Here is a 72,089-nt window from a genome sequence, read left to right as displayed (position 1 = left end):
TCTCTGAAATTTGTGCACTAACACTGACTGTCAGGAGTCCCCATCATTCTCCTGGTGCTGCAGGAATCAGGGTGACTCCGCAGCAGAAAGGAAGATGCGCCGTCTCCACCCAGCGGGGCTGTGCTGGCACAAATCAACCTGTCCATGTAGATTTTTGTGCATATGCACATATTGCCTTCGTGAGAAAAATGTCCTGAGCTGTTTCATGAGTTATGACATTAGAGCGGTATGTGTTTCCCTTAGATATTAAAATATGGCCACATTCTCTTGACAAACAACTTGAGCAGTTAAACGCTAAGGATGCACTGAGATCGGATAAATCAAAACTCAGGCAGGAGAATGTCAAATCACATAGATTGGGAAGATGAGACTCTTGTGTTTGCCAATCTCCATTTTAATCTGAGCCATGTCTCAAGAGTTGTCTATTAAAACAAACCTTCAAAGACAAGCTAAAACTAAAACGCCACATATCAAGGCTTCTAGACTTCCTCTCTACAGTGGGCTTGTATGATAGCGTCTCCGGCTTCATGTCCTGTGTTGTTATGTCATGTCCGGCATGTTAAAAGGCAGCAGACAGCATGGTTGGGCTTCAAAGCCTGATCAAAATGTCATACTCAGCTGACCTTTCTTTTTTTCTTTCTCTCTTTTTTTGGGGGGGAGGGGGGAAGCAGGGTCTCTCTGTGTAACAGTCCTGGCTGTCCTGGAACTCACTCTGTAGACCAGGCTGGCCTTGAACTCACAGAGATCTGCCTGCTTCTGCCTCCCGAATGCTGGGATTAAAGGTGTGCTCCATCACGCCCGGACCTTTCTAATAGTGCTCTCCCCCCACCCCCACATATTTCTATCCTTGCAAAGTTCCCATTTTTAATTTAAAAAGCATACTGCCAATATGGAAGTTGAAGCAGTATGGCACAAAAGGGATGCCTTCTCGAGGGTGTTTGCTGAAGTAAGGCTTTGCCTGGAATGAGGATCAAGCCAATCACTTAACCTCTCTGAGTTTTGTCTTTGTGAAATGTGACTGATGCAAACGCCTGTCTGTGGTGTTCTAGAATTTTCTGGAGAATCCTCAGATGAAAACCATCATCGCAATTTAAATGAGCCCCTCCTGATGAAAACTGAGTATTATAAAAGCCAAGACATTGCATAGTGCTCGGACAAGAAGAAATTATGGTAAAGGACCTCGCCATACAGGAAGGGCAGATGTGGAAACAGTTGACAGCGCACAAAAGTCTCAGGGAGAGGTCACGAAACAGATGTGCCCAATGTTTTACAATTACAAGAGGATTTTCTTGATGCAAATGGTTCTTTCAGCGTCAAGTTGCTGCGCTAGGGTCCTGCCTTGGGATGCCTCCCTGAGGGCCCGCAGCAGGGAAATCAGCATTTGTGAGGGTGGAGGTGTATCACCACATGGTGAATAATCTGGGAGCTAGGTCTGCAGCCAGCGGCCGCCTCCTTCAAAAATAAGCCACAAGAAGCACTTTATAGGCAACTTGTGGGAAATCACTTGCTTTGTAAAATGAACAGCTTTCGCACCAGCGTGGCCTTGGAGCATGCCTGTTTTGGTTTGTCTAAGTGGAGGTCATTCATTACAGACTATGAAATCCCAGTGCAGAGGCGCTAAGCGAGGTCAACAGAAAGATGCCAGGGTGAGCACATTGGAATAGAAACCGAGAACAGCAGAAAGGAAAATCCATTTAAGCCCCTGTTTCTGAACTATTTCCAAAGTCCTGCCTGTCCCAGGGTGGAAAAGGATGGTGTAGAAGATGCTCCTGTTGACATTAGGCCCCTGTCTGGTGTGGGCTAAACGCTTTGGACCAGCTACTGTGTGCTGAAACCATATAGCTATTGGACTGGCTACAAAGGGTTAAGAATTACGGGGACGAGGAGCAGTCTGTTAGGCAGTCATTTCCCTCTGATCTCCGAAGTGTCCCTGTGAAGTCCTAATGAAAAACACAGCAGGCACCAACCGCTGGCCCATCTCTGGCCATCAGCACATGCACATAGGTCCTGACCCAGTTTCACTTTCTGCAGGTTCTGTTACCCAGGGTCAAGTATGGTTCGAAAGTCTTAGATGGAAAACTCCCAAAAGAAATAGTACTGTTAAAATTTGTTGGCAGTGTTGAGTATCACGACACCATCTTGTATCATCTTCTTATATTTTCCCTTCGACATGAATCATCTCTTTGTCCAGTGTATCCATGTCACTTAGTGACCTTCTCAGTTACTAGACTGAATCATGACAGCATATGATTATGTTCTGGTGACCCTTATTGTGCTTAGTAGGTGGTCCCAAAAGATGTAGAGATACTGGGAATTTGGATGTGGTGAAGAGAATCTATAAAATGATTTTTTTTAATTGAAAAGATAGAATACAATAAGACTTTTTTGAAAACGGTGTCGCTATCAACTAATTTTTGTTACAGTACATTGTTACAATGGTTCCATTGTATTAGTTTTATATTAGTAGAGTTTAAAATTGGCCTGTTATGAATTTATAGGCCAAACATACCTCTGAGTGTACAGAAGAAACTAGCACACACAGGGTTCAGCATCCTCCAGGTGTCTTGGACCACATGCCCTGTGAATGACAGGGAGGGAGATACTAGATGGTGTTTTCTGTCTCCAAATCATAGCTGAGGTCCTTAGAACTTTGCTGTATTGTTTTAGTAAGTTGCCCATTCTGTCTTCCAACCTGGTTCAGATCCAGCCTTCTCCGTCTCTACGGAGTGCCTCAACTCCTTTGTGGAGAGTAAAATATAAGCTTTGAAGCTGTGCCCGGCTCCCCGTGCTTTCTTTAATGTCTAATTCATCATTAGATGTACATTTTTAAACATCAATGTTTCCCTTCCCAGGCAAACCGCACTCATTTATTTTATTTTATTTTATTTTGTTTTTCAAGTCAGGGTTTCTCTGTGTAGCTTTGCGCCTTTCCTGGAACTCACTCTGTAGCCCAGGTTGGCCTCGAACTCACAGAGATCCGCCTGCCTCTGCCTCCCGAGTGCTGGGATTAAAGGTGTGCGCCACCACCACCCGGCACAAACCGCACTCATTTAGAACCTCATACCTTCTCTTCATAACTACTGGTTTAACCCTTTCCAGCCTCTACAATCCACTCCTGCACAGTTCCGACACAGTTGACCGCATAGCTTCCCGGTTTACAGTCCTTTCAAGTATCCCATGACCTTTGAGCATGATCAGGACAGACTCCTTAACACAGCACATGAGGACATCTCAAATCATGCTTCAATCCCCATTTCCTATGTTATACTCTAGCCTCATTGCGTAGACTCCTATGTAATTCAAGCCAGTTGAATATATGCGGTTTTTCATGCCTAACTTTAGGCCTGCTTGAAAAGTCCTTTCTCCTCTTTCCTGCGAGTGTGTACTTATTCTTTAAGACCCAGTACTGTTACCTCCCTAATAAAGACTCTGTTGCCTCATCCAATCCCAGCTCCCCGAGAGGTGATTTCCGTCTTTCCTGCATTTCCATAGGACTTCAAAGCAGCACCCACCATATGGTTGTTATCTGGCTATTTGCCGGCCTGTCCCATCGATTGCTTGCGGGTCTTATTTGACCATTGTGTCCCTAGTCCCTGAAACTGCGTGTGAAAGATAGAAGGTTATCAATGAACATTTAAAAATTTAAAATGAGTGGATGAGAGCATCAGGCTGTAAGCCCCACATTTACCCTGCCAACCCCCACAAGCTGGCCAGGTATCCTCCATCCACAATTACTTCCCAGATCTGTAAGAGAAGTTCACCTGGTTCTACTGCCTCCCTGTTCTTCTACACGGAGTGCTAATGAAGCCCAGGTTGGCTCCAGTCTAGGAAGAGAAATCAGCCTCATCTCAGACTCAACACAGCCAGTTAATCTATATGGGAAGGTTTGAGGCCCCTATTCCTTGGATCAAGCAGGAAGAACCTGGCGGAGAGTTTCAGCTTGAGTCTCTACCTGCCTCAGCCTGGCCTCTGAAACCTAAGGACTTTCCTCCCCCAGTCATGAAGACTGTCTGCCAAAAGACAGCATGTTTCTCTCTAAAGCCCCTTGTTCCCACTCTGATTTTCTTAATCAAAAACAGTGATCAACTCTTAACCTTAGAATTGAAGAAATAAACGGAACTATGCCAATTTCTTTCTGGTTAGGGCTTTGGTTTTATTTGATCATTTTCATTACAAGCCTTGGGCTCCTGGGAAAACATCCCAGGGTACCAGGGCCCCAGTCCCCAATCTGCAGTGGTGAAGGGGTGCAATTCTCAGCGTGACCTGAGAGGTTCAGTTCCCCAACCCTAGAACAAGCATCGGCGATCAGAAGCTTACAAGTAACATGTCTGACCTGTGGTCAGTAGAGACTTTTCTATCTGCAGGCTCTACCTGCAGAGATGTTGGATGCTTCAGAGAAACAATGGTGTAGGACATGGCGGGTGGGATTCTATCAGCTTAGACCTCTTTGAGTGGATGCCAGCTATCTTTATACATAAGAAGCCACATAGTGTTTTCCTCTTTGATTTCACCGTAGAAGCACCCAGAATATGTCCATTCAGTTACAGTCAAGACAAAGAATGTTCCAGAAACAAGAAAAAAAAAAACCCAAAGAAAGAAAACAATAAGAATAAGAGGCACTCGAGTATGTCAGAACTAGGAGGCATCTAGTTCATCGTATACATTATATAAATGAGGAGGGTGGGTTATGGGGACAGCTTGACCCCTAAAAGGAGGTGGGAACTGTTCTGTGTCATTCTGCCCTTACTGGGTGGGGAAGGTATGAAGCAGCAGGCAGAGTGAGAACTGGGCACAGTCCTTGGCACAGGGTAAATAATGCAAGCTCCAAGAAAAAAAATGCTCCAGATGGTTCTCAGTGGGATAAAACAGCCAGTGCTGCCCTCTAGCAATTCCCCACGAGGAAAGTCTGACCTTTTAAATGTTCTATTTTGAAATACTTTCATATTCATAGGAGACATGGGAATAGTACACAGAATCACCTGTTTTGTGGATTTGAATGTTCTTTTCCTTTGGTTGTTTTTATTTATTTTTGGTTGTTTGGACTTTTTTTGGGGGGGCGGCAGTGCTGGTGATGGTACCCTTGCACTTGACCAGCAAAACACTCCATCACTGAGTTATGCCCCAGCCGCTAGATCAATCTGCGTTTGAATATTTACCATACTTATGATCTCTCTCTATCTGCATGGATACACACATGTACCATGACTTTTTAGCCTCAGGTGAATAGATTTCTTTGAATCTGTTTCGGCTCACTTCTGCAAGGTGTTAAATACAGAGCGCTCTCATTTCAAATCCAGGGAAGTTACCATTTTTGCAGACTTCTTTCTAATCCACAGCTCATGTTTAGCTTTCAGCCATTGTCTGACAATGTCCTCTGTTTCCCACTCAAGACCCAGTGCAGGTGGACATCTTCCTCTCGGTGAGTGCATCTCAACAGCCTGCTGTAATCCGTACAGCTCCTCCGTCCTTCATGGAGCTGGCCCCGTTGAAGAACACAAGCCAGCTCTTTTACAAAATGACACCCCTCTGCGGCACTCCACAGAGTAATGTGGCACACACCTGTCATCTCAGGACACAGCAGGTGAAGGCAGGAGGGTCAGGAGTTCAAGGCCGTTATGATGGTTACACGTCAGCTTGACAGAATCTAGTCATTGTTAGACGACAGGAGATCCTACCTCAGAAAACAGGATAAACTCAAATGGCCCTCCTATTTTATTGGCCTGGTGTTTCCAGATAGTTAGATGGATGCTGTGCCCCCTTGGCTGAATCACTGTCTGAGAGATTTTGTGTTCTTTTCAGGGTACCACTGGGATGCAGGAAGTCTGCTTGCCCTAAGTGATGGCGGCAATACTGACTTTTCTCTGCCTTATTATCGCTGCCTTTCCTTTTGTAATTAGGGAGCAATTTACAAGGAGCATAGTGAGACCAAGCGGATAGCCGTTCTCCACAAACTCCCTCTTAACAGATTTAGCAACCAGGAGATTTCCCTTTTGTCCACTGTGTTAGTGTGTGTTAGTGTGTGTGTGTGTGTGTGTGTGTGTGTGTGTGTGTGTGCGGGGGGGGGGGGGCGCGTGCACGTGCCCATGGAGGTCAGAAGTCAACATCGGACTATTTCATTTTTTTGGAGAGAGTCTCTCACTGGACCTGGAGCTCACCAATTTAGCTGGGTGGTCTTGCCAGGGAGATCTGGGGTCCCCCTGTCTCTGCATTCCCTTTACTGAGGTTGTAGGACTGTAGGCTTGCCCCACAGTGCTCTGCTCTTTATGAGATACTGGGTGTTGGACTCAGCTAGCCTTGTTTGGTGTTCAAGTTGCCTCAGAGTTGACTGGAAGCATGCCCTCAAATTGACCAGTGTTTCTCCAGTGACCCTGTGTGTGTGTGTGTGCGTGTGGGTGTGCGTGTGTGTTTTTGTTTACATGAGGATCTTTCCCAAGAAACCAAAGTCTTGGTGTCTTCTGTTGTTATGAAGGCTCGGAGTTAAAGGACTTGGGGCAGACAGACTTGCTCAACACGGTATTATTGCAATAGTCTGCTTCTATTGATTATGCACCTTTAGTCCAAGTCCTCAATGATGTTTCTGGCTTTTTCTTCCTTAATATATGTATCTTTCTACTTTCAGAGTAAGAATCCTAGCTCACAAAACAATCAAACGATGTACTCGTTTTCTTGATCCAAAAACTCACAAAAAGGAAATTTAAAAGTGGTTACATTAATATTATTATAAAAAGTAAAAAGTTATGTTTCTTTTCTTTTTTAGAAGGTACATACTGTTGCAGGGCTTTGTTGCAAAGTTATTTAGCGACATTAATTCTTCCCTTTGGTGTGGGCATAAAACTTTACTGAAACAAAATAGTGTGTCCTTCTGTTTCCAGAGAGTGTTGGCCCTTCCATTCATCTTCCTTAGCTTTTCATTTTTAAAACTTCAGAAAAAATGTGACTCACCAGGCATGGTGGAACACATCTGTAATCCCAATATTCAGAAGGCTGATTTGGGAGGATCATGGGTTTAAGGCCGACATATTACAGGTCAGTCTGCCCAACACAGCAAGAGTCTTCCTCTAACCCAAAGTAAACACCCTACAATATTATCCCCCAAATCAAAATTACATGGGAAGGTATACTCAAAAAGCGTCATCCTGGTGCTGATTTCATTTTTACTTTTTAACAATAGTTTCTGGTATTCTAACATTCTGAATATCATTTTTCCAAATAAATAGGCAAAGTATAAATTATTTCAAGATAAAAATTAAAAGCAGATCGTATTACTATTCTTTCTCCCTATACAAAAGTAGCATATAATTTCCACATTTTTTTGTATTTTCCGTTAACAAGGTATCCTAGAATTGGTCTCATCTCAGGTTATGAAAAGCTTCCTAATTCTTTTCTATCTCAGGTTCTTCATCCTCTAATGTGTGGATATGGGATTTTATTCAACCAGCTTCCCACACGTGAGCATTTATGGAATTCCCAGGTTTTTTGCATCCATCTACCATTTCTCAGGTACCATTATATTCCTTCTCAGGTCTTTGATGGGATTGAGGACTAGCAGTTATAGTTACAACTTAGTATATATACATAATATCTTAGATAGAACATATTAAGTATTAGATTCAGGTTCTTTAGGATAGGACACCTTTTGGAATGATCTTTGTAACATACCATTTACCTATGCTCTAGACTTCTCTGGATTTTAGTATGTGTTTCTTGCTTGATATTGTTCGCATTGGTTGTAGTTCCATCTTATCTAGGTCATTATCCCTCATTACTCCTGGACAATATTTGATAACCATTCCTTTGTATATAGTCTTGTATTAAGTTAGAACCTTCTTATTTAGACAAAAAGGGGGAGATATAGTGGGTAGCCATTCCAGCTTTGGTTTGGAAGTTCCAACCCCCATTGAGGCTTCAGTAACTATCACGCCTACAAGGCGGGGCTAAGGGAGGGCCCTGAAGACCCAAGATGAGAATGTGCTGTGCTCTTTTCCTGCTTGGACCCTGGACGCTAGAGGTAGACTGAGGAGAGTTTTCCAGAGACCACCGGACTGTGCTGCGTCTTTCCCAGAACCTGCCACCTACCTATCCCTTCATTTGTAAGTTACGCCATTAAATAAATCTCCCTTTTAACTATGTGAAGTGGTCTTAATAATTTCACCAATAGAGCAGAGCTTCTGCACCTAACCTGTGAGGTGCTCTTCTGCTGGAGGAACATTGTGGGGAATGCTGTTCCTCAGGGGACCCCACAGATGCTGGAGTGAGGCTATCAGACAGGGGTGAGATTGGTGATGTTGGCACCTCCATCAACAGTTGGCACTCCTGCTTCCCTTGCAGCTTTGCTGACACAGTCCGTACGCTTTTTGAGAGTGAAGTTGGACAACTCTCCATGTGCTTGTGTATGTGTATCCACACGTGTGTCATCTTTTTGCACCTTGCCCTTTTATCTATAGGATGATGGCCACATTCTCCTCAATTTTAAGTGTTCTTGCATGTTTATATTCATTTTTTGTAGTATATATTCCAGATATTTTTCTGCCAGCTTGTATTTTTTTGTTGTTGTTGTTTTACTTTGCTCATGATGTGTTTTGTTTGTTTTGTGTTTTTTTTCCTGCATTTTGTTTGCATGTTTTTGGTTTTGATATTTTGAGACAGGATCTCACTGTGTAGTTCAGGTTGGTTCAGAGATGCCCAACTATACAACCATATAATAATAAATCAAAGAGATGTGGTCTTGTCCTTACAGAGTTTATTACAGACAACCAGAGGAGTAAACAATAGGCAAACAGACAGTCTCAGCATATTACAGATGGCGCTTGAAAGACAAGAAGAAAGAATACTGTGAAAAAAAAGTAAAGATGTGCTCAGTGCATCTTCCCTGACATACATAGAAGACACTAGTTCACAGTAGATGTCCTGACCCCCAGCTGTTACAGTATTTACTTCCTTCCTTTAGCAATAGTTCCTGAGCCTTAGGTGTAGAGGTTGCACTGTAGATTTATTAGTTCGGGTTGAGCAACCCATGGTCAGTTATTCTCTGTCTTTTGACCAGTTGTGGATTCCTATTATGGTTACTGTCTGCTGTAAAAAGATGATTCTTTGATGGTGTGTGTGTGTGTACCATATATACATAAATATAAAGTATTTACCTAAGGCTTTTAAAACTATCTCCAGTGTTATTTACCTTCCTTCCCTCCCTCTCCTTCTGTATTACCCTCCTTCCCTTTCCACCTAACCCCCTAAATTTTCCATGTCTTCCCTCTTAGCACCCATGTCCTAATATTCCTCTCCACAGAGCTCCTCGCTTGTCTCCAATGATACATTTTTACTTTGCTGGTTTCTGTGGTTGCTCCAGGTTATGTGCTTACATCTAAAGATTCTGAGCTGGCATCCACAAATAATAGAAGACATGGGGCATTTATCTTTCTGGGTCTGGGTTACCTCATTCAGTGTCATATTTTCTAGTTCCATCAATTTATCTTCAAATTCTATGATTTCATTTATCTTTACAGATAAATAGTATTTAATTGTGAGTGTGTACCAAATCTTCATTATCCACTCATCAGTGGAAGGACATTTAGGTTGTTTCCATTTTCTATATACTGTGAATGGAGAAGCAATGATCATGTCTGAGCAAGTATCTCAGTGCAGTGGGATGTTGAGTCCTTTGGGCGTATGCCGAGGAGTGGTATCACTGGGTCATATGGTAGGTCTATTTTTAGCTTTTTGAGAATCCTCCTCACTGATTTTCAGAGTGGCTGCTCTAGTTTACCATCCCACAGACAATGAATAAGGGCTCGCCTTCCCCCACATCTTCTCCAGCATTTGTTATCAGTTATTTTGTTGATGTTAGTCATTCCGACTGGATTAAGATTGAAATCTCAAAGTAGTTTTAATTCACATTTCTCTAATTGCTAAGGATATTGAACATTCTTTGTAACATTTCTTACACATCATTTTTCTTTGAGAGCTCCATATTCAGATCTATATCCTCCCCCCTTTTTTGAGACAGGGTCTCACTATGTAGTCCTGGCACTATGTAGGCCTCAAACACACAGACACCTGCTTGAATCTGCCTCCCAAGTGCTAGGATTAAAGGTGTGCACCATTATCACTGGGATGTACCCCATTTTTAAAATTTGATGTTGCTTTTCTTGGTTATGGATGTCTAAACAAGGTATGCAAAATGACAACACTAGTTGTCACGCCAAGATGGATGGGGGAAATTTCACAAGATCCCATCCCAGATGTGAACACACACACACACACACACACACACACACACACACACACACACACGAGAGAGAGAGAGAGAGAGAGAGAGAGAGAGAGAGAGAGAGAGAGAGAGAGAACAATAATCAATGAAGAGACAGACCGTGATCCTGAGGGTGAGTTGGGGGAACATGGGAGGAGTTGGGAGGGATGGAAATACACACGTATAGTACTCATGTATGAAATTTTCAAAAACATTTGAGTAAAAACTGGTGAGGGGACATCCTTTGAAAGTATGATGAAAGAAGCTTTCGCTGAGAGGGTGTTTGCTTGTACCAAGACCAGAAGATGCAGTGGCTCTTGGGCAAGAGTAAGCTCCGCCTACATGCACACCATTGCCCTCTTTCTTTAAGGAACTTATCCACTATTTTCATATGTGCAAGCCTCTGTGCCAGGCGCTAAGGATATACCAGGTTGAAATAAAATGCCATTGTCCTCAATAAGACTTGTAGACTCTTGGAGGAGATGCATACCAGGAGAGACGCAGAAGCACAGCAGAGAGCCTTCCTGAGGCTGGGGATGATCAGTCTCAAGGTTCTGGATTAGGAGGAGACAAATTCAAAAGTCAGCTCCAATGGTGTCGTTGGCAGATAAGCAAACAAACAGATCAATGGAACACTACCACAACACCCATTAAGCTCCAGGAACATCAAATGGTCCAATCAGAAATGTCATCGCAACAGCTTCACTGACAACTGAGCACCCAATGTTGTTCCTTAGTTCACCTCACTGAAGTGAGATGCAGGCCATTCAGCCCAACAGCAAAGAAAGTGAGAGGAACAGAGGTAAGATAAAGCACTGGTGTCTGGTCCAAACCTATCTCACATATAGGAATGGACAAAATCTAGCCTGCATTTGTCTGTAATCTTTTTTTTTTTTCCTATTCCATCTTGGGGTCCAAAAGGTATCTGAGAAATGTTATGCTGTCCACTGAGAAAAACAACTTTAATTTGCCTGAAAACAGTAAGAACAGGTGCTGGTCCCTTGTGCATCTCTTCCTGTGCTTCAGCAATAACCAACAGACACAGAAACTTGGGCTCATCACGGTATGGGATGATTCCTGGCATCTCCTCACTCCGCCATGAGCACTCCTGATCTGCTCGTGGCTCACAGGCACTGAGAACCCATTGCTCTATGGATTTTGAGGCCACAAGGCTAGGAAGGGCTGAGATGGACTTGCCAACATTCCCAAACCAGCTACTCTAACATCAACCAGAGTCTCTTGGGCTTTTGAGTGGCCAGACCCTCTGCCCAGGATGGTGGTAAAACTGAGGAGGTATAGACTAAAAGGAAGCTTTTCTCTTCCCAGGCTCCATGCCTCTGTTCATCTCATGCTTTACATCTTATCAGGAAGGCAAGGTAGATAAGGAAAAATGGGAGCAAAGTGAATAATTTTGGAGAGATGGTGCTTAAAAAGTGTTGTGTTTGACTTTACATGTTTATAAGTCCATGTGATTTGTATAGCAAACATCTTATTTCCATTTCATAGGTTCAAAAAAATGATGTTGCAGGGGTTCATTTGCAAGCCCAGTCTGTAGTGGGTAGTTGTTCCAGCTTTGACCTGGAAGTACTTACTGCCCCTAGTGAGGCTTCCAGTAACTGCCATACCTACCTATGACCTGCCCCTGGGGCGGGGTCAAGATGGGAGCTCTTAAGACCTGAGATCTGAATATGCCAGGTCTCTTGGTTGTTGGTGATCCTGGATGCTGGATGATAGACTGAGCCGAGTTCTCCAGAGACTACCAGTGGCCTGCACTCCACCTCTCCCAGATCCTATAACCAACCCCTTTACTAGCTGTAAGTTACCCCCAAATAAACCTCCTTTTTAACTACATGGAGTTGCCTTAATAAATCCCCATCATACCAGTCAGATAGTATGTGCTTTTCCAGTGGGACTAGGCTCTCTGCATCCACATCTGGAGACTCACAACTACCTATAACTAGCTCTAGGTCCAAGAGACCCTTCACCCTCTTCTAGCTTCTGTGGGCTCCTGCACTCATGTGTACATGCCCCCACCCCATACACTTAATTTAAAAGCAACAATAAAATAAATCTTAAGGAAATGAATACATACTGTAAATGGTGTTAGCTTTCTGTTACTATGACAAAATACCTGAGGTGGTCAATTATGAGGAGCAAAAGGTTAGTTCGCATCACAATTTCAGTCCACAGTCAGTTGGCTTGGAATGAGGCTGCACATCACGGCAGCCAGTGTGTGGCAGAACAGGAGTGCTCACTTAAGGTAACTGAGAAGTAGGAAGAGCTGTGGAGACACTAGACCTCCAATGTCCCCTTAAGGGCATATGCTCAACGATCTCCCTTCCCCTCCTCCACCTTACCTCATAAAGGTTCCGCAACATCCCAATAGCACCACAGGCTGGCGACCAAACCTTTAACTCATCGATATTCAGGGACCATTTGAGAATAATCTTGTTACGTGGTTCATAGGGTTCATTGAAATCCTGTTACTGTGCCTAGATGCCACTCAGGCTGAGATTCCTAGAAGCCCCAACTTAGAGGTCAGGGCTTCTTCAGTGCCCAAAGATGTATCTGAGAATGACGAAGACATTAGCTTTAGCTCAGCCCAGCCCAAGCTCCTGGCCACTGGGTCCTTGTGTGAATCTGAGCACCCACCCAGCTTTACCGTATAACTAATGTGAGCTGAGATAGCTTCACTACTGTGAAGAGCGACCCCATTCCCAGCTAGCATGCAAATCAGAAATGCCAGAGAATTCCTCCACAGTCTTCCATAACGTTCGTTATAAAGGCATCCCAAATGGCAGGTGGCTATTAGCTCATCGTGACCTATATAAATGTCAGATGCAAAACTACTGCCCTAGCAAACATCTTAGAATAAATAACAACAGGAGGGATGAGAGACTGTTGTCATCAATATTTACAGTTTATGCGTTCTCAAGCTGGCAAAGAAGTGCATTCATTCCCACTGGGGAATTCAATTAGCAAGTACAGCACAGGAAGTGGACTCTTAGGAGAACATTACACACAGATGAGGAATGTCTGCCTTTATAAGGCAAGCCTGGGATGGGGAAGAATGGGGTGGCCTTGGGGCATTGCTTAGCCCATATTTGGAGGCTTTGTCTCCAGATTTGTGTTCTCCTGGCTAGGCTTACTAAAGCGAAAGGGAGGCTAGCTCCTCTGTCATCACTCCTGGAGCATCCTAAACGGGGGTATGCTTTGTCATCAAAGGGACGTTCATGGATCGCTATGAATATATGTACATACATTCATACATATGGATATATGGCATGTTAAGTTTGTTTGGAGCTCAGAGAATCAACTTCTTTCTTATTTGAAATGCACAGAAGCTTTGCCTGCCAACTTCCAGCATTATAAAACACTGCTTTTCACTATGATCTGTTTGTGTGGGTGTGCGCACATGTGCATGCACACACACACTTGTGTGGTGTATACACACAACTTATATATACACACATTTATATATATCAGTGTGTCTAGCACAACACAATTTAAATCTGCTTCTCCAGAGGAACAACTGGAAAAAGGTTCAGCCAGTCTGTTCGCTGAACTCAAGTCAACTTATATTGCCTTGCTGAGTCGATGGTGTGAGGACTCTGTTTGGATTTCTCTTTTGTGTTTCTGAAGACCACGGTGGCTCCAGAAGGTAAGATGTTAAGCTGAGTGACAGAGAAGGAAGACAGCTGGATGACAGTGTCTCACACGAGGAACTCCCCAACGTGATAAGGCGATCCAGGTTTTACTTTGTAGCTTACAGTTCTTGAGATATTTTGCGTACATAAAAGAGTTATACTTTTCTCCAATTTAATTTGCTCTATGTTATTATACTTTCAGTCAATTTTTTCAGCTAATAAAGGATGCAAAAATTGGAGAAGAGGAAAAAATGAAGTTGGAAAATAATTGCTCCTAGAGCAATGGTTCTCAACCCATGGGTCACGACTCTTTCTTTCCCAGGGCTCACCTAAGACCATCATAAAACATAGATATTTACATTAGAATTCATGACAGTAGCAAAATTATAGTTATGAAGTAACAACAAAAATAATTTTATGCTTGCGGGGGGGTCACCACAACATGAGGAACTGTATTAAAAGGCCACAGCATCAGGAAGACTGAGAACCACCATCCTAGAGTTTGGGAGCAGGCTTCACCAGGAAGTTCTGAACAGGGTGTTCTAAGAGTTCAGAGACGGGCTTACATAATTTATCTTCCAGACTGGGGAATTCTGAAAGCAAAGTCAGTTAAGATGTCTTATGGATTTAGAGTCATCATGGAAACCAAACTCTGGACATGTCTGTGAGCGGGTTTCTAGTCTGGGCTAATTGAGGTGGAAAGACCCACCCTAAAGGTAGGTGGCACCCTATCGGGCGCGGGGTGGGGTTTAGACTGACTGACAAAAGACGTGTGCCAGATGCTATCATTCATCTCTTTACACTTCCTGATTCTTCAAGCCATGTGACCGGCTACCTCGTGTTCTTACTGCCATGCCTACCCCGTCGTGGGGCTACACTCCTGAACTGCAAGCCAAAATAAATTCCTCCTTTAAGTTGATTTTTCTCAGAGCCATGTGCAAAATAACTATGATAGCCCTGCTCTGAGCACTTCCACCAAGACGATGGAAACTACCCAGGAGTGTCTGGGTCACACCAAGTGCTAAGGTCATCTTATTCAAAGGAGACTTATAGACATCACAGAGAGCTTATTTAAACATTACATGCATTTATGTAATAACACTGTCCGTTGTAAGAAGGTAACGGAGAAGGAAGGCATTGGCGTGTAGAAGAAATAACTTTATAATCTGACAGCACTTTGTTTTAAAACTGGCTCTTTTCTAGCTTGCTATGTGACTCTAAGCCTCTAATTTCTCATTTGCAAAGAAAGAATAAAATATCTTGGAAAGCTGTTGTCAGAATTAGACAAGATAAAAAAAATATGAACTGTCTAACATATTGCTTGGGTAGAACAGGCACATAATTTTTATTTCTCTTTCTCAGGAATGTGCAAGCCTTACTTAAACCTGTTCCATTCTCTCAGTTCTTGGTTTTAAATCCAAACTACTAAAATATCTTCAGAAATTAATTTCCCACAAAGCTGTTGTTTAGAAACGACAGCTGACCAAGTGTAACATGGATCTCCATGGGTTTTCTTTTTTAGTGAGTCCTACTGTGAAATGAAGTTTTGGATCCAAGTGTTATTTTTGTTTTCACATTTGAAAAATACTTGTGATTGTACAAACAGAACCTAAGCAGTGTTGAGCCAAGGTTTTCACTGGAAGCACAGGTGTTCATTTCTAATGAAGGCCCCGAGTTCAGGCAAAGTGTGTAGTATGCAAACCACAAGTCCTGGTTCTTGTTATGCATCTGCTGAGGTGAGATGGTTGCTGGTGTGGAGGCCCTGGGTGGCATCCCACATGCACCTTCCATATATTGCAGATAGAAATGTCTTATACTAAAAAGCCAACATACACTATTTCATTTCATTCCAAAAATGGTCCTCAAGTGGCCCAGAGTCTCATGTGGCAGTTGCCCCATCTTCATGTGGTTCCTTGGTGCCTGTTCCCAAGTTCAACTTACTGGCCGTTAGATTCTATACTCAAAGAAGGGGAGCAGAGAACATAGACTCAGGCCAAGCTTTCGACAAGGGCTGAGGCTATTGCTCAATTCAGCACGTGCCTAGGATGTGCAAGGTCCTGGATTTCATTATCAATACTACAGAGAGGGGAGAGAGGAAAGAGGAGAGAGATGAGGAGGAGGAAGGAGAGGAGGAAGGGAAGAAGGGAGGAGGAAGGAGGGGAATCCTTTAGCTTTGATGAGAAGTGTCAAGCAAGCTAGAGAGGGAAGGCTCTGAGAACGCCTCCCTTCTAAGAAGTCCTCCAAGTTCATGGCTTGAGGGTTATCTGCAATGTGAAGCCAGAAAAGACCGGGATGGAAAGCCTCAGTTGAATATGATGCTTTATCACTGAAGAGAGACCTAGAAACCACCCAGGTTCGGGAGGTAGATGAATGCAAGACCTGGGATGAAACTATTCAAGGAATGTGCTCAGAGTGTAGGAGACTGAAGGATACCTACCCCATGGCTGGGCTTCAGCAGTGTGTGACTGAATCCAGCCGACTTCCATATCTGAAGTGGCCCATGCAGTTTGGTGGCTGTGTTGCTTTATCCCATTCAGTGAATGAATTCAAGCATTAGCTTTCTCACCTGCCACTTAGAGTTAATGGTAATACCCCACAGAGAAGCCACAAAATTTAAAGGGAAGGCAACGTCCAGACCTTAGGATGGAGGAAACACCGGGCAAACACTAACAAGATTGTTATTTGTTCTACCCTGTTGGATGGAATGAAGCCAGAGCTGATACGTCTTCAGAAGGGCAGAGTCACCAGCCTTGGAAGACAGACGGCTGAGGAAAGGGGTGGGAGGTCAATGGCATGCAACCCCACAGACAGACCAAGCAAATTTCAAAGACACTTTTGGTGACTCCACCAGCATCAGGCTGCTGAAGAGGTGAGCGAGCAGGCAGCTTGAGGGAGATGATGAGAAGGGAACTGTCTTAGGGTTTCCATTGCTGTGAAGAGACACCATGACCACGGTAACACTTATTAGCAAAACATTTAATTGAGGGAGCTCACTTACAGTTCCAAGGGTTTAGTCCATTATCATCATGGTGGGGAACATGACAGCAGGCAGGCAAACATGTTGCTGGAGGAGGAGCTGAGAGTCCAACATCTTACAGGCAACAGGAAATCGACTGAGACACTGGGTGATATCCTGAGCATAGGAAACCTCAAAGCCCACCCCCACAGTGACACACTTCCTCCAACAAGGCCATACCCACTCCAACAAAGCCACTCCCTATGAGATTACAGTGTGTGGGGGCAATCCCATTCAAACTATCACAGGGACCACAGGCTGTCACTCAGGCCCAAGGTCTCTTCTTCTGTTTTCTGTGTGATCTTGGGGAGATGCTCACCTTCACTGTCCTCCTCTGTAAAGTGGGAATACTCCCGAGCTCAGATGGTATCTGGCCAATGACAGATGACAAAGTTTAACATTAATCACCATTGCCTCTTCTTCTCTCTGATGGTGGAAATGCAGGGGGGACACAGCTGTTGTATGATGGATGATGTGTCCACACTCTTACATGCTGATGGAGTAAGAAACAGATGAACGGGAAGAAACCGCACAAACCCACAATTTAATTTGCATATGCCGTTCAAGGGAGTGTGAAAATAACAACTCACGGTATCCTGTTGCTATTTCCGTTTTCGCTTCCCTTGGACTGGGTTTCCTCAGAGCATTTCATGCTCCCTGTCTTTCCAGTAACTGAATCCATCCCTAAACAGATTTTCTTTACATTGGTCACTAGCAAAACTGAACAGCATGTTCATAGCCTGTACTCAAACCTGTGTCCTGTTGAGTGGAAGGGAGCAGTTTTGAGTTGGTCCACAAATAACCATTTTAAAGGAAGGATTAGTTTCTGGACCCTGGTGTATTTCTTGCCTAGCTACATTAGGATCTTAGAGCCAGAAAGGGATCCAAAGCCTCCATTCCCTCTTAGTATCCCGGGAGCTCCCAGATGCACACGGACGAGCTGTTTCCTTCCCCAAGAGCAGAATCTCATGCTTTCTCTTCCTGCTCAACTTCTACCTGGAGACATGGAGAGCAGAGTTCACATGACCCAGAAGAAACTCAATAAAGGCTTCCTTCTCTTGCTGTTACTACACGCCTGCTCTTCCCTTCCACGTCTATTTGCACAATCATAAACTGTGAGCTCAGGAGGATAATCCCAGCCAAAGTCTACATGTGCCGGATACCATAATGTAAGCTACATATGCTGAGAGGAGCTTTTAAATGGGGCCAGTGAAGAAAAACACAGGCTGGCTCCACACTGGAGTCTGGATTCCTTCTCCCCTGCAAATCAGGGCCTCGTCCTTCCAGCCTGGCTTTCTCACGTGTCCATAAATAAAAGCTGTTTTGGCTACGGGGTCCTTTTGAATTATTCAGGACCAGGCTCTATGCCAGAGCCAAAGGCCAGGCTGTGCTGCTTGAGAGCCAACAGCAATGCCCATGACTCTTCTTCCTCCTCAGGGTGAACAGACGGCAGCGAGAACCAGATAGTGCTCAGAAAGACTACATTGCTGTCCCTCTCAGGACCATCCCACGGCCTTCCCCCGCTGATGGCCAGCAGATGGACACCCGTTTAGCACTGCTTTATCAAGGACAACTCCAGCCCATACGTTTAATTGGAGAGCAATCACGTTTCCTTTCCACTGGGAAAGTAGAAACTCACATGCATTGCATCAGCCTTCCTGCCCCTGTCCTGCCTGGGGCTTCACCAAAGTTCAAGGTGGTATCAAGAAATGAGGGACCCCAATATCAAAATCAAGCAATATCGAGACAAGACATTATTGAGACATCTGGATCTTGGTCCATCTGGAGCCTGATGTTCTCCAGTAGAGGAGCGCCCATGGAATTGCCCATTCTTTCCATCCATCTCTCTGCTGCTGGTCAGTGCATGGTATGTTAAGCCATCTGTCTATCCACACGTGTCTTTAGGCTTCTGCCTCATTCTCCTAGCTTTACTTAGGGTAGGATGTTTGCAGTTATGCTTTTTCCAAGCCCCTTTGGTTCCTATGAATGTCTGTGGAAATGATCTTTTCAGTGCTGTGCTACCTGCTCATCCCCTGCTCATGAAGCGGATCCCAGGGACCCAGGGATCTGCTAACTTCTATATTTTCTTATTCTTGTTACCCCTGCCCCTGAACATGCCCAGGATAACACCCAGTGTTGCAGTTATTGCAAAAATAACTATAGTGCAGTAGGTGTTTAAGAAAGAAGGAAAAATCAGGTTCCTGGAGGCCAAATGCAAGTCTGTCCAAGCAGCAGTTCAGGCTTCTGTGACACATTGCTCTTAGCATGGTCGCGTCTCATGCTGTGCTTTTCATCGACACAAGGTCCAGTTGGTCCATACACTTGAGAATGCCTCTTTATGCGCTGAGTGCTCCGACTTTTAGTTTCTATTGTTCCGGGAGAGGTAATACTGAAAGGTTGCACTCACTGGGAATTCTACAAAATTAAAAAGAACCAATGAAAATATAAACAGAGCGGTAATTTAAAGTATTCCATTGACTAAGCAATATAGAGCTGAATATATTAATGCCACATCTCAGGCACAAGTTATGGCAGGGAAGAGAGCCAGCGTTCATAACACACACGGGGGGGGGGGGGGAGGGGAATCTAGAAAGACATTGATTCTGAGCCGCAGTCTGTAGAAACAACGATTAGATTAGTTTCCTACCATGTCAGAAAACTAAGGCAGCTCACTGAGAGCTTCACCAAGTACAGCTGCAGACATGGTTGTGTTTATTTACTCTATTACCAAGACCGCACAGCTTAGAAAACCCAATGCATACGTCCCATCACAACTTTAGAGGAATTACTAGTGACCATGTGTTCTCTCTTCTCTTAAGGCTGCCCACGCTGTGCATTCCTCTTTGGTCAAGTGACTTGGAGAATAAATCATTGAAATCTCAGCAAAGCAGGACCACAAGGACGACGAGACAGCAAAACAAGTTCACTGCAGGAACATGAAAGGAGGACAAATACTTCTCAGAAAGGAAAATAAACATCACTTAGAGCTTTGCAAGCCAGAGCTACTACATCTAACCCTCTTAAATAAAGTCTCAGCAAGGTTTGTTTATTTCATTTTGTCTGTGAGAGTTCGGCATGCACTATGTATGTGCATTACCTTTGTGCCTGGTGTCCGAGGAGGCCAGAAGTGTGTGTTGGATCCTTTGGAGCTGGAGTTACAGATGGTTCACTTCATGTGAGAGCTGAGAATGGAACCTGGGTCTTTCGCATGAGCAGCCAGTGAGTGCTCTTAACCACTGAGTCATCTCCCCAGCTCCCAGGTACTCCTAATTTTAAGGAGCATGCTCTTCTTATTTCACACCTGAGGGTGCATCTGTTTGTTTTCAAACCTAATGAGTAAGATTGGAGTCATGGGGTTAACATTCTTTGCATGCCTCGTATTTCTTCCCATGCATTTTCAATTATTATCCAGCAGTTTTTCCGGAGACGATTTTCTTTTTCCCTTGGGAGACATGGTTTCACTATGTAGCCCTGGCTGGCCAGAAACTTGTTATAAAACCAGGCTAGGCTCCAACTCTTAGAGACCCACTTACTCCTACCTCTCCAGTGTTGGAATTAAAGGTGTGCCATCATGCCCAGCTCAGAGATAATTTTAATATATGCTTGGTACACTGTGTCTTTAAAGAAATCCCACGTCTTCAGGTTCCTTGCAGTGTTTATTGCACATGGCACTATAATAATATTGTGACGCTCATCTTGCTCACAGCCTTAATTACCTCCATTTGGAAAACATCTAAACAGTGAAAAAGCTTGAGCAAATTCTCAGCAGTTTGATGTGTGCTGCCAAATTCCCCTCTAAAAATAATTCCAGCAGTCCACTAGCTAGTTCCGTAAAATGCTGATTTGGTTACCTATAACCTCCCGACAAATGAAAATCAAGCTCAATAGTTTAAAAATCTACTTGATTGCTAATTGTCACGACTATATAATGACCCCTTCACATGTCTCTCACAATCCCCAAACATTGAAATGGTGTCTTATTTGGAAAACGGGCTTTGCAGGTGTTACTGTGAAGGACTTAGAGGTGAAGAGAATGCTGAACACAGGCATCCCTTACAAGGCAGAGGCGGAGAACACCAGGCACACGGAAGAGGAGCTGGTGTTCCACAGAGGCAGAGAGATGGAGGTGATGTGACCCCTGAGAGGGCTGAAGTCACCATAATCCAGAGGCAGCAGAAGGAAGTCTTGTCCTTGCCCCAGGCTTTCAGGTGTGCGTGGATCCTGCCTCCACCTTGACGATGGCTCAAAGAAACTGATTCTGAACTTGGTACTCCCGAGCTGTGAGAGAAGGCATGTCTGTTGCTTTAAGCAGCCAAGATGGTGTGCAACAGTTACAGCACTAGACTGTCTGCATGTATTTATGGATCACTACATTTCTGTGTTGAAAATGCTTGGTCGTTATGTTGGTTGTTCATGTTTTTCTTATCATGAAACTTGTCTTTTCTTCTGGATTGTTCAAGTATATTTATAGTTTATGTTTATACATTTAAAGCTCTGTCTATCTAGGTGGTGCAACTAATTCCCCAATTTATAATAAAAAATATCAAATTCGCTTGTGGTTTTGGATAAATATAGATTTGAAGTATTTTATGTTTGAAAATTCTTCAATATGGTTCTCTATAATCTCACAGTTTGCTTTATGCAAGGCTAGACTCTACACTTCATTTTTTCTGAGTTTTTCTTCTTTCATTCTAATATGTTTTATCCAGTTATCACCCTGCATTACTGGAGATGGAATCCAGGACCTTGTACATTGGAGGCAAGAGTTCTTGCTCCTGAGCTATATCGCTAGAGGTTATGTACACATGTTTAAGTTTCTATCTTGCTTGAAAGTTAAAAGCTGTACTTTAGAAACTAGAAAGCGCTATATAACCCATTTCTGTCAATGCAGAAACTTCTAGCCGTCATCTAGGTTTTAAATTGCTGCTCGTTGGATTCCTTCCCCCATTTCAAAGAGGTCCCAGGTTTGGAAGCAATGCTCGCATACCAGGCTTTTCTGCTTCTGTGCAGCTAACATAGACTCCGCTGCTCTCTGTAGCGAGACCTCATGTTCTAACGTATTTGCAGCCCTGCTGCCCACCCCAGTCTGCCCTACAGGTTCCTAAGTGTCTCAAAGCAACAGCAGCTCCCGGTTTGAGCTGGACACAATCCCTACGCTTTTGGGCTTCTCACTATCAAGTTACTTTATGTGAAAGCAATCTCATTCCCATCCTTCTCTTCGAGGTAGCCTCACCTGCCAGCATTGTGCCCGGGACAGGCAATGCTTGCCTTCAACTCCAAGATACCTCCAGGCTTTGCAGCCTGCATTGATGCCTTCCTTGTCCCTCTGTGTTAAAATGTAAGCACCAGGAAAATATGGCCACTCCATAGTTTATCTTCCCAAGACCCTCCCTCCTAGCACAATACCTAGGTCATAGCATTAAACAAGCGCTTATTGTCATACTAATTTCTGTCTTTTATACCATCCCTGGTGCATAATATCATAAGCTGTGACATCTATTACAAATACTCAAGGCTTATCCATTGATCCAGTTTCATGCTTTTTAAAATTATTTTTAAATTTATCTTTGGGACATAATGTAGATCAATATTTCATAAATGTTTTATCGATGGTGAAAATAAAGGATATTCTCTATAGAATAAAAAGATCAATACATACACATTTACACATAGAGCTTTATTAATTATATTATTCAGGACTTTCATAATTGGTTTATTTTTCTATTTGATCTATAACAGAGGTACAAGTATGTGTTTGAAGCTTCTGCCCCCATTCTAATTCTGCTCATTTCATTTCTCCTCATTTTCTAAAACCCATTGTCTGTGTCCATCAGATTTCAGTCAGATATGCAGAATAACCGTGAGGTCTGAATACGGCTTTATAGTAACCGTCGCGCATTCCTCCCCTGTGGGGAAGCTGGGGACTGTAGTCCTGAAAGGCTTAGAAAGTCAGAGACGTCACCGTGTGAGGTCACAAGGAGAGGAACACGTGGAACACAGCTGTACTCAGAGTCACGTGTCCAGCTACGAGCCAGTGGGGGAGAAGCTGGGCATAGGCAGGAAGTGGACAGGAAAAATGGAAGGACTCAAAGGCAAGCCGGGAATCTCTGGCCTCCCGGAAACCGTTCCTATAAACTACCACACCTTCCAACTTCCGAATTTCACGTGAAGACTACTTCTCTACCACTAACTGAGATGGACAGTAGGGAATGTTACAGAAAACCATGACAAAACAGTCCAGGGAAGTCTGACCCCTTGTCAATACGACATCCACACATTTATCTTTCAATCGTAATTAAATACATAAGTATAATTTAATGGAGACAATGTAAAAACCATGCCTCAGATAATACGATACAAACAGCTCTGATCCCGCAGGGAGGTACAGAAGAGTGAGACTTGGAGGCGGCAGCATGCAGATCATCTCAGTGACCACTCGGAAGGGGGACACACCTCAGAACTTCCGTACTGTGTGACTTTCCCTGCATGCTCCGACTGATATGACTTGGAAAGAAACAAACCAACCGTCTGCATTACTGTAGCTTTTTACTTGTCTCTGTTCAAGTGATGTCACTGCTTTACCATCTCCCCAACAAATGATGTCACTGCCTTACCCATCTCCCCAACAAATGAGGTCTTACCCATCTCCCCAACAAATGAGGTCACTGCCTTATCCATCTCCCCAATATGTTCCCAGTCCTGTCTCAGTCATCTGTCTGCACCAGCAGGGCTTAGGATAGACATGAGCACAGTTGTTTAATTAGCAAATAGAACATCTTCACGGTTCCTTACTTGTCTTTCACATTTTACTGTGTATCTTGCCCGCCCCAACTTTGATAATTGTTCAAAGTAGGAGGACGCTTTTCACCTCTTCCCGTCTTCACAAGAAGCTGATTTCACGAGACTGTGCCATAACCATCTTTCAGATGAAGTTTGGAGAAGTCCAGCGACCTGTCGGGGCCCCCACAATCTTTGAAGGAAAGAGCTAAGCCTAGATGTAAGGATTTGAATGGCCAGCTCTGTCCTCAGTCGTCACCGTACACTGCATTTCTGACTAATCCTGCTTCTATCATCTCCAAGGACTAGAGGCAAGAGCTGGATTCGTCGGTACAGGGAGCAGAGCATACACTCCCCTTTTATCTTCTCCTCCAGCCCTGCCTTCTCCTCACACATTGCCAGCTCCCAATGATGGAAATTTGAAAGCATGTAACTGTTAATCGAGGAGTGATTAAAGAGTTTCATTTCTCGGAAGACTCCGTGCTCATCACCAGCTGTGATGGATGAGCCCCTAACATCCCCTCAGCCCCATTATATCGTGATTAATTGTGCCAGTTTAAGTCAATAATTCATTTGTTAAAAATAGGCCTGCGAAGTATCATTTGTCTCCTGGGTGATATCAGAATAAAAAAATTCATTTGATAGTTCTCATTAAATTAGTGTTGGAAGTTAGATTGGAGAACACTGTTCATCAAATTCTTATTGCAGGGCTTATTTGATAAGAAGTTGTACTTGCCGAAAATTATGTCTGCTAAATGTCATAATGGGCTCCATGCTCCCTATGTTAATAAAGGAATAAAAGGTCTAGATATGTGCATGACTGGAGAAAAGGATGGGCCTTGAAACCAGAAGTAAACTAACTTCTGTTCCCTTGAGAAAATAGGTTGTAAGTGATTTTCTGGTTTTTCCATTGCACTGATTTTTAAAAAGAAAATGGGAGAAAAAGCAAACGGGTTATCTACTTTCTGAGCTTAGAGGCCGATCTGGAAGTGTCAGGCCGGTTTCCAGAGAGGTGGATCTTCCCCGTTGCCACTTACCTAGAGATTGTTACAAACATTGCTTTTGGCCTCGCTGGACCATTAGCGCATTTTCAGCTGTAAGGGATTCTGCAGGAACATAGAAGCAAAGAGCAGCTCCGCAGCGGATGATAACAGTCACCATCCTGTGAGACGCAGGATTAATATCCCAGTATTTCAGAGCTCCGTCTACACAGAAATACTCCCCGGATGCTCCTGAAACACTTAGGTCAGTGGAGAGATGACCCACGGATGCTCAGATGCCTTTGAAGATCATTGGTTTTGCTTACAACTTAGGGCGGTTCTAGCACCGTGCACTGAGTCATTGTGGGCAGAAAGTCAAGTGCCAGATACAAACAGAAACCTAATAATGATTAGAGGACAGGTGGGATAGAATAGAGCAGGCAGGTGAGAAGGAGGTGTGCTGTAAACAGAGAAGAAGACGGAAGAACAGGGGAAACCACACTGGTCAACAGGGCATCCTTCCACAGCAGCTTCTAAAAACCCTCCTGCACCAGGCGGTGATGGCGCACACCTTTAATCCCAGCATTTGGGAGGCAGAGGTAGAGCCAGGCAGATCTCTGTGAGTTCGAGGCCAGCCTGGGCTACCAAGTGAGTTCCAGGAAAGACACAAAGCTACACAGAGAAACCCTGTCTCAAAAAACCAAACCAAAACAAAAAACAACAAAAAACCCTCCTGAGACCAGTTTCCTGAGCACAGCATCAGCAGCTTTTAAACCTTAGGAGTCCAGGCTCTCGTCAACCTCCCCTCACCCAGTTCTTCCTCTTAACCCAAGAGAAACCATGTCTGTCACGTGCCTTCTCTGACCCTGGAGCAGTAAGGACGACGTTTAGATACCTGAAGAATCCTCAGACATGCCTGGGTAGGAGATCTGCGGGCTGGCTGGTTCTACCTTCCTATCCAGGTCACTAAATACAGTCACTGTAAGATGGCAAAATGCCATGTAAATATAAAGGGACAGGTGAGAGAAAAGTACAACTCGATTACAAAACACGAGAGGGAAACCCCTTTCTGTCGCAGAGCTCCGTCGAAGCTCCCTTACAAAAGTAGGACCAGTCAGATTATTAAGAAGAGTCTAGCCGGGTGGCGGCGCGGTGGCGGTGCACACCTTTAATCCCAGCACTCGGGAGGCAGAGCCAGGCGGATCTTTTGAGTTTGAGGCCAGCCTGGGCTACCAAGTGAGTTAGTGAGTTCCAGGAAAGGCGCAAAGCTACACAGAGAAACCCTGTCTCGAAAAACAAAACAAAACACACACACACACACACAAAAAGAAGGGTCTAAACCAGAAAGTGGTTATTTATTTTTATGGCTCCGAAGTGAACACAGATCCTGAAACAGGGAACCGAAGAGGAAGCTAAAGAAAAATTTCAGAACCATAGCGAGAGTGCCTCCAACCACTAGCAACTCTTGGTGGCCAAAGACCAATATGTTTCTGGATACTTCCTTGTGGCCACAAGTCTAAAGACGTAGCCTTAATTATATATGTACACGTATAACCCTCATCTCACACCAGCTGTTAGCCCTCTCTGTGGTACAGGTCACATCGGGCTGGTGGCACTCAGCTGCTGAACAAGGAAGGCTGTGCCCACACGTGAGGAGAACTACTTCAGGCTGAGTGTCCTTTATCTGAAATGAGACCAAAAGTAGTTCAAATTTTGAATTAAAAAAAGTATTCTTTCATATATATATATTTTGATAATATTTCCCCCTCCCATTATCCCGTCTTATCTCATCTGCCCCAACCCCTTTTTCTTTTTAGCAAATCTTCCTCTCACTTTCTTGTCTTTTTTTCTGTGCCCTTGCTGCATTTAATTAGAGTTGCTTGCATGAGAATGGGTGAGGGTGGTAGTTACTGAACAGAGGCAACTTACCATTGTCTACGACACCGAAGACTACAGCATGCCCTCCCCCAGCGACAGTTAACCGCCAATGGCGCCCGGGGAAGGGGTGGAGCTTCATGAGTCCTTCCTCCATCTAAGATATGATGTTGATTTGCCAAGTCTTGGGCAGGTTGCCACTTCTGCTGTGAGTTTCTGGATGCAATAGCCGCTTCCTGTCTGGAGACAACGCTTCACAGCACCCCTCCTCACCCTCTAGCTCCCCGATTCCTTCTACAAAGTTCCCTGAGCCTTAGATGGGGTGTTATAGACATCCTGCTTACCTCAATCTTCTATTTGTGGTGTCATGTTGGTTCTCCACAAGTTGCATATTCTGGAGCCAGGCTAGTCAGAGTTCTAATACCTTAAATAATCAACTTAAAAGATGAAAGACTTATTTTGGCTCACGGTTTTAACGTTTCCAGTCCATGGTTCCTTGACCCTGACGGTTTGGGGCTATGGTGTCGTGGTGTGTGATGGTAAGAGAGAATGGCAAAGGAGGTTTGTTCACCCCATGAGCTCCAGGAAGTAAAGAGAGAGAAAAAGGAGCCAGGGTACCAATATCTTCTTCAAAGGCATGCCTCCAGTCACCTACCTTCCTTCTGGTAGGCCTCACTCCCGAAAGGTTCGATCACCTTTCAATAGCCCAGCACAGGGGAGACCCAGCCTTCAGCACATGGGACATGGGGAGACCCTCCGGATCCAAACTCTCACAGGGGCACTTCAGAGTTGAGACTTTCTGATTGTGGATGCTCAGCTTGCAAGACAAGAGAGAGCAGATGCAGAGGGTCAAAAGAGGCAAGATGGTGACAGACTGCAGGGCCGGGATGTGTTGCAGAGGTCACGGGGCATTCTGAGACCCACTTCCGCTGCAGTCCTAAAAAGTGCTGGAGTCTTTCAAAACATTTGAGATGTTACAGTTCTGGTCAGCAATCCGCAGATTAGGTCTGCGGGATGGTTCTGTGTCAACTTGGAGGGAGTCTCAACTGAGAAAATGCCTCCAGAAGATAGGGCTGTGGGCAAGCCTGTAGGGCATTTTCTTAATGAGTGATTGATGTGGGAGGGTCCAGCCCATGGTGGGTGGTGCCATCCCTGGGCTGGGTGGTCCTGGGTTTTATAAGAAAGCAGGCTGAGCAAGCCATGGGGAGCAAGCTAATAAGAAGCACTCCTCTGTGGGTCTGCATCAGCTCCTGCCTCTGGGTTCCTGCTCCAGTTCAGTTCCTGTCCCGACTTCCTTTGATGATGAACATGATTTGGAAGTGTAAGCCAAATAAACCGTTTCCTCCCCAGCTTGCTTTTTGGTCATGGTGTTTCATCACAGCAATAAAAATCCTAACTGAAACAGTAAGACTTCCGTAGCCTTCACACAGGGGATTCACATAGAACATATTGCCTCTCTCACTTGAATGTGGTGGCAGCGGATGGACACGGATGTCACCTGAAGCACCTAGAACCCAACATTCCCAGGCCCATCGCTTTCTCAGACATCTCAGCAGCCACCCCTTCTTTCCTTATAATTCATTAGAAAATATGTTCTTGGTCCCAAGAAGGGGCATTAAAACTAGATACACAGAACAACATTCACTAAATAGTTGCCTTTTAAGATTACCGTTCCTGCTTGAACCAGATTTCACTCATTTTAACTGGCTGACAGGGAAGAGGAACACTGTCAGGGTTGGTGTTTCCCTTCTGCAGCTCAAGGCCCAGGCATGCAACTCCTAGAGTATGAATTAGTAATGCTGTTTGTACCTCCCACCAGGGACAACAATGTTGTCATTCTTAATGAACCTTAGAAATGCCATCAACCCACCCCATTCTCAATATTTCTCGAGACGGATCTGTAACTTCAGCTTTATTGTTTCCCTTACACAGTAGTCAGCGTTGGGCAAAACCTGTAAATAAGAAAGGCAAGTTTAGAATGCAGAAGCAAAATGGGACTTCACCAGCTGCCCAGTGACAGCCATTTTTTTGGGGGGGGGAGGGGGTGTTTTGTTTTTGCTTTAATTTGAAGGTTCACACAGGAGTACACCGTGTTTACATACTTTCCCCTCTCCAACTTCCCCTGTGTCCTCCCAACTACCCCTTCTCAAACTACCTCCTCTGCATTTATTTTTGTTGTATATGCACATGTGCACCCATACAAACACATGCACACACACAGAGCTACTGATGCGCAGAGAAATAGCTTTTATTGTTGTTGTTAATATGTGGAATTTGAAGCTCATTTATATGAAGCACTTTGACTAAGGTTGTGTATTTTTTAGGTGTCATGATGAAGATCACAATATACGAATTTCTTTTCCTCATTGATGAGTATTTATGAATGAAATTCCATGTGCCAAGTCCTTTCTGAAACTAACTCTTTTTTTTTTTAAAGCCAAACAGAGTACCTTGGTTCAAATTCCTTATAGCTAAAACACAAACACACACCGAACTGCAGTTTCATAAATATGGTTTTTGATTGTATATCCCTTACCACAATTAAGATGGCAGGTTCCTAAAACAACAGTAGTTAGTAGTTCACATTCTACACCCCACTGGGTTTGGGGGTCAGTTACTCATGAGTACATAGTTTGTTTTAAGAAGACAACTGGTACGTAGATGACACCACATCTCATTTTGGAGCGACGGAGTTGGTGACAGTTGCCCTTTGAAGGCCATATTTGCCCATCTTCCCAGAGCAGAGTTCAGCAACACAAAGGTCAGTTGGGTCCTGAGTTTAGGAACTCTTCGCCATGGTAGCAATGGAAGTTTAGAAACTCTGCACCATGGTAGCAATGGAAGGAGAGGGTTTGAATGCCACTGTTTTCAAGGCCGTAGAGGCTGATACTGCATTGAAAATGCATCAAGATTCAGAAGGATAATGTAGCCCAGGGGGCAACTAGGAACCCTGCCATGGTCCTGCAGAGCAATCCACAAACACAGCTGCTTAAATAGCTGGCCCTTTGACACAGCACTGGCATGGCAGGGGTTCAGTAGTGCCAGGCAGATTTCATGCCTCCTAAATTAGATTCCTTGGGATCTGCCCAAGCGGGCATCACATCCTGCACAGTGCCCTTATTGTCTAGAAAGAACTTGCCTGCAGATTGATAGAAGGCTCTGAAAACAAGTCACCTCAGCAAGAAACCAAGGACATCAGACCTAGATTTCTCCTCTCCGATGAACTCATACCCAAGAGAACTTGTGGGATGAACCTTTGAGGATGGAGAGGTACGTTTGATTATCAGGGGCGTGGCTTCTAAGATACATGGAGTCTTGCGTTCTTTCCAGTGATATTGTTTATCTGTTCTATATCATTAAAAAAATTTGAAGAGAAGTGCACTGACTCCAGAGACGGCAGAGGCAGGATTGGAACAAGAATTAAAGCCTCCTGTCCAGAGCTCTTGATCTGTGATCATGAATCAGGAAATGATGGATCAGCAGCCCGAAGTTCCACCTTCCTGCCGGTGGTAAGCTTAAAAGGAGGGAGCGGACAATGTGAAGGGGGTGCCGGAGGTAGGTTCTAGTGAAAGTTAGAGAGAATGGGCCATGTCGTGCAGAATCTCCACAGAGGCGGCTTGTTGTAGGAGATGGAGAGAGAGTGGAATACAGGTCCCTCGGAACATCCATGAGTGTGTGCAGCGCCTAGGAAGTGCTGAGGAAGAAAGGAAAGACTGTGGAGCCAGGACAAAACACCACCTTCTGGTGGATCCTGACACGCAGTGACCATGCCTTTGTGTTGCTGTGGATTCACTGTTCAGGGTCTATGTTATTTTCCTGGTTTTTATCTCCTGTTTATTCATGTTGGGTCCATGTGAGGGGAATGAGGAAGGGAGTGTTGTGGGGTATCCACCAGAGAAGGCTGCTTGGACATGGGTTTAAGCCACAGAAAGTCTTTATTAGTCGGTCAGCGACTACACTGGGTGTTCAGGATCCCAGTGGAGCCCCAGAACCTTTCTTAGGTAGAACTTTTAAGCCCCCAAACCATATTTAGGGTTGACACACTTCAGTTAACAAAAACAGTTAACCAGAAGCAGAACTACAGAACAAAAAAGCAAGATTAGTACATTTAGACACTTCACTAGAACTATGGATTTGACTGATTAGGTCTTTTTTTTTTTTTCTTTTGGCAGGTGGTGCTATCTGCATGCTGAGTTTTATGGCCTGAATGGCGCTTCCATCATGGAGTCAGTTGTGCTAAGGTCTGGGGCCCTGTTACAGGAGGAAATTCAGAGCCAAGTGTCAGGGTTCAGTGCTTCCTCTGAGAGTCCAGGTCACACATCTTCCTGACTGCTACGACTGTCACCAATGCTTTGAGTAGAAAGTTTGGTACTGGACCAGACGGGTCCTCAGGCAGTCAAGTCCTGGTACTTATTAGCTCCGAGGTAGAGTTTGTACGGCTTCATCAAAAGTGTGCATTCTTCACCTGGAGGAAGATGCTTGGAAACCCAGCATTGGAAGAATGTGGAATTACTCCTTTGATACGTCTTGACAGACTGCAGAGAACAAAGTTGTCTTAGGAGTCCAGCCTGACGTCTCTCGGGGTGTATAATGTGCCTCCATCCTTATGTGACTATTTGTTCTACTCAGTAGCTGCTGCCTCCATGTGGATATCCAGGTTGCTTCTTGTGAGCCATGGCATTTGGAAAGGAACTAACTAGTCTTGAGTGCCTTTAAAGTGTCAAGATATTTTCTGTTGATTGGGTGATTTTTGTCACTGTTGTTTGTTTTTGGAGGCAAAGCATGAAGCCCAGGCTGCTGGCCTTGACCACATGAGATGCCTGCATGTTCTTGCGTCAGTGGCCTGCAGAACACTCATCTAATGCCCATTTCTTACAAAGTATTTTAACCCATGATTTATGGTCATAAATGATATAAGTTGCCTCATTGTAGAATATTATTTTAAGGTGTGTTACTTTTGTTTATGCTGTGGAACATTGGCTTAATGATGTAAAGATGTGCTGCTTTTGTTTATGCTGCATTTGTTTAACACTGTGAAGCTGTGATTCTTTGTCTGTCTAAACACCCAGTGGTCTAATAAAGGGTGGAGTTGCCAATAGCTAGTCAGGAGAAAGGATAGGTGGGGCTGGTAGGAGGCAGAGAGTATAAATAGAAGGAGAAGTCTGGAAAAAGGGAGAAGGAGTAAGATAGAACAAGGAAAGGAGGACGTCAGGGGCTAGCCACCCAGCCACCCAGCCAACCATGGACTAAGAGTGAAAGTAAGATATACAGAAATATAGAGAAAGATAAAAGCCCAGGGGCAAAAGGTAAATGGGTTACTTTAAATTAAGAAAAGCTGGCTAAAAATAAGCCAAGCTAAGGCTGGACATTCATAAGTAAGAATAAGCCTCCGTGTGTGTATTTATTTGGGAGCTGAGTGGTGGGTCCCCCAAAAAGCCAGAAGTGTAAAAAAAAAAAAAAAAAACAACTATATTTTGGTGCCCAGTGTGGGGCTAGAGTAAAAGAATATCCAACAACATTTTGGCACTCGAATTTCCATAGTGCCTGAGAAAGCTTTCAAAAGAAAAAAGAAACAGCTCCTTTAAGAGTTTCTGCCTGCTGGTGAGCCCTTCAGCAGCCAGTATATTAAGTAGGAACAAAAAACTAAGTGAAAAATTGCCTGCCACAGTGCAAGCATCGGCATTCCAGAGTTCTAAGAAGGTTGAATGTGGTTCCTGGTCACATACCTTTGACTGGGCCATAAGTTTTAGGCTTGACTTTCACAAACTAAGAAACAGGCAAGCCAGCCAAGAGCCACTTGAGGAGGAGGATCCAGGCATAGGTTAGCAGTTTAAAAGGTTTGCTCACACGGTCAAAAAAGGCTAAAAGATACACAGTGAAAGAGGTCTAGATGGAAAAAAACCTCTAAACAGGCTATAGTGTGTTTAACAGTGTGTGTAGGCTTAAGAAAAGAAAAAGACTACAGTCATAGAAAAAAATGAATAGTTTAAAAATAAAGTTTTTAAAGAGAGAAGTAAAGTAACAAAAAAAGAATAAGCCATGTAGAGGTGGGAAATACACAGAGAGTCTGGATCCTGTGTGTGATTGTGTTAATTTTGAATTTTTTGAATGTTGACAAGCAGACAATAGCTGCTGAGAGACATGGGGTTGGGAACTGGACTGCTAAACTGAACCAATCTAGATACTTTAGGAACACCTGAACTTTAAAAAAGGAGTTAAAAAACTTATTTTTCACATGGAAATCAAAAATGCTTTTGAGTTTTGTTTCCACAGGAGATAGAGGTTGTGGATTCCTTCAAGAATAATATGGATCAGATTTGATCAGGGGAGACCTCCTGAATCTTGACAGATGATATCTATCAACAAAGGTTACTGCTGGTCTTCCCAGGACTTGGCCATTACTTCAAACTTTTCTCAGGGACCCTAAAGATGCCTTCACCCACAGCCAGCAGGAAAAAAGAAAACTATGCCCACATTACCAAGAGTTGAGGGGTATGAGTGATTTTTGGTTATTTGGTGGGTTATGGATGTTTGTTATCATTTAGGGGAATATAGAATATTGATACAAATTTAAAGTTATTTTTTATTTCACTATATATATGTTTCTACTCTTGTTTGGGATATTGTGCCTGTGCAACTTATTTAAAAATGTAAGGTAAAATTCTAGTTTTTGAAAGCTATTATTATAAACTATATAGGATAATCAAGAAACATATGTTAGTATCTAGTCATTTATAACTATCAAATTTGTAGATATGTTAGGCATGTTTTCCAGATCACATATAGATATATTTTAGATAGATAGGTGGTCTTCAAACCTTTCAAAGAACTACAGAATATGGCTTTGAAAATATTTTGTTAACTTAAGACTTTTCATGACAATAAGACCCATCTGCTCCTGGTAGCATCAATTTACTTCAGAGATGATGAGCATTGAAGAAACTCCTTATGGAGTTTGCTTTCAGTGTGGCAAGGCTAGCCATGTGGGCAAGAAGCTGCTCTTGCCTGGACTGCTTGACGGTATGTTGTGTAAACTGGACACGTAGGACTCACAGCAAAGTGACCACTGAAATTTGCCAAAAGTAGGTGGAATGGTCCTGCAGGGTTCCTGCTTCACAGAAGAAACTGCCAGACATTCTGCAGGACACAGAGGAAAGTGACTGACAAACTTTGCCAATATAGGTGGGACAGTCCTTCAAATGTCCTGCTGCATTGAAAAGTCTGCCAGATACTATGGGCCTGTAGGCTGAAGATGATGCCCCAATGTTGCAGAGGAACCCTGGGTGACTGTCCAGGCAGCCAGTGACTTTGTCATTTCTAGAGTTTTGGAAGTTGTTTACAATGTACTTTTTGTTTACTTAAACAATATTATGTTCTTTGGGGGCCTTTGATGGAGTTGAAGACTTGATAGTTATAGTTGCAGTTTTCCTTAGATATGACAGAGAGTAAATTTGGTATAAAATTTTGGATTCACTAAGATAGGATAGATTATGAAGTACTTTCTTTAAATTTACTAGACACAAGTGAATTGGAATTCAGTACATTGTGAATGTAATATTTACTTGATAATTGTTCTTATTGCATCCAGTCTTACTATGTTAAAGTTAAAACCTTTCATTTTTGTTTAGAAAAAAAGGGGGGAAATGTTGAGGAATATTATTTTAAGGTGTGTTACTTTTGTTTATGTTGCATTTGTTTAACTCTGTGAAGCTGTGTTACTGTGTCTGTCTAAAACACCTGATGGTCTAATAAAGAACTGAATGGCCAATAGTGAGGCAGAAGAAAGGACAGGCAGGGATAGCAGACAGAGAGAATTAATAGAAGGAGAAATTTTGGAGAAGGAGGAAGAAAGAAGTAGCCAGAGAAGGAGGAGGACTCCAGGGGCCAGCCACCCAGCTACACAGCCAGCCACGGAGTAAGAAACAAAGAAAGGTATGCAGGGGTAGAAAAGGAAAAGCCCAGAGGCAAAAGATAAATGGGATAATTTAAGTTAAGGAAACCTGGCAAGAAGCAAGCCAAGCTGAGGCCAGGCATTCATAAGTAATAATAAGTCTCCATGTGTGATTTATTTGGGAGCTTGGTGGCAGGCACCCCAAAAGAGCCAAAAGACCAAAGAGACAAAAAGTAAGAAAACAACCAACAGCATTGCCTATAAAGGTGTTTCAAGAATCACATAACACTCTTTTTCAGAATATAAAATGAAATCCAAAGCAAGTCCTGTAGTTTGAGTTTGCCTCCCAAAATTTCAAGGGCTAGACCTTTGGTCCCCAAGTGGCACTGTGGTATTGCTGGGTTCTTTGAAAGATGGGACTCAACAGTGGAGTTAGGCAATTGTGGCCATGCCTCAGGGGGAATTAGTGTAGCTCCCATCTGCCTCAGTTTCTGAGACAGTCATTTGTTACACAAAGAAAAAGCAGAGCTTGTGGACATTTTTGGCCTTTAGTCTCACCATGTGATCTTTCCACATGAGCTCCCACCATTGTGAAGCCAGAGGTTGAACAGATGAGGACATCCAGCAATGTAATGTTCAGCCTCCAAAACTATGGACTGCATAAACCTCTTTTCTTTATAAAGAATCCAGTTTCAAGTAGTTTGTTATAGCAGCAGAAATGGATTGAGATGGAAAGGGTGTCAATATGCAAATATTCAAGCATTACATCCTTGATAGGCAGTCTATTCACAAAGACACCACGTGTTCTACATCAGCCTAGATGATGTTGATATATTTTATTGTAACTTAAATAATACAATGGCATTGTTATTAATGACATATTTTCATAACTGATGAGCAGCTCTTACCAAAGTCCCAATACAATAGTAGATTCCATCAGCTTATAAAGCTGATGGTACACTGGGAAAAAAAAATCAGTGAGTTTAAAAACACAGTAAGATGTTTTCATACTTACACAAAATACAGATTTAGTCTTACATAATGCCAAACAGATCTTTCACCCAACTGTACGGCCAGTGGGACATTTGAAAATTATATGTGATGTGGGGTTGACTGGTGTGTTGGCAGCATCTGTGCCCTTGACTCTGCTTACACTCTGATGAACTCCCAGCTTGCCCAGGACACAGAGCTTCCCTTTCCTGCGCATGCTCAGAACCACCACCCCACAGTGCACCCTACAGGCTCCCTTCCTCTGCTGCCACAGCAGGTCCTGGCCCCTCTCCTCCTCCTCTCTCTGTAGCTGCTTCTTCCCTGTAGCTCCCGTGATCCGGAATTCCAACTTAACCAAATGTATCTTTCTGTCTTTGCCTTACTTCTTTAGTCTGGGAAACTGGGTTCTCCTTTAACGATTGTGCTTTGAACCCAGAGCCCTGCAGGCTTTCCTGAGGGCGGGGTGGGGGGTTGGGGGGGGAAGTGGGGGTTCCATGATGCTTAGAAGCAGCCCTTAGAGGGATGAAGTTACACAGAAGCCATTGATTTCAACCTTCATTTTATAGGGTGCTCAAATAGAGGTTTAAGGATGTGCAAAGGCTTGCTGGAGCTCGCACAATTGTTGAGTGAGCGGCAGCGGCCTCAGGAAAAGAACTCGAATGTCTTCCATAACTCTGTCCCGTACTTTTGCCCTGATCAATAAACCGGTACACCAAGCAACAAGCATTAAAGTCAAACGCAAGGGGCTGTGTTAGGGATGCCTTAAACTCCCCGGGTTGAAGGTGCAACGGGAGCAGCAAGAAATGACAGGGAAATGGGATGGTGCTTTTAACGAGCATGCGCCTCGCGCTTCTGTTCCGTTCCACACCCCACGCCGCGTCTTGAGAGCTTCAAGAACAGCAGCAGCTGTCAACCTCCTCTTCGCCTGGGGTATCTGGTCTGCTAATGAGGTAAGACCTTCCCACAATACAAAGCAAAGTAACCGTGCCACACAGGGAAAGGCAAGTGCTTTAAAGGAAGAGAGACCATAGGAAACACATTACCACATCTGTGATGGATCTTGAAGAAACAGTGGTCCTTTGTTGGGTAAAAAGATTATGGTGAAACTCCTCAACAAAGGACCAGAGGGCAATTGGTATACTAAATCACAACTGCCATTTTGTGGGACTGCCCTTCCCAAATCCCATATGCGCTTGATATAAGGAGATACAACGATATAAGGAGCCACTAGGTCTCATTCATATGCCCACTTCTGCTCTTCTTTCAGCTCATTGGTTGGATTGCATTCCTCAGCCTGATGCATTTGGATGAACTAAGGGTGTCAGTGGTGTGGGCTAGCAGAAATACCTCTCAACTTTCTCATGCATTCCTTCCCCATTCCATCAGCCAAGTTCTTGGAGCCCACACAGATGCAGTATGAGTGTGGTGGTTTGAAAGAAAATAGCCCCCAAAGGGAATGGCACTAGGAGGAAGTGCGTCACTGTGGGGGCGGGCTTTGAGGTCTCTTTTCTCAAGCGTCACTCAGTGTGCCAATCAGTCGACTTCCTGTTGCCTGCAAGATGTAGCACTCTCAGCTCCAGCACCACATCTGCCTGTATGCCACCATGCTCCCTGTTATGATGATAATGGACTGAACCTCTGAAACTGTAAGCAATTAAATGTTTTCTTTATAAGAGTTGCTGTGGTCGTGGTGTCTCTTCACAGCAATAGAAATCTAACTAAGACAACGACGTAGATAGACTGGGCAGAGAAAGGCTGTGTAGAACAGAGTAAGCTTTCTACACTGTCTCCTATCTTTTGTGGGCTATGACCCTGTTAAGTGGACCATTAAAATCTAGGAGTTGTGTATTTTAAGAGTTAGCTTGCAGCTCTGTATGAATGACATCATGCCTTCCTTCATTTGCCTATCTACAGGGTACAATGTAAGACCTAAATACATTTGAGAAATATATGGCCTAGTATATAAATCATCGAAGAATGAATGAAATCATGAATGCAGTTGGCTTTAGAGAGCATCGTGCAAGGAAGAATATATTATAAAATATAAAATATAAAATATAAAAGAATTTATAAGATATTCTTTCCCATGGTGAGACTGGAGACCAAAAATATCCACAAACCCTGCTTTCTCTTTGTGTAACAAATGACTCTTTCAGGAACTGAGGTATAGGAACTTGATTAATTTCTCCTGAGGCATGGCCACAACTGCCTAACTACATTCCTCAGTCCCACCTCTCAGAGGACCCAGCAATGCCACAGTGCCACTCTGGGGAAGGATATATTGGAATGAAGAGACCTTCGATGTGAAGAGATTTTTTCAGGAAATGTCAGGTTTTTGGTAGTGGCCATCCTAATAGGTGTGAGTGACATTTCACCGTGGTTTTGATGTGCTGAGTCATGTTGAACATGTACGTACACCATTTGGCCATGTGTACATTTTCCTCAGAAGGATGTCTAGAAAAGTCCCTTACTCACTGTTTATTTACCCATTGGGCTAATTGGTATCCTTCCTCCCTCCCTTCCTCAGTTCCTCCTTTCTTCTCTCCCCTCCCTTTCTTTCCTTTTGCAGAACTGGAGGAGATCTCTATGTGCATCGGACACTAACCCCACACATTGCTTGTAGATCTCTCCTCCCGTTTCACACACCATTTCCCTCTTTTTGGTCCTTTTCTTTGCTGTGCAGAAACACAGAATTTGTTATAATCTCTCTTGTCTAGTTTAGTTTTTGTTTTTCTGTGCTTTCAGTGTGAGGTCCAGAGCATTTTTGGCAAGATGGGTGTCAAGGTTTTCCCTCTTGACATTTTGTGGTTTCAATCACCACATTTCCATTTGAGTTCAATTTTGAGTTTACTTTAATATTCAGCATGAATTAAGAGTTTCCCTTTAATTCCTTTGCTTCCGACTATCAACCCTCCCCCAGCATCATTTGTTGAAGCAACTGTCCTTCCCCGCCCCCATACCAGCTCTGTTGATGCACAGAATTACTTCTGAGTTCTCTCTTAATATACCAATGGTCTATATATCTGTTTTTCTTTCTGTATCATTTCTTTTAAAGTATGGAAATGTGACATTTCTAGCTTTGATCATCTTTCTTAAGATCGGCCATTTGGAGTCCTTCATGAGTCTGTAGAAATTGCACATAGTGTTAAACATTCCTGTTTTGAGAAGTCCTTGGTATTCTGATAGGTATTTCAGAAATCTGAAGATTATCTTGGGTAGTATGTACATTAACAATCTTTACTCTTATAATCCATGTGCATGTCATGTCTTTCTATTTCTTTCTAAAACTGTGTATTTCTCAATAGTCTTTAAGTTCTTTCACTGGTGAGTTTGTCAACTTGACGAAAACTGGGGTCATCTGGGAAGAGGGAATCTCACCTGCAAAAATGTCTGGATCAGACTGGCCTGTAGGCAAGTCTATAAGCCAATAAACCCTTTCCTTCCCGAGCTAATTTTGGTTTATATTTATCACAGCAATTGAAAGCAAACTAAGACACTAAGATAATCCCTACTAGTTTATTCCTTTTGGTGTTAATATAAGTGGGATTGTTTTCTTAGTTTCTTGTATGAAAATGCAAAGCCTGTGCACAGCTGGTAGAAATGTTCACATGTACACCGCTGTGGAACGCATATAATGTGGAGGTTCCTCACAAACTCACATACAGAGCTACTGTATGTCCCATTACGAGGACCTGTCCAAGGCAGTCGGCAGCAAGGCTGCAGAGAGGGAGCTGCCATATTCACCCCAGCATTGTTCACAATAACCAGCGTGTGAAACATCTAAATGTCTCTTGGTAATGATGGGTAAAAGAAAATGTAGACCATTACTAAAGACATAATGGAATAGTATTTTAAGAGAAGGAAGTCCTGTGATTTACAACACAGATGAACTTGGAAGATAGCATGACAAAAAAAAAAAAAAAAAGAATAACAACGCTCAAAGCAAAACACTTCCTGGGCACACTTATGTGCACAATCTAAAACTGTCAAGTTAATACATTACAGAATATTTGTTTACACTGTGTGAAGATGTGTCATTGTGATTGGCTTAATAAAGAGCTGAATGGCCAATAGCTAGGCAGGAGAGAATAGGCTGGACTTTCCAGGAGACAGAGAGAACTCTGGGAAGAGGAGAGGTAGGGAGATGTCAATGAGATGTGAAACAAGTTGGACATACAGTAGTACACAGGAGCGGTAACTGAGCTGTGTGGCAGAACATAGATTAATAGAAGTAGGTTAATTTGAGTTATAAGAGCTGGCTGGGAAAAGGCCTAAGCTATGGCCATGTTTTCATAACTAATAATAAGTCTCCATGTCATTATTTGTGGGCTGACGGTCTTGATGAAGAAGTACTAATACATTAATGCAAGCAGAAATGAGGGTGGTCCAGGCAGGGGCTGGAAAAGGGGGAAATTAGATGATGCTTATTGAAGGATACAAACTTTTAGTTATACTTTTAGTTATGTCTTGAATACTTGTATTTATTGTTCAGCATGTGGATTATAGCTAAGTATGTTGTATAATGTCCTGGCATCTATCAGGAGAATGATGTTTAATCTACACACACACACACACACACACACACACACACACACACTGACAAATAGTGTCCTAGTTAGCGTTCTGTTGCTGTGATAAAACACCATGACCAAAAGCAACTTGGGGAGGAGAGGGTTTATTAGGCTTTCAGATGCTAGTTGATCACAATCTATCACTGAAGGAAGTCAGGGCAGGAACTCAAGCAGGACAGGAACCTGGAGGCAGGAACCGAAGCAGAGGCCATGGAGGATGTTGCTTACTGGCTGGCTCCTCTTGACTTGCTCAGCCTGCTCTCTTATTACACCCAGGATCTCCTGCCCAGGTGTAGGACTGCCCACAATGGTGTGGGCATCTTCCATATCAATTATCAATCAAGAAATGCCCCCCCCCAAGGCTTGCCTACAGGCCAATCTGATGGAGGCATTTTTCTCAGTTGAGGTTCCCTCTTAACAGATGACTCTAGCCTGTGGTCAAGTTGACCTCTCCTCCCCAAAAAATCAACACATGAAGTTACAGCTAATGGATTTTGTTTTGCTTGAGCTGAGACCTCACGTAGTCCGGGTTGGCCTCAAACTCGGTCTAGAGCCAAGGGTGACCTTGAATTCCTGATCCTCCAGTCTCTACTTTCCTATGTGATAACTGTGACAGGCGGGTCCCACCATGGCAAGCAAGATTTGTTAATGCACCTGAATGTGCCACTCACTTCGTAATCAAGCATCAAAGCATAAGCTGTACGCTTTCAATTTTTCCTTTAAAAGGAAAGCCACATTTTAGTAAACAACGGGAAATAAGTGCACAAAGTGCACAACGCTGGCTGGACAGATGCATTTGCTGACTGAGCTGACATTACACCGTGATAGTTGTCACCTAGGCTAAGAGATGTGACATTGACTGCTGTGGTCCATGAAGAATGACCATTAAGCACGAGCTGCTTAAAAGACTCAAGATGTTTGCATGTCTGCGTGTGCCCATGTGTGTGCTCACATGGATGTGCAGGTAACAGATGCCACAGCAGCACGTGGCATCGTGGTCAGAGGACAACTGTGGGTGTCAGCCTTCCTTTTGCACCCTGTTTGAAGCAGGGTATCTTGTTGCTCACCACTACACATGCCAGGCTCACTGCCCGTGACTTCCTGGGGATCCTCTCGTCTCACCGAGGTGTGCTGGGCTTACACATTCTATACCACATTCAGCTGTCCCTGTGATCTAGGGATCTGAACTCTGGTCCTCCCATTTGTATGGCGAATGCTTTATCCACTGACTTACCACCTTGTCTTGGTGGTTGTGGATTTGTCGTTTTAACACAAACTTCAGTCGTCTGGGAAGGGCAGCCTCCCTCTGGTGGGCAAATGTCTCCATCAGAGGGCCTGCAGACAAGTCTGTGACGTCTATAGGTCATTTTCTCATTGACCATTGATGCGGAAAGGCCCAGCCCCCTGGGGATACTGCCATCCCTGGGTAGGTGTTTCTGGGGTACATAGGAAAGCCAACTGAGCAAGCCGCAGTCACCCAAGCAGCACCCCTCCATGGGCTCTGCTTCCGCTCCCAACTCCAGGCTCCCTCCTGAGTTCTGCCTTGACTTCCCTTCATAACGGAAGTGAGAGATGAAATAAGCCATAGTAACCTAAGGGGGACACACTGCTCCCCCCCAGCACTCAGTTCTGTATGTGACAAATGGTTTTGCTTCTGAACTGACTGAATCCTGTTTGGTTGGCAGTGTGATTCTGGGCATGCGGGGCAACACGGATAAAATGTCTACGTAGCTGACAGCTCCAACTGGTCTCCTATATCTCTCAGAGACCTGTTCACTAGTGGGGGAAGACTGGAAAACCATGAGTTTTTTTTTTTTTCCATGACAGGGCTTTTCTTTGTACCCTTAACCATCCTTGACTGTCCTGGAACTCCCTCTGTAGACCAGAGTCTGCTCAGAGATCCTCCTGCCTCTGCCTCTGGAGTGCTGGCATTAAAGGGGTGTGCCACCACCGCCCTGCTTAAATTGTAGTTTTTATTCTTTGAAAATTTAGTGCGTTCATACAATGCATTCTGATCGTATGCATGCATCGCTCCCTCCCCCAACTTACTCTAGTTCCCCCTCCCATCTCTCCCCCAACTTCATGTCTCCTGTTTCTTTGCTAGTAATAACCGGCCGAGTCCAGTTAAAGCTGCCTGTGTGCGCCTAAGTATGCGGTCATCCCCTGGGGCATGGACAAAACACAGACTCCCGAGGGAGAGCGTTCACAGACTCAAGCCAACTGCAAGACAGAAGGCGAGACTTTTAAGTGGATAAAAATAAGCGATAAGATGGAGAGAGAAAAAACAAGTTTGTATTTAGGACCACCATTTTTGTGCGCGCAGGGGGCAGGGTTGGGAGAATGAGGTTGGGAAAGGGACTCAGGAGCAATAACAAGAAAGGCAGAGGAAAAATCCGTGAATTCGGGAACTGTAGCTCTACAAGACGACCAGCAGGGGGAGCTGCAGCCCATTCTTCACCTCGCACTGCCCAGGTGAAGAGCTCCGGTTCCCTGAATCTTCTTAACCACTGTAGGACTTGGATAAGCCACTTAACCTTCTGTTGGGTGGAGATGACGAAGTGGCGGTGAGGGTTAAGTGAGATACTACGCGTGACAAACACTTATATAACAAGGCAGCGCAGCGCCAGGAGGAAGGTCTGTACCAGACATTCAAAACAAGACCCGGAGCCTACTAGACAAGGGATGGCGGCTCCATGTAACCAGGGAGTTGTGTAACAGTTGTTGGTCACTTTAGGGCTTGGGCTTGTGGAACGCCTTGTGTGGCATAACCAGGTGCCTCACCTCCTCATGTCCAGAAGGAGGTCGTAAATAGGAAAGTCCTGTACCTTTAATTCTGCACGGAATTTCTCCGTTGAGGTTGGTTCCTCCTTACCTTGCCTCTTCTTGGCAGAACTGCAGTGGCATAAGCCTGGGTTCACAAACAAGATTAGGAGGCTGACGAGACTGCAACCTTAGCTGCCACCTGAGGTTTGGGGACCTTTCAGCTCACATATGATCCGAGACCACAGGAGGGCTTGCACACTTGGAGAGTTTGGGGGCGGGCTGACCACATCCACGTGATCACTTACCTGGACATCTCTCAAGGCACAAGCCCCCAGCCTTCCCAGTGGCTGCCTCCACCTCCCTAAACTTGGAAGAAGATTAAGTTCTGTCCCACGTCACTGTCAAGACCTGGAGAATCAGGGAGAAGCTTCTTAAGGGTGGCGATTTATGGCGGCAGTGCCTTTTGTGAGCATTTATCATTATCATTTATTACATTCTCCTCGACACCCTGAGGACCTCTTCTGGAATAAAGGAGAATGGTTACTTTAGAAATAATACATGTTTTCATTAAAACCTTTTTTTCCCTGACCCTTCCAGTCCCAATGACGCATTTCCTGCTCAGTATAATTGGGTTTCAAGCTAACAGTTCTGATTTTCTACTAAGAGGTGAAGTGTGTGGCATCCTGGGGTCTCTCTACGAAAGCCCCCTCCCCTCAGTAGGGCAGGAAACCACCCTGTGGGAGACCAAAGGGAAAAAGAAGTAGGAAGATTGCTTCCAATCTTTCATAGTCCTGGATATAGAATTTTCAGCCGACAAGCTTGGGGAAGGAATCTACAAAGGGAGGGCAATGACTTTGAAGGGCTTAAAAGGAAGGAATGCGGACATGGACCAAGATCCTACAAGGGTAATGTGGCCCGTTAGCCTGACTAAACAAGAGATATCCAGAATTCGTCCCAGGGGCTTATCAGCATTCTCAAAACAAACTGTAACTGAAACATTCCTGAGCAAGCAGTATCCGTGGAACACCTGTCCAGTCAGTGGATAGCGACAGCTAATGCAAGGCCCTGTCTCCAAAAACCCCCAGCTGCCCTTGAAAGGATGTCCTCAACTCCCTTTCGTGTAGGGAGCTTGAGCTTGCTAGTTTTATGGTGGTGTGGATTGAACTCAGGCCGCCGCACATGCTAGCCCGTGCTTACTCTCAGTCCCATTGGGGAAACTCCTAGAGTGTCTGATACCAGCGTCTCACCCAATAGACTTGATTTACCTCATGCGATATAGGAACATGTCACCCGAACCTTCCAGAGCATTCTGGAGGAGTCATATATTCAAGAGCTGTGCTGTATGAAGCAGTGACCACTAACCACATGGCATTCATTGGCAGCCCCAAAGTTAAAGGATCTAAAACTAAGCAAATTAAATTGCTAAAATGATGGTGATCAGGTGCAGAGCTCAATAGCCAAGGGGCAGATAGCAAACCTTCCCACCATTCTGGAATGTTCTTTGGCAGTGGTTCTCAACACATGGGTCGCGACCCCTCTGGGGGTCGAATGACTTTGTCACAAGGGTCACATCCTGGTTATTTACATTATGATTCATAACACCAGCAAAACTCCAGTTATGAAGTAGCAACAAAAATTATTTTATGGTTGGGGGTCACCACAACGTGAAGACCTATGTTAAGGGCCGCAGCGTTAGGAAGGTTGTATGGAACCACTGTTATATGGGATGGAGGTATTCCAGAGCACCAAGACTTCAATTCTTCCACTGACCCCCAGAGTCTTGAGGACTGAGTCCACTTGTCTCATCCTCTTCCCAGAGCTGTGGACCTCACAGCCATGGTCAGCTACCTGGATCTCCTCTACTGTAGGCCTCAGAGCTCCTGAAAGGGCAGACAACACTGAGCTGCATGCCAGGGACTCGACATTCACCACCCACGCTGGAAAATGGGACACCCGGAGATTCCTGGCTTGCTTCAAATCACACAGCTGCCGGGTGGCATGGCAGGGATTTTAGGTTAGCCTTGTCTTTGCCAACTCAAGCAGGTTTTCTCCCTCAGCCCATTCTACCTTGGGGCATATAGCCAGATCATCGGTTTCTTCCTATAGGAAAGGTCCTGTAGAGTTACCAGTTCACCACAGGGCCCCCCTATCAACCAGGACCCCCGTTCCCCAAGACAGCTCGTTCTGACCCCTTCACGGCTACCAACAAAGCCGGCAGTGGTAAAGAACTCCACAGAGGCCCTGTGGTAAACGTGCTGCCGTGTTGGAAGGTGAAAGGGCAGCATTGGGTGTGGCCTTGTGACGGGCTTTCCTGAGTGTCCGGCCATGCTAGCTGCAGGCTCCCCTCAGATCAAAACCCTTCAGCGAACCTCAGGCACAACCTCCCTCAGGCCCACAGGGGAAGGGAGACTCTTTCAAGGTGGGGTCAGGAACTCAGGCAGCCTTGATGCTGAAGCTTCCCAGAGGATGCCGGCAGATTTGGGGTCACCTGGGGTCTTGTGGCCTGAAGTGTACTACTGTGTGTGTGTGTGTGTGTGTGTGTGTGTGTGTGTGTGTGTGTGTAGGAGAAAAGCATCTGGGGTCTGTTGCGTGACCACCGGCTTGCTTTGTATTGGAACTGTGTACAGGTGTGAGGCCGCTCCCCTCTCATCTCAGTGTGTCCGAGTCTGTGTGCACAGATACACGCTCTTACGTGAGGCTCCTGTGGTGTGGAGAGAAAGGATTCAGGAAGGAGGACACGTGAGTTAAGAAGAAGGTTTTTAAGCCGGGAGTGGTGCACATGCCTTTAATCCCAGCCCTGAGGAGGGAGAGGCCGGGGAGTCTCTATGAGCTGGTTCACTCTTCCCATCATGTAGCTTCTGGGGTATCCAAGTCATGTTGGTAGTCTCACTGGCCCTAGAAGGTTTCTAAACACAGCAAATGTTTACATTCTCATTAACTTTCCATTACACTATCACAGAGCATCCCAAAGACCTAGGAAGATATTTAAGGGTTAAGCTTGGAGTAAATTGACTCTATATTGAAACATAAATAACTCTTATCATGACAGGCTCAGACCATGGGCGAACACACGTGGGACAGTATTTACCACGCTTCCGTAATTGTTTTAGGTACAGGAACAGTGACCCCAGTCCGTACCTTCTTTCTTTGTCACCTTTACAGCCTGATGAGTTGTCCAAACAATGAATCCTGGGCTGATAAATCGGCCAGTGGCTCAAAGACAAAGCAAGTGGCTTCTGAGTATCCTGACCTTGTCCCAGGTTCCTCCGGGACTTCTTCTAGTAGACCGCACAAATCTCTTCCTTGTACATAATCTCGGAATCATGCATGGTATTTTCCTGTGTTAATGTCAGATTCATAATTCATATTATGTTTTATAAATCAGGGCTTTTACCCTAATAACGCTGTCAGCCAGTTTGTGTTTTGGTGGTGATTTTATTCTAATGGACTAATATGGCCGCCGCAATCGTGATATAAATAGACAAAAGCGCTTGGTTGATTTCTACAAAAATCAGGATACCAGCAAGAGCAAATATTTGATGGAGAGGTACTGCATCCACTTAGGCCACAAGCCAGGGTCTTTATAAGAGCATGACTTAGAGGCTCAATTCCAAATTTAAAACCTTCAGCTAAAGGCATTTCACTCTCCTCTGTTGATGAAGGGCTTGGACCCAGAGGTCAGCACGGGGTGGAACTGGGTGGTACTTCCCTTCTGCCCAAGGCATCTCTGAAGCCCGAGGGCAGCCTGAAATGAAGGGAGAGAAGCCCACTGCAGACGGGGGTTCAAAGAGGTCAGGAGGGGAGGCGGTCTTCTCTTCCTTTTTCGTTGACTGTCATTTCCAAGGGCTGTTCTTTAACCCCACAATCCAGAAGACTGTCACCTGCCATGGGACACAGAAACACCAAGACCATTTGTCATTTGCAGCCTGTGGAAAGCATAGGCTGCTGCTTGGGTTGGTGGCCAAGTGTGGATATAGGGCTTGTGGCCCAACAATAGGAACCATATGAGGTCCTTATTGTCCATAAGACAAGCCAGGACCAGATGAGGCTTCCATGATACTTACTTGGGGTAGATTTCTTATCACTGGAGCAGCTACCCAGGAGAAAGGGAACTCACACTCAGTGGATCTGATCTGGTTTTTCTAGAACAATCTATTAGTTCTTTGGTGTTAACAGCCGAGTCAGACCTAGTTGGTAGCAATGCATTGATTTTTTTGGCACTGCCAGAATCAATCTGAGCAGAGCCATTCAGGGCTACGTAGAAAGCCAGCTGAAACCAGATGAGTAGGATGAGCTCTTTTCTTTAAGCTCCTGGACAATAAACAAAATGGCTCTGATGCTGTCTCCACTGAGGGAATTATGTATATAAGTATAACTCCTGCCTTTAGTTTCATCCCAACTCCCGACATCCCCCAACGGAGTTCCACTCTCATTGCTAATTACCTTCAGTAGGCATCCTACTCAGGCATACCCCCTGAGCCCCTGAGTAGGATATTCATGATGGCATCAGATAAGGAGACAGGACAGAGAGGCTCATGTACGCACTGTCAAAACTCTCTGTGGGATTATGGAACCCCTGACCTCTGACCCAGAGTTCAAAGGCAGATTGATTATTTCCTTGAATAAAATTGATCACTCAGGCTTGCATTACATGGAGATTTTGAGACATTCCTGACTAATGTTATTTGACCTCAGCTTACTCCCTCACCTCATTGATAGTCATAGACCTTTCTAGGTGGATCCATGGTGACCATTAAGAGGGTTTGGGCTTTTTTCCTTCAATGCTCCCTGTGGCAATACCTGGATTTATCTTGTAATATTTTTCACTACTCCCTGAACATTGGTCTACCCAGAGGGCCAGTAGATTGTAGTATTCATGTACTGGTGGTGGTGGGGGGTAGTTGAGTTACTTTTATGTAGCTGTGACCAAAACACTCATGAGACCGACTCACCAGAGGGAAGGCAAGAAGGGTCTTTGGGGCTCAAAGTTATGTGGTTGTATATGCGTGGGCAGAATATCATAGCGGCGGGGGCATGTGACAGAGGGGCTCCTTAACTTCACTGTGGACAGGAACGGGGCAGGGAAAAGACCCAAGGACCTCCCCCATGACCTGCCTCTTCTAGCTAGGGCTCATTTCCTCAAGTTTCTAGAACATCTTGAAATACCACTAGTCCCTAGGGATCAAGCTTCTATCAGTGAGCCCTGGGGAGGGAGAGGTGCAGGGGGGCGGCGCGGGGCATTTTGTGTCCAAACCTTAACAAGCTGTGACAGGGCATTGCTAGAATCTGCCCCCCCCCCCCCCCCCCCCGCCGTTGACTCTATCCTCAGTCTTGTCCCCAATGGGACGACGGGCTTGAACTGCGTGTTCTCTCAGATCTCTTCTTCCACGGTTTGTTTTTAGTGACATGCTCTGTTGATGCTTGCCCGGCACGCTTTCATCTTCTTCAGTTTTGTTCCAGCCCTGGTGCTCTGGAACAGTCTGATTTCCACAGAAACACCACCCTGTCAGATGATGAGTCAAAACGCCTAAAGCGCCATCAGGGTCAATCTGGCGCCAGGTGAATGTGGCTGCCCTCCTGCGGACCCATTGGGGCTCAGCCGGTCTAGAGTCTTCATGCCCGAGGATGGCCTGGTGGTGCAAGGGTTAATGCCACCTGTCAGAATCCCGTGTGGATAGAACGGTGTCTCAGGGCAGCGACTTTTAAGCTTCTCATGCTGGAAGGCAGAACTTTTCTTCTTTGCAGCTTAGCTTTTACCGGGACTTTAAATGCAGCCAAGACATTAAATAAAGAGGAAGGGATGAAAAACTTGGAAGGTTTTTATACATTTTGTAAAAGAAAAAAAAATTCATTTCTTTTCTTTCTTTTTTCTTTTTTTTAACCATTACCCAAATCTCCTCCCAACACACAGACCCTACAGTATCCCTATTAAATTATATAGAGCGAGTCCAGCCCTTGACTGTCAGCGGGGCCCATCAGTCCTAATTTATCGCCCCAGGAAACACAGTACAATTATGGTAATAAATAATAATAGGATTCAGAACATGACAACGTGAATGATGGAGCCTCTCAGAATTCATTTACATTGCTTTGTGTTGCAATCATCGTGCCTCTAATGTAATGCCAAGCAAATGAGCCCCTTTGAATATTGTGCAATCTATTGCAAGTCAACTGGCACAAAACTCACTCAATAAATCATGTTCAAACACATGCCTGTAATGACAGGTAAATCAACAATGAAGTAATTGCATTTAATGTATTGAAATACTGGACAAAAAAAAACCAGTGACCTCAAAGTGACTTTTTGTAAAAGGTATGATATAGTTGCAAAGGGAGCGAGCTCCTTCCCGAGGTACGCTTTGCTCCGATGCACACACCGTGGCTGAGGCGGCTGTCTACGTGCAAGCCTTGATTTCCTACCCTCGTCCTGCGGTGACCGTCGGAGCCGGCTGCCAGACACTTCAGAAAGGTGTTCGCCAGCCTGAATGTAAGGGTCGCAGAGAGTGGAAATTAGCCCCGGAGAGAGCAATGTTGCCCACTCAGAAAACTTTCAGAAGGGGCGGCAGGAGCAGTGGGTCCCGACTCAGAAGGGATGTGTCCCTGCCTTGCTCTGAGACTCACTAGATCTAGGGAAGCCAAGCTCTTCCAGCTCTCAGGCCTTCATGAAATGAAGCATTTGGATTGTCATGTCTGAAACTCACCACAGTTCTAGCATTCTCTGAAGCCACGATTCCAATTAGGGGCCTTTGCTTTTAAGCAGGGGCGGGGGGGCTAAAAAAAAAAGCCTCGGCTCTTCTTGCCCCTGAGTGTTGAAGGCACTGGTTTGAATCAGCATGCATCTCTTCATCATCCTTTCTGTCGTGGAGGCCGAGTATGTGCTTCTAATTTCTGTGAAAGTCGGGCCTGCCCCTTTCTGGGCAATCAGACAAGTCCGAAAATAGGTCCCCGGGGGCTCTGTGGATGGATAGCAGACAGCGTGGAAATGACAACCTTCCCCGCATTCCTCATTCCTCCCACCCCAGCTCCCCTCTTCCCGGGGACCACGTCAAGGAGAGACGAAGCAGAGCCTCCCGCGAAGCCAAAGGCCACTTACGGAACTTCTCTGCTCTTGCAGAAAACTCATTCTTGGCGGAAGGCTGCTCCAGCTCAGGCCTCCCCGCCGAGTGCCTGTCCCTCCCCACTTCTGAGCCCTCTCCAGGGGATCGCGTGGGTCCCACAGGGTTGACGTTTGGAGAGGTGGGGAGGCATGGAGAAGATCACGTCACACTCTGAGGAGGAAGACGACCTGGCCGAGTGCCAGCTCTGTGATTTACTTGACGGGTGGCTTTCGTAGATGTCCCTTCACTTCAGTGCTCCAATGCTCCGCCTGCAAAGTCACAACGACACTTGTGGTGGCTCCAGCCCGGTCTTTGTAGCAAGGATGACGGATGAGAAAAGGGATTTATTGGTCATAAAACACAATACAAAACTAATTTTTATGATGACTCGGAAGAAAAGAACACCCTGAGACAAGGGCTGAGCTCAAATAATGTTGCTTACCAAAAAGTTGTCTTGGTTATTTATCTAAATATTTTTTCTTGTCTGAACCTCCTACTGAGGGGGTGGGGTGGCCAGAGGGGGAGCTGGGGGGGGGGTCTGGTCTACATCATTCTGAACTTAGAAGTCCCTAGAGCAACCATAACCAGCATTTATTGGATGTATTGATAAAGGATGTCTTTTCTATCCTTGAGTAAATTTTAATAAAACACTTCAAAGTAGTTACCACAAACACGTTTGACACCCACTGACCTCCCTCAGATTGCCCACTGCATTCTCTTTCCTTGCTGAAGAGGGTTTTTGTTGCTGTTTTTTAATCAGGACAAGGTTTCTTTACCAAAGGCCTCTATTGGAATGGCAGCAATGGCAAAGCCTTTAATTCCCACTAAGATGCCTTCCAAGGCCAAACTGGGCCACGGTTTTCCCAGACAATAACAATCCAGAAAAAGACAGCGAACTCATTTCCAAGAAGAAAGGAGTCCAGGGAGCTGGACAAATCCACAAGCGTTCATATTCATAGCAGAGGAGGAGGGAAGCCATGGTTGACAGACCCATGAAAGCCCTTGAGTAAATGCCAACGGGATTCTTTGTGTCACGTGTCCTAGACCAGGCCACCCTCTTCTGGATATCGTTGCATCGCAGAACCACAAGGGCTAACTCAGAGATGGTCTGCGTCCCTCTTCCCACAGTAAGCCCTGCTGAATCCCTAGCTGCCACTTGATCAGACTAGAAAGAGTTCGGCCAGCAAAACAAAGGCCTAGTGAGCAGAGCCGGTGGGTGGGAGGCAAAACTGAACCCCCCCCCCACCCCCCCCCCACCCCCGCCCCGGGAAGGGAGGCATCAGGAAGGTTCTAATTCTAGAAAGCTGTTACCGGTGTGGGGAGGTAAATTTGTTCCCCAAAAGAGGGGAACACCAGGAATGTGGGGGAACCTGGATTCTTTAGCTGACCTTAAAGACCTAGAGACTTTTCATCCACATCAACCTTGGGTGTTCATCACGGTGCAGGATTTGCAGGCAAGACGGCATTGGGCAGCAAAAAACTCAGATACCCAATTCCCACTTCTGAGGTTCAAGGGTCCCTTCAGGAAAAAGCCATCAGTAAGCCAAACCTAGGGCCAGGAGGGAGACATCACCCTGTGGCCTAAGGCAACCTTGAACTGATGGGACAGTCTCTATGAGCTCCCTTCAACTGAATATACTGTAAATATATATTTACAGAAAGCAATGGATTTTAGGCTCTCCATATAAGTGGCTTGTAGATGCCCCCTCCCAAACCCCCACAATTCAAATCATGGCTTTGCTCTCATTTCTTCCTGTAGCAATTGGCTCAGCCCTCACCCACCACATCCTCTCTTTCCTCTCAGGAACTCTGGGATAGCAAATAAACTCCTGCCTCTCGTCATTTTATTAGGCAGCTCCCGAGAGCCAAGGAGCCGCAGCCCTGGCTGTGACTGACTCTGGTGCAGGCGGCGTGATTAATGACTGAGGGTCAACAGATGTCTCCCCTCTCCCTGGATCCTCCAGTGCACCCAGAGCCAGCTGAAGCTGAAGGGACAGGAGAGCACTGGGGCCCCAAGGAACACAGGGACCAAGCACCAAGGGATCTGGGCAACTCCAGCTTTCTCTCCGCAACAGCAAGGGCTGGAATGCCTCTCCTGCTCTCATTTTAAAGTGAGTAGGCAAAGGGGAAGCAGAAGGAGAAAAGTTTTAGTCCAGAACCTTCTAGACAACTTTTTTTTTTAAAAGACAAAGTTATAGGAGGACAAGAGAATCACTCTTTTTGAAGATGCCATAGCAAGCATAAAGACTGGACAGAGACTCTCCCTAGCTTCTTACTATACTACCATGGCTTCTGGGGGAGGAGCAAATAGGACCCATTATCTTACAGAAGCCAGGGCTTGGGCAGGTACCCAAGCAATCACCATAGGAATGGGCATTTTCCATAGCCAGGAACATTCAGTCTCTTTGCTTGTTTTCTGTTGTTGTAATTAGCTTTTCGTCTGTGTGACTACAATACTCAATAGAAACAACCTTAAGGGAGGGATAATTTATTTAGTCCATGGTTTCTATGGTGATTAATACTCAGAGTCAACTTGAATGGATTTGGAAGACTCTAAGAGGTATGTAAACCTTTGGGCATGCCCTTGAGGGAATTTCCAAAAATATTTAATTCCGGAGGGAAGACTTCTTCTGAGTGAGGGTGGCACCATGCCATGCCCTGGGGTCCCTAACTGAGCACCCAGGGATAATGGAAAAGACAACAACCAACGGCTCGGCACCAGCATTCCTGTCTGATTCTTGAGTTACAGTGTGGGCCCCACCCTGTGCGCCACCTCTGTGCTTTCTTTCCCACTGTGATGGACTTCATCCATTTAAGACTGTGAGCCAAAAACAAGTCCTTCCCCCTCAAGCAGTTCCTGTCAGGCATTTTGTAACGGCAATCAGAAAAGTCACCACTATCACTTCAGAAGCTCCAGTCCACCCGAAGCGGGGGAAAGCAGGTGTGTGTGTGGGGGGGAGGGGGCGGACAGTCCATATCATGGTGGCAGCAGCATACATAGACCGTTCCTCACTGCCTGGTGGATGGCACGTGGTGTGCACATCAGGGAAAGGCCAGAACTAAGATGCCCCAAGGATCCGCCCCTCGTGTCCTACTTCCTCTAGCTGCGTCCCACCTGCTAGAATTTCTGGACCCTCCACCAGCTAGAGATTATGCATTCAGCTTGTGAGCCTGTGGGGAAAGTCTCTAGGCAAGTTACAGTTGAACCACTCTTTCAAGCCAGCCTAGCATCCTCTACTGAAAGGGACTGGGATTATGTTCTCTACTTGCCAGGCGACCTCAAGAATCACTGCCCAGATGACAGTGTTGGACTGAATACCCAGATCTGAGGTTTATGCTGTGAAAGCAAGGAAGGCAGGTTATAGTGTGGGCTTCACTATCCAAACTGCCTTTGTTATCCTCATTTGTGAAGTATAAACATCCGGGGAACAACCACTTTCCTAATTACTTTTTGTTTATTTCACCTGAAACTATCAATTATGAAGGAACCTTATATCCCATTGGGATTATGGGTCTGATTAAAATAACCTTTAAGAATAAAACCTAAATCGTGAGCACTTGACGTCAACCTCCTGAGTAGGATGCGGGCAGATCTTGCTCCTCCGGACACAGTCAGAACAGCCCCGTTCCAAACTCAGACACAGTAAAAGAGCCAGAGTGACAAGGGGACCCTGTAAGTCACCAAACCCATGCTGTCATTTTACGTAGGTGGCAACTAAGAACTAGAGAGAGACGAAATGTTGTTGACTTAAGGGGTTCGCATGGCTATCACAGAGCTGCCCTTGAACCCAGGGCTCATGTCCCTAGACTACTGCTCACTGTGAAATCAAACATCTTCCCTGGTGGTTGAAAACTGCAAAGGGACGGGTGAGGTTAAAATCTCCAGCAGCAGATATTTTTTAAACTATTACAAGAGAAAAAAAAACCCATAAATTTATTTAACTTATAACCCACGATTTCTCAAGTTCTTCAGTGGAAAATCAACCTTTCTCTCCCTCTTTCTTCCTCCCAAATTTCTTCTTTCTTTTCCTTCCCTCTTCTCTCCCCCTCCCACTTTGGCTAAAATGTATTTAAGTGCCAGAGGATCGGTGTTATTCCACAGAACTATGGGAATGGTGAAAGAGATAGGCCAGCAATGGCAGGGTGAACTCCTGGGTGTATGCGGAAGGCAGCCCTCTGGCCAGAGTTACTTTGCAAGCCTTGGACAAGTCATGTGACCCCTCTGGGCCACACAGCTGGGAGCTTGCGCGACACTGCTCAGCTATGATTTGAGACGAACACTCTTATGTTCCAGCTTGAGGCGAGGAAAGGAAAACCATGGACCAGGATTCTCGACTCAGTCGGGGTCGATGCCACCAGAAGTGTGGGCTTCAATCGTCACCATTGCGAGGTAAAGCCTTTCTTATGTCAACTTAACTTATTTCATTCAAATAAATTATTCTTTTATTTATTCTTTCTCTCTCCCATTTATTTAAATGAGCATTTCTCAAAAAGTCTTTGCAGGAGGAAGTAAACAAAACCTCTGGCTCTCTCCTGAAGACCCTCTCCTCTCTTGTGCCCCGTGCCGAAATAACCTACCAGTACCAAGCACACAGGAGATTTCTCTTGGCTTTTCTGGGGCCCAATTAAGACCCTTCCCTTTCAAACTAAATGCCCGAATTTTACATTTTGTATCAATAATTATCAGACCCGCCCCCACATACCCTCTTTTGCAGCAGGCCAACATTCTGGCTAAGCATCAGGACCCCGCCAGCCACAGCTTCTGCCTCTTATTTCCTGAGTGGTCCCCACACCTGGCATGATCAGAGTCCAGAGAAGACAGGTGAGGAAGTGGAGTTGCCCTGGCCTCCTGACTGAGAGGCTTCTGTGCAGGACAATGGACATGCTTTGCAACATGCCATCTGCGTAAGCCTGGGCTCTACCAAGGAAGTAGCAGGGAACCAGAGCTGTAGAAGGAGAGAGGCCATGCTGACTGACGGAGAAAGGCAAATAGTCTATGAATTCAGATACATATTTTTTAATCTACCAAGCAAAAGGAAATGAAAAGCTATCCTCTCCCCATGCACACACTAAAGGACTGTTTTTCTAAGACAGAGAGGAAGGAAACTGGAATCACTTTTGAAGGCAAAAGGCTGTTTATTTTTGCCCAATCGTAGACTTTTTTTTTTCTGCCTCTGGCAACTGTATCAGAATCGGAGACTTCAGCAAAGAAATCCATTCACTTGTCATCACATAAAACCTCTATTCCACAGAGGAAATAGCAGAATTTTACCCTTAACAGGATCTGTCACCAGAGGGGAGAGGGGAGCAGAGTGAAGAGATCTATCCAGGGACAGCGTCCATCCAGGGACATTTAGTGACCTCGTTGTGGAGGGAAGGCTATTTCTTTAGAGAGGTCTATGTCACCCTAAGACAGAGATAGAGAGGAAAGACTTAGGACAGGGTGACCCCAAGTTCTCAGCCCAGGCCAAAATAGAGAGATTCCGCCCACATCACCGCAGAGGGCCATGGGAATGTCTTTGAAGAGGCCAGAACACAGATCCTCCGTTCCCTCGGAGAATGCCTGGTGCCTGTTTCATAAGGACGGGAGCAATTGCTGGTGACTGAGCTTAGCACAGGCTATAGGCAGTGTGCTAAGCCAAGGTTCATTTCCTTTATTTCCTGCCAGGGACTTTTCCGACTGCCATCTCCTGCCTATCCATCTGGATTTAGCCCCATCTGCAAAGACTATTAGGAGGGAGCCCCAAATTGCCCTTCTGCACCACTCACTCTTATCAGGCTGGAGTTTCGTCATCGTCACCCTCCACGTGGGATGTTTTCCTGCCTCTCTGTTCAGTTCTTCTTTGTGCCACTCAACTTCCAATTCGATATTGAAATCAAAGAACAGCAACCGTGGTGCCCCGAGCATCCCCTGTACCAAATACTCCTGAATTCCGAAGGCTGAGGTCAGCATCCAGAAGACCCACAACCAGAGGAGATGCTGTTGCTAGGATGCGGGAATGTTTATTAGGCTCTCAGCCTTAATTAGGTGTAAGTAACATCTTGTCAATGTTCTGCTGTGTGTGCTAATGCTATTGGGGTAATTTGACCTAGACTGACAGCTTAAATCAGAAATGAGAGTCAACGTGTCTATGATGAGGCCAGACGGGGATGGCTATATTAACAGAAGTCTGGGAAATTCTAGGCCTTATTGTATTGACTCTACTTCTCAAGTGTTCCTGTCAAAAGGAGCCTCATTGGGGGATCACACCAGCCACAGGGTCTCCCACGGCCACCCGGACACAGGAGATTTTCTGCAATGGATTCTTTGAAGAAGTGATTGAAGGAAGATAAGACCAGGGAAGCTGCCGATTTGGGGTAGAATTTCTATGAATAGATCTATTGAAAGTTAAGAGGTGCAGTAACGACATTTTGGGTGAGCTAAAAGCTGCCTAAAAATTAGTTTGCAGCTGTTTCTTTTTCCATCTCTGCCCCGGGCTATTTTCAAAATGAAAAGAATGAGATCAGGTCCTGAGCAGGGAGGTAGAGTTGAAAAGGCAATAATAAAAATTTAAAGACCTGAAAGAGGAAGGCGATAATCTTTGGAAGGTGTTAGAAGCACATTTGACTTAGGAGAGAAAATTTCTCAAAGGGGAGAGAAAACATATGGGGCCACAAGAAAGGTCACTGGTTCTAAGGACCAGCACCTTGCAGGCTGGCCCACCCAGGAACCCTTTTTTTTTTTTTTTTTAAAGTTTTATTTATTTATTCGTTCGTTTATTTATTTATTTATTTATTGGTTTTTCAAGACAGGGTTTCTCTGTGTAGCTTTGCGCCTTTCCTGGATCTCGCTCAGTAGACCAGGCTGGCCTCGAACTCACAGAGATCCACCTGGCTCTGCCTCCCGAGTGCTGGGATTAAAGGCGTGCGCCACCACCGCCCGGCAACCCAGGAACCCTTTTGTCAAGACTCCAAGGAGTGCTGTCCGGAAGACATTTGCAGCCAGGACCGCAGGTACAGATACACCATGAGCCCCCACTGGCCTGCCATTTTAAGAACAAGGGGCGAAAAAAGGGATGGTGCCATACCTGGCCATGCCAGAAGGCTCTGTGTTTCTGGAAACTCAAGTATCTGGTAATCATTAAGTAACCGAGGCCTGGCCCAGGCACACAGTCTCTCTACAGGGGGTAGGGCTTATATCCAAAGGAGTGGAAAACATAGACAGGGTTTCACAAAAGAATCCCCTTTCTTGCCCTTTGCAGACTAAGAAGTTTGTGTTCACACTGCTGAGCAAGACTCAGGACTATGGGGTAGCGAATGGCCAACTCATAAGGAGGCAGACTTGCCGTGGATTCCAGCAGATGGCTGTCAGTGGCTTGGCAAGGGGACTTTCTCCAGAGCTGTTTTACATGATGGTTCCTACAGATTCCTACAATTCTTAGGTAGAGTTGATGTAGCCTGCAGATATTGACACTGCTTCAGAGGTTGGGACAGATCCTTCCCCGAGTTTTAAAGCAATGAATAAACTTGGAAACAAGAGGATTTGCATAGTGTCTGATAAATAAATATTCATGTTTTTAGCATTGGTTTTGTTGTTGTATAATAATAACATAATAATAATAATAATAATAATAATAATAATAATAATAAATTTCCCTTCACAGAAAAAACTAAAAAGTATATACCTTCCATTTACCTGAAAAACACTCATCATTTATTTTTAAAATTTTTTTCCCTTTTTTGTTGGTATGGATACAAATTGTTTTCCTGTCTGTCTCGTACTAGATGTGACTGGAAACTTCTTTTCAATCAACTTGGAGGCAAGGCATCATCAACTTTGCAGACTAACTCACTCTTTTGAAGATGCAGCAGGATGTGGCAGGCTACCTTTGGTGGTCTTCCCTCCATCTCTTCCTTTGAAAGTCCTGATGAGAGCAGCCAGGGACTCAGGGTAGTACAAGGGGACCTTAGTCCTGTTTACCCACGCCCAACTTTTCCTTTAAAGAAAACACAAGGTCCCACCACCAAGAGGGTCTTGTGTTTTTCTCTTTCTCTGCTGTGGATTCTATAGATGGAGATTAGTGTTATTAAGGTACATCTTAGTCCTCTGACATATCCTCCCTCCACCTCTTGGGCAAAGCATCATGATGTCACTGGGAAAAAGAAAAACATTTTTGCTGCTCAAAAAATTTCCATTGAGCCAGGCCTGGTAGCAAAGATGTATAACCGCAGCTCCTTGGGAGGCTGAAGATGGTAAGTTTAAGACCAGCCTAGTCTACAGTGTGAGTTCAAAGCCAGTCTGGGCAACTTAGTAACACAGTGTCTTGATATAAAATGGGGAGAGATGTCTGGGGAGACAGCTAAATTGATAAAGTATTTGCCATGAAAGCATAAGGACCCAAGCTAGAGTCCTTAGCACCCACAGAAAAAGCTGGGTATGGTGGTCCATAATTGTAATACCAGCCCTGGAGAAATGAATGCAAGCAGATGCCTGGGCCTCAGTGGGTAACTAGCCTGCCCTGATAGGCATCCCCAGTTCCCATGTGCCCCTAAAACCATGGTGGGCAATTCCTGAAGAATGACACTGGATGGTGACATGACTTTCATATATATGTTTATGTATGTGCATCTGTATACCCTCTGCAAACACACACACACACACACACACACACACACACACACACACACACACACACAAACACACACACACACACACACACATCCCAAGCCTCCTGCCCTCAGCCACAGCACTGCACCACCCTGCCTGCCAACGAGAAGACATAGCCCCTGCCCTGCAGGAAGTCACAGTCTGTTAGTTGAACATCATGTGTCATACAATTAAGTAATCGGGCCTCTAAACATAAATGAATCATCCTGTGAAACACCAAGGCATAAAAAGCCCATCTGACATTTGATCAAGTCCCATCTTAATCAAATCATGTCTGCGTCGGCCGATCTGTGCAATGCACAGCTCCTGTAGCATCCACAGTCTCCATCCTTCTCAGGCTCTCTACTGCTGTTCCTATATCAGGAACTGTCCTGAACTGAATTGCTGCTGGCTCTAGATGATCTGTATCACTTTCCTAATAAAGTAAGGTGATGTCACTGTAAACAAACCTGTATTTTTGTTGTTTAAGAAGCATCCATTAAGCCAGGCCTGGTAGCACAGGTCTGTAAACTTCAGGTAACTGGGTAGCTAAGGCAGAAATGCACTGTCTTGAAGGATAGGGCCAGAAGGTCAAAGTCAAGGCACTGTTGGGCCCATACCCTCTAAAGGATAAGGACTCTTCCTTGGTATTCCTTGGTTTGTGGAAACAAGATCCCCAAGACTCAGGATGTTTCTTGAGTCTCTTCCTTCTGTACTCTAGCTATGTTTATATATCTCTGCTCAAGTGTCCTGGTTTTGTAAGAATGTTTATGGATTTGAGCATCCCCTAAAAATTGCATTCTAACCTTATTACCTATGTGAAGACTCTATTTCCACATAAACTTAGATTCTGAGGGACAGAGGGTAGGATTTCAAATCCATCTTTTTTTTTTTTTTTTTTTTGAGACCATAACTGAACACAGAATGATACTCTAGCCAGAAACAATCCAGGAAAGTCCAGAGGCTACACAGTGATGTGATCCAAGAACTCTGTTCAGAGTGAGTGCCTCGCTGCGGACAGTACTTTGATGTACGGCGGATTTTCATTTCATCTTATTGTACTTAAAGTCACCTAAGAGATGGGTGAGGCATGCCTCTGGGTGTGTCTGTGAGGGTATTTCCAGAGAGGATTAACTGAGCCCCAAAGGGGGAAGACCTACTCCAAAAGTAGGTGACATCATGCCGTGGGCTGAGATTCTAAACAGAACAAAGGAAGGCTGCAAGTTGAGGGAGAATGTTCCAGTGCCCAGCCCACCCAACGTGAACTGCCCTGTCTGCCACGCCTTCCCCATGGTGATGGGCTGCACCTTTCCAAGTGTGACCTCAGATGAATCCTTCTTAAGTTGCTCTACCAGGTACTCGCCACAGCGATGTGAAGAGTTTATTCGTTGACCTCTCACTTGTGCTCCAGCCTGAGGGTGGCAGGCAATGGACAGAGAACAGGGAGTCACAGAAGTCGGGAGATGAGCTGTCTCCCACAGCCCCACGAGACAGAGCTCTCAGTGAAATGTTTCCGAAGCCTGGAATCAGGAGGTAAATACAGCTCTCCACGGGACCCAGATGGCCGATAGCACTGCCTCTGGGACCAGCTTACTAACTGGTTTGTCAGGCATGCTTTAGTGGCTGTTTTCAATGCGAGCTGAGAGGATTCTCTTCTGAGACTTGACTTTTTCCATGTGGTCGAAACAACATCTACAGCTCACATACCGTGGAAAACCAATCCAAGACCCTCTTATCTACTTTCTTAATCACTATAGCATCTCCTTCTCACATATGTGTAAATAGGTATTATATGTGGTGTACATTATTAACAATACAGACATAAATGCATATGTATACATGTATATATGCATATGCACACTGTGGATTTTTTCTCATACCAGATCGAATTTGCAGGGACATATACGACTATTTGCATTAGTAAAATTACAAATCTGTTGCTATGTTCCTTTGGTATCTGAATAGTTATGATGATGATAGTAATAATAATAGTCTTTAACATTATTCATCAAACCCACTACCAGATATATACTGTAAGAAGACAAAGTTAGCATGTTGAAGAGATACGTGCATGCTCATGTTTATTGCAGCAGTCTGTATTCACAGTAATGGAGACAAGGAGTCATTCTGGATAATTATCTAACGGTTGAATAAATAAATTGTGATACTCACAGTGGAATATGATTGAGTCATAAAAAGTTATGTCAGGTGTGGCAACAAGATGACTCTAGAGAACATTATGTTAAGTGAAATAAGCCAGACCCAGAAAGATCAAAACCACATGTTCTCTCTCTGGAAACCACCATGGTTGATCGTACAGAAGTAGCATAGAATGGTGGTTACCAGAGTCTGGGAAGGAGTGGGGAGGAGGCTGGTTAATGGGTATAAAAATAGCACAGTTGTACAGAAGGAGTAAGTTCTAGTGTGTAGTACAGTAGGGTGACTATACTTAGTAATAAAATAAAGTGTATTTCAAACCAGCTAGGAGAAAGGATTTTAAATGCTCCTATCATACTAAAATAATAAATGTTGGAAATGATAGAAAATCTGATGATTCTGATTTGAGCATTATATACCATGCACATGTTTCAAAATAATTCACCATGTGCCACATATATGTGCCATTATACATCAATAAAATAAAAAAATATAAAAACAAGTATGATTGGGCTGGGATATGCCTCTGTTGAGAGACTGCTTGCTAAATATACAGGAGTCCCTAGGTTTCATCCTCAGGACTGTACAGACAGGGCATAGTAATACATTCTTGGAATTCCAAGACTTGGGAAATGGAGGCAGGAGGATCAGGAAGTTAAGGCCATCTTGCCCTGTGTGAGACTATCTGAAAAGCTGAAACAAACAAACAAAAACAAACAAACAAAAATAGCCCACAGAAACAAATTCTCACACCAGACATTTTGCTATGAGCTTTCAGTCCATTTAATTTGGTCTTTCCTCCTGTCTGGGAGGTAGGGACTATTATTCCGCTTTTACGGATGGGTAAAGCCAAGGCTTAGGTTGCTCAGCCTGACACACTGGGATAGACAGGTCTGAGTCTTGAACCTAGGTGACCTGTGCAGAACAAACCCCAAATCTCCCTCCCCACCTCCTGTGTCTCAACCACTAGGGTGTCCTGGATTCCTAGAGGTGATGTGGGTGTTGCAGATCACTTGCCTCAGAAGCCTCGATTCCTGCATAAGAATGCTGAGTGTCCCCCCTGTGAGCACCATTCTCTGGCAAACTCCAGCTACAGTGGGAACTCCAGGATAGGAGTTTAAGAACTACGTGGTCAGTTTCCAGCCATAGTTAACGTCTTAGACTTAAACTTCCAATTTTATGTGTCTGCAGCACTAGCATGAAGAATCCAGATGAAGGCATCAGATCCCCTGGATGTGGGTGAATTTTTAATCCTAATGTTGGCAATTTGGGTTGCCACATTAACTCAGTAGAGATCAATCAAGTCTAGTTCTCAGCAAAAAACAAAACAAAACAAACAAACAAACAAGCAAACAAACGAAAACAATTCTGAGTGTCCAAGGGGGCCATGCTGAGGGCTGGCGGCTCGGATGCTGGGGAGCGTGGACGTGTGTTGTCAGCATCTGCTTCCACAGTTCCTGCTCTCGACCTCGGCCCCAACTCTCCTGAGCTGTACCCCATAGACACCCCAGGCCTCTCTGTGGATGACCCCCTTCCTCTGTCCCCCACATCCATGTAGGGTTCTCTTGCTGTTGGGTGCTCTGGCTGTTTCAATTAGAACCAGCAAGAGCCATGCTAGCCCCTGGGCGAGGGCCACCATTTTTTAAAAAGCCTGGACACAGGATTCTAAGAGTTGAAGCAAAAAAAATCATTACAGTCCATAAAGGGTTCAGCAGCTCACCTGAAACCCTAATTAATCACATGCACATGCTCCAGCGTTCCAGTTAATCAGGGGCTTTCTGTGCTCGCTTTGTATTGCCAACTCCAGCTCGAATGCACCATTCAGCTTCAAGTGGAGGTTCAGCTGATAGTTCTGACTGACAAAAGCAATTAAAAGCATAATGCAAACTCCCTACAAACCTTGTTATTATTGTGAAGGTGTTTCACATATGCGAGGCACTTTTAACAATCCTTCTGATTAGTCAGTCGCCGAAGTATTTGACTAAACATTTCAAATCAAGTCAAAATAATCACAGAGGGATAATAGCGCTTACAGGATCGCTTAGAGGAATTGTGATCAGTGTTTCATTTTCTTTGCTTTTTGGAATTGAGTAAATAAATTGTCTTCGTCCTTTTTTTTTTTTTTTTTTTTTTGGTTGCCACAACAGAAGAGCACTAAGTGGGTAATTTACAAACAAGAAAGCCCATTTGGCCCATGATTTTGGAGGCTCTCTCTTGACTTCGTTGCATCTTTACACAGTGGAGGTACCACAAGGCAAGACAGAACAAATGGGTCCCTGCATACAGAGCCCCGACTCTATCCCAGGTCCACACTCCCATGACCATGTCTATTCCTGGTTCCTTTCCAAAAGTCTCACCTCCCAGCACCATTAGCCTATGACTTTGGAAATTAAGTATGTAATTTGTGAGCTTTTGAGGGTGACAGTTCAAATGATTGCATAATGCTACCTCCCCCTTCCCACTGCTCAGCTGTAAGAAGTAGAATCTGGCGTTTTTTCCCTCCAGGTTCTGGAACTTTCCAGTTGGCTAAAAAAGAAAGGCAGATTTTTACCCCTTTCATAACTCACAAAGGGAAGCAGGGACTTTTGAGACAATGGGGAAAAAAAGCAAACGTCTCCAATGGGCTTACAGAGAGAGAGAGAGAGAGAGAGAGAGAGAGAGAGAGAGAGAGAGAGAGAGAGAGAGAGAGAGAGATTTTATTCACAAGGCAGCCAAAAGTGAGGAGATGGCAGTCCAGCTCCTAATTTCTTCTCCCCAAGGGTTGGGTGTATCGGCTTCTTACAGGACACAGAACAGGGAATCTAAGGAATGATGGAAGGCACTAGGAAACAGAGCGAAATAATCAGTGGGATGAACATGTGTAACCAGACTTCACCTCTCCACAGGACGCCTGTTCAGAAACCAGCAATGGAAGAGGGCCTGAGGATGGAGCTTTGGACCTCAGATACAGAAAGGCAATCCCCTTGGACGCTTGCACAGGACCCAGAGAAGGGTCAGTGGCATCAAGTGGTTTGATATAGATAAAAAGAATCTCCTAATTCATTTAAAAAAAATTAACTTAAGCGATGGTTACCATGGTGACCCACATGACTGAGGTGTTGTCTAGAGCAAAGCTACACCACTTAGCTTAAAATGGGCGATAAGAGCAAGGTTAAAACTGAGCAAAACTGAGAGTCTATTAGGGTTATCCTTTAGCTTCCGAAGAATCTCTTAGTCCCTCGGGCCAAGCTGGGGGTGCGCGCGCATGCTTCCATAATCTGTTTGCCTGATGGCCACCTTTGCCCTCAACCTCAGCTCCTCTGACCTGGTGCAGAATATGTGGACATCAGTTTCCATCAGTGAGCTCAGCTTACCAGAGGGTGTCTTATTAATGGACCACTTGACTCTGGGTAGTGTCTGATATCACACTTTGAACTTCTTGCTCTCATGGCTCTTCCCTTCCTGGGCACCTGCCTCGCTGTTCCTGCCTGTCTTTTCCACCTGTACTTCCTTCTCCATACCTCTGCCCCTCCACCCCTGTGAGCCTCTGGCTGGCCCTAGACACTCCACCCCACCTCCCCACAACACACACACACCACTCTCCACCTAGAGTGCTGTAGAGGGCATGGGGTTCTTGTGCTCACAGAAGCACTAGGGAAACCAGGAACATTAAACTTCAGCTTTTCTCTTCAATGGAAGAGATTTAGACCTGTTTCTGCCCAGAAAGCTGGGGTTGGATGTACTTAATAATATGGTGGTGATCTGTGCTATCTTTAGAGATTTAGGAATCCCCCGGACTATTGTGTTTATCCCAGACTCCTGGACATTGTTTCTCAGTTAATAGAACCCATTCTCATGGAAGAGGTCATAGATATACTTAGCAAAGGAGTTTCAATGTAGTCATGCCTTAAGCTTCGCTGTGATCATCATCTCTAGGAAACTTCCTTCTGAAGTTGTACTGTGTTTAAATATGCGAAAAATAAACTGCCTGAGGTCTGTGGTGGTTTGAAAGAAATGGTCCCCAAAGGGCGTGGCACTACTAGGAGGTGTGGCCTTGTTGGAGTAAGTGTGGCCTTGTGGGAGGAAGTGTGTCTCTGTGGGAGTGGATTTTGAGGTCTCCTCTGCTCAAGCTATGCTCAGTGTGGTCACAGTTCACTTCCTGTTGCCTGCAGATCACGATGTAGGACTCTCAGCTCTTTCTCCAGCACCATGTCTGCCTGCACGCCGCCATGTCCCACCATGATGATAATGAATTAAACCTCTGAAACTGTAAGCCAGCCCCAATTAAATATTTTCCTTGTAAGAGTTGCCATGGTCATGGTGTCTGTTCACAGCAATAGAAACCTTAGCTAAGACAGGGTCAGACTACAGAAGTTTGGACCAACACTGGCTAACTAAGTCTTGTTAAACCAGCTTTCCTTCTTGTCTTCTTCCTCTGCCCGTGGGACCCACACAGAGCACAGCATCCACTTGTGAGCATTCCATGCTGTCAGTCAGTAAGCGCGTGCCTTTCTTACCAGCCTAAGAGTCTTGATCCTGCCAGACCTTAAAAGTGCAACTCCTGACACTTGAGAGATGGATTAGCTGTTAAGAGCACTGGTTGCTCTTCCAGAGGACCTGGGTTCAATCCTCAGCACCCGCATGGTAGCTCACCACCGTCTTTAATGCCATTTCCAAGGAGTCCCACATTCTCTGCTCATCTCCACGGGGACCGGACACTTACATGGTTCGAAGACATCCATTCTGACAAAACACTCACATACATTGACTAGGCAGATAAATTTGAAAAAGTACGACTCACAGGCTGGGGAAATGGCTCAGGGGGCTAAGTGCTTACCATTGAGGTCTGACCTGAGTGGAGATCCCCAAATCCCACATAAAAGCTGGACGAGGCAGCAGAAACATTTGTAATCCCAGGCTTGCCCTCTGAGGAGATTTGTAATCCCCAGGCTGCCCTCTGAGGAGATGGGAGGTGATACAGAATATTCAGATGCTACTGGAGCAGCTCGCTTGGCTTGCACAGTAATGAAGAGAACCTGTCTCAAATGAAGTGGAAATGAGAGGACCCATACCTAAAAGTGTAGCATGAATCTTAAGGAGTCTTATTAACAAGATCAAACCTAAAGCCAGGTATTGGGGCAAATGCTGGAAGATCAGAGAAGCAGAACAAGCCACAGCCACCTCACTTTGACAACTCCTCAGCTGATCCTGTTTCCTCAGACTGGATGCCTCTCAGCTGAACTGTGCTGCTCCAAAGCCTAAAAGCTTAACCAGCTCTAGTTCCTGTTTTCCACACCTATATACCTTTCTGCTTTTTGCCATCACTTCCTGGGGTTAAAGGCGTGAGTCACCATGCCTGGCTATTTCCAGTGTGGCATTGAACTCACAGAGATCCAGATGGATCTCTGCTTCCAGAAGGCTAGGATTAAAGGTGTGTGTGTGTGTCACCATTTTCTGGTCTCTGTATCTAGTTGCTGTTCTGTCCTCTGACCCCAGATAAGTTTATTAGGGTGCACGATATTTTGGGGAACACAATATCACCATATAAGAGTTGCACAACTTTGCACACACACACACACACACACACACACACACACACACAAGTTTAAAAAGTGTAACTCCTATTCTCTTCTGCTAAGCATGTGTGGTCATCAACCTCCTTTTTAAAAGGAGATTTTTATTAATTCTTAGAGAGTTTTTTGGTTGTTTTGTTCTCCCACCATGCGCTTGTTGTTTGAAAGTTTCATACAAAGTCTTTTGATCATATTCACTTCTTTCCTCCCACTCTTCCCAGACCCACTCTTCTTCTTTATACATCCAACCCTGTTGTCAACCCCCCCAACACACAAAAACACCTTCAAGACTAATTTGTGCATCCCAACTATTCTTGGACATGTGACATTCCACTTGAGAGTGGTTGGCCTACTAGAGAATATATTCTTAGAGAAAAACCATGTCTCCATGTCCTAGCAGCTCACAATTGCCAATAGCGCCATAGTTAGATGTTGAGTCTTGTGCCCAACTCCCCTATGCATGCTGGGATTTGAGATGACTAGTACATGCACAGGTTTTATGCACGCTGTTGTAACCTCCGTGAGTTCTTATAGGCAGCTGCCCTGCTGTGTACAGAAGATAATCTTTCCTCAGAGTCGTCTTCTGCCTCCGCCTCTTACACTCTTCCTGCCCCCTCTTTCACGATGATCCGTGACCCTTGGGAGGGGGTATAGTATAGATAGTTCCTTTATGGCTGATCATTCTGTAGCCTCTTATCCTCTGCGCTTTGCCAGTTGTGAGTCTCTTTGTTAATCACCATATACTACAAATAGAAGATTTTGAGGTGAGCTTTGAGAGATGCCTTGATCTCTAAGTATAAGCCACTAGGCATTGGTTTAATACTATGCTCACTTAGCAGCATAATAATGGTAGCAGGTTCTCCCTAGGGCCTATGGCAAGTTGATCCATGGGTTCTTTCCTGATAGTGGTGCTGGGTGTGGGTTTCATCTTGCAGAGCGGGATTAAAATCCAATTGTAAAGTGGTTGGTCACTTCTATGACTTTAATGCCACTGTTGCACCTGTGGCATATCTCGCCAGACCAGTGATTCTTGTAAAAGGGTTCAAAGTTGGCTATCATTGATGATGACACTTCTCCAGGAGTTTGCACAGCATCTTCCAGTACTGTGGAAGCCAGTCAGTAGGGATGAGGCTTCCAGTTCTGTACCAGCTTGATTTTGCCATGTTCTATGACACAAGTATGTGGTGTCTTCAGCAACAGAGTCTTGTTGTCACATTCTGAAGAGTAATCAAGAGCAATGGCAATAACCTGTAGTGTTTGGGGGATCTACAGGACCTCACTGGCATACAACTCCCTAAGTAACAGGTTTCCGGCACTGAGTTTATTCATTAGCCTCTGGTGTTTAATAGCAACATTGTTGTCTTGTTGTAGGGTAACTGCATTTTAACTCTTTTTATGGATGGACACACACACACACACACACACACACACACACACACACACACACTGTAGTATCTCTGTGGAGCTTCTACAGTAGTAAGTATCTGTTTATCTTTTGAAAAGGTTTTTAGTATTATTTCTCTTTCACTGTCCTCCCTTCTCTACATTGGCATCACTCTCCTACTCAAGTTTAACCCTTCCTGTGCCGCCATTCCCCGTTAACTCTTTATATCAGTGCATTCTAGCTCTCTTTCCTTGAAAGCTCCTTCCCAGGGCTGTTTAGTAACTTTCTGACCTCTATGGATATTCCAAACAACAACAACAACAACACACACACAACACACACACACACACAACACACACACACACACACACACACACACACACACACACAGAAAGAGAGAGCATTCACAGGTGAGAGAAAACATGCTACATTTGTCTTCCCGAGTTTAGGTTGTCTCATTCTAGCTCCACCCATTTACCTGTAAACTTCATGATTTCACTTCTCTTAATAGGTGAATGATATTTCATTGAGTAAATCCTTCACATTTCCATATCCATTCATCAGTTGGTGGAAATGCATCCTGTTTCCAATTCCTGGCTATTGTGGATAAAGCAGCAATGATTGTGGGTGGGCAGGTGTCTCAATAGTTGGGTATGGAGTCATTTTGGGTGCACCATTAAGAATGGTCTAGCTCTGTCACATGGTAGATCTATTTTTAGTTTTTGAGGAACCTCCACACTGGCTTCCATAGTACCTCTGCCAGTTTGCATTCTCATTGGCAATGAAGAGGTGTTCCTACTTTCTCATGTCCAATAGTTGTCATTATTTGTTCTCTGAGTTTATTGTTCTGACTAGACAAAGATGGAAATTGAAAAAATTTTTAATGTACATTGCTGTGATAGCTAAGGAAGATGATGAGCATTTTTCAAGAGTTTCTCAGCTTTTTTATTTCATTTTTTTAAGAATTCTTCCTTCCTTCCTTCCTTCCTTCTTTTCTTCTTTCCTTCTTTCCCTCCTTTACTTTTTCTTTTCTTTTTTTGGGGGGGAGTTTCTTTGCCTCGCTTTTAATTGGGTTGCTTATTTTCTTGTTTGATTTAAAATTTTTTAAAAAAATATAGTCTAGATTCTATCCCTATGTCAGCTGTATAGCTGGTAAATGTTTTTCCCATTCTGTAGGCTTCCTCTTTACTCCAGTGGATGTGTCTCTTTCTTTTATGAAGCCAGCAGTACCCTGATAATCAAACAAAGACCCAACAAATAAGAAAATTGTAAGCCAGTATCTCTGATGAACGTGGATGAAAACTTAACAGTGGTTACCTGAGAACCAAATTCAAGCACGTACCAAAAAGATCATCCATCATGATCAAGTTGGGTTCCTCTAGAGATGCAAGGATAATTCAACATGTGTCAATCAATAAATGTAGTCCACCACATAAACAGACTAAAGGACAGACCTACATAATAATCTCATTAGATACAGAAAAGGCCTTTGACCATATATACCATCCATTCATGATAAAAAGTCCTGGAGAGAATAAGGGCTACAGAGGACACATTCAATATAACAAAGGCAATATGTAGGAATCCAACAGCTAACGTCATATTAAATAGAGGAAAAACTCACAGCATTTCCACTAAAATCAGGAACAAGACAAGGATATTCACTTTTTCCATACCTGTTCAATGTAGTAATTGAAATCTTAGCTGGAGCAAGGCAAGTGAAGGAGATAAAGGGGATACAAATAGGAAAGGAAGAAGCCAAAGTATCTATATTTTCAGATGATTTGATTCTGTAAGTAAAAGACTGCATCGGAAAACTCCTACATCTGATAAATACATTCAGCAAAGCAGCAGGATACAAAATTAAGACAAATATTAGTAGCTTTCCTATATACAAGTGACAAACACACTTAGAAATCAAAGAAACAACACCATTCACAATAACTTACATGTATGTCTTGAGATAAGCCTAATCAAGGAAGTGAAAGACTTGTCTACTGAAAAACTTAAGACACTGAAAAAATTGAAGAAGATACCAGAAGATGAAAAGACTTTTCCTGTTCATGGATTGGCAGGACTAATTTTGAAAATGCTCATCCTACTAAAATAGTCAACAGATTCAACATAGTTCTTGTTAAATTCCAGTACAATTCTTTACAAAAATTGAAAGGAAAAAAAAAACCTTAATTTTATATGGAAATACAGAAGACCCCATATAGTCAAAACAATCCTGAATAACAACATTTTAAAAACCTGCTGGAGTACTCACTCTCCCAAGTTTCATGTTATAATACAGCGCATTAGTAATGGAAGCAGTATGGGACTGGCATAAAACCAGAATCATTGATCAACGGAACAGAATCAAGAACCCACATTTAAATCCATATTCCTACAGCTACATGATCTTTGACAAAATGTTGTCTTAGTTACTTTTCTACTGTTGTGACAAAACACCATGATCAAGTCAACTTACAAAAAAAATGATTTGATTTGGGAATCATGCTTCCAGAGGGTTGTAGTCTATAACCATCATGGAGGGGAACATGACATGAGGCAGTCAGGCATGGTGCTGGAACAGAGGCTGAGAGCTTATATCTGACTCACAAGCATGAGGAAGGGAGAGAGAGCTCATTGGGAATGGTATGGACATTTCAAATCTCAAAGCCCACCCCCAGTTACACATCTCCTCCAACAAGGCCACACCTCCTAATCCTTCCCAAACAGTTCCAACAATCAAGAAACAAGCATTCAAATATATGAGCCTATGGACATGTCATTCAAAACACCACAGAAGCCCACAGGGCACAGTGCTGAAAAGATGCTATCATCAACAAATGGTGCTGGTGGAGCTGGATAGCTACATGTAGAAAGATGAAATTTGATTTTCATCTCTTACTCTGCACAAAACTTAACTCCAAATAGATCAAAAGACCTCAACATAAGACCCGATTCCCTGAATCTGATAGAGGAGAAAATAGGGAACACATTTGAATTCATTGGTACAGAAAAGGGCTTTCTGAACAGGACCCCAGTGTCACAGGCATTAAGATCAATAATTAATAAATGGGGACTGTTATGTAGCAGGTTCTTTCATGATGGAAACATTCTACCCTGTAGGGAAGCTCTTTAAGACAGGAAGTAAGCAGCTCAAAACATCTTCAGGAAGTCCCTGAAGCCGACCCCATTCACTAAGCCCCTCCCTCCCAAGGATGAACAATAAAGTTTATGAGAATCAGTCTCAGACTAGCGAAACTGCAAAGAAGTCTCTCAGAAGAGCCAAACTACAAAGAAGACTCAGAGACCAGACCAGCTGCCTGGAAGAGGTTTAGACCAACTGAGTCACGTGGAAGGAAGTCATGCTCCAACCTGTTGAGCTGCCCACATGCTGTGCAGTGTGCTCCAGGTTCCCAGTTTTTGTGAGCTGTCATTTGTTGTGGAATATTTGTTTAACTATGTAAAGATGTGTTGCTGTTTTACCTTGCCCGACAAAGGCACCTGATTGGTCTAAATAAAATAATAATATATAATAATAAAAATAATAACAAAAAGCTGAATGGTCAATAGCAAGGGAGGAGGTGTAGGCAGAACTTCCAAGCAGAGAGAATAAGTAGTAGGAGGAGTTTAGGCCCCAGGGAGAAAGAAAAAGAGACAGCAGAGAGGTGCCAGGGGCCATCCATCCAGACACAGAGGAAGCAGGAAAGCAGGACATACAGAATGAAAGAAAGGTAAAAAGCCCTGAGGCAAAACATAGATGAATAGAAACAGGTTAAATTAAGTTCTAAGAGCCAGTGGGACAAGCTGAAGCTAAGGCCGAGCATTCATAAGTAATAATAAGTCTCTGCGTTTTTATTTGGGAGCTGGGTGGCAGCTTGAAGAAAATTCCATCTACAAGTTACTTATCTGGCTTTTCTGATGCAGCTGTCCTTGAGCAATTCCTCTCTCCCGTAAATACCCCTCACCCATATTCCTGTAAGAAACCCCAACAAAACTCTTTGATTCCACAAGATAAACTCTGGTCTGTCGTGAGCTCCCTATCTAAGGGTAAATAGATGTGTGTGTTGCATCTCCCCAGGAAAAGTCTTGCCACAGAACAGGGACCTCATGAAAATAAACTTTCTGCACTTGTTAAGATGCGCCAAATGTCTCCATCACCCCAAGATGGGAATGTGACCTGTGTAGAGAATGCTATCTACGGATTTCTAGTCTCTGAACTTGGCTTATGTCTTCAATCCTCCTTTCACAGTGGCTCAACATCTTTGCTCACCTACCTGCCAAACACATCTGTCCGTGGGTTTGTGCTGTGCCAAGAGTCTGACTCCATGACGTTCCCCACATGTTCCCATGAGTTTGGTTCATGCTTAGCTAACGTTGACTGGCTTTTTAAAGATGCAGATCAAATGTCACCCTCCAGGAGATTATCTCTGGCCTCCTAACACAAGTGAACCCAGTGGTCTTTGAGCACAACTCAGCTTACTCTTCTGTGCCTCCTAGTAGACAGCATGGGAATCATGGGCGAT

General features: G+C 44.5%; 2 long non-coding RNA genes across 2 annotated transcripts; both read right to left on the bottom strand.

The window, feature by feature from the left end:
* Positions 1-26,002: 26,002 nt before the first annotated feature.
* LOC143269055 (uncharacterized) lies at positions 26,003-27,506 on the bottom strand. Its single transcript, XR_013045381.1, has 3 exons — positions 26,886-27,506; positions 26,596-26,781; positions 26,003-26,350 (listed from the first exon to the last, which is right to left on the bottom strand). It is a non-coding gene; the product is annotated as an uncharacterized LOC143269055 (long non-coding RNA).
* A 21,482-nt stretch (positions 27,507-48,988) lies between these two features.
* LOC121823525 (uncharacterized) lies at positions 48,989-50,162 on the bottom strand. The gene is made up of 3 exons (XR_006065036.2): positions 49,850-50,162; positions 49,458-49,710; positions 48,989-49,237 (listed from the first exon to the last, which is right to left on the bottom strand). It is a non-coding gene; the product is annotated as an uncharacterized LOC121823525 (long non-coding RNA).
* Positions 50,163-72,089: the final 21,927 nt, after the last annotated feature.

Source organism: Peromyscus maniculatus, chromosome 17 (genome assembly GCF_049852395.1).
Source record: "Peromyscus maniculatus bairdii isolate BWxNUB_F1_BW_parent chromosome 17, HU_Pman_BW_mat_3.1, whole genome shotgun sequence".
NCBI classification, from domain to species: Eukaryota; Metazoa; Chordata; class Mammalia; order Rodentia; family Cricetidae; genus Peromyscus; species Peromyscus maniculatus.
Note: the sequence above shows the minus strand (reverse complement) of the source record. Positions and strands in the feature narration are given on the sequence as shown.